The following is a 72,089-nucleotide window of genomic DNA, read 5'->3' as shown; positions in this document are numbered from 1 at the left end:
ACCTAGTGCACACACATTATATCCCTCCTGCTGAATGCACACATTATATCACACCTACTGCACACACACATTATATCACACTTATACTGCAGACACACATTGTATCACTCCTACTGCACACACATTGCATCACACCTACTGCACACACACATTGTATCACACCTACTGCACACACATTATATCACCACCTACTGCACACACACATTGTATCACACTTACACTGCAGACACACATTGTATCACTCCTACTGCACACACATTGCATCACACCTACTGCACACACACATTGTATCACACCTACTGCACACACACATTGTATCACACCTACTGCACACACATTATATCACCACCTACTGCACACACACATTGTATCACACCTACTGCACACACACATTGTATCACACCTACTGCACACACATTGCATCACACCTACTGCACACACACATTGTATCACACCTACTGCACACACACATTGTATCACACCTACTGCACACACATTATATCACCACCTACTGCACACACACATTGTATCACACCTACTGCACACACACATTGTATCACACCTACTGCACACACATTATATCACCACCTACTGCACACACTCATTATGTCACACCTACTGCAAACACACATTATATCACACCTACTGCACACACACATTATGTCAGACCAACAGCACACACACATTATATCACTCCTACTGCACACACACATTACAGGAAACTTTCGATTTACCGGACCTAAATAACCGGAAATCTCGGTTAACCGGCAAAATTCAGGGGTAGGTTCAGGTAAGTTTTACTTCATATTGTACTTGCCTTCCTCGATCTGTTGCTGTGCAAGGGTATGGCTGCAGCTGTTGCTAAGCTACAGAGATGCTTGGAATTTGTGGCCATTGTTCTGAACCTGTTGCTAAGCAACAGGGTTTGTTGCTTTATACGGAGCTCTCAGCTCTCTGTATCTTTTACTATAGCTTTCGGTTATGCGGAATTTTTGATCAATCGGCACCACGTCGGTCCCGTCGGTGCCGGATAAAAAAAAGTTTCCTGTATATCACACCTACTGCACACACGCATTATATCACACCTACTGCACACACACATTATATCACACCTACTGTACACACACATTATATCACACCTACTGTAAACACACATTAAAATCAATTCAATTCAATTCAATTCAATTCAAATGCTTTATTGGCATGAAAGTTTACAGGGAACCATATTGCCAAAGCTTACATAACAAAAAGTACAGTTTTCCAACATTCTGTAGGTGTCAAACAATTTTGACCTTCGTTGGGTACATACAATATTACTTTAAACAATATTAATTTAAACAGTCTTTGTACATCATTGGGTACATTCAGTATTAATTTTAAACAGTCCTCAGGTTGTGACATGTTGTTACATATTTGGCACCAAGGTATGGTCTGTCTCCTTCTCCCAGGACTAATCTTAATTTTGACAGGTCATCCAATTCCTTGAAATCTGGGGTTGTTTGGCTGAGCTTGTCAAATAATATGTTTCTTGATGTGTTGAATTTTTCGCATTTTAGGAGGAAATGCATCTCTGTCTCAACCTCGCTGGCCAGACATTGATCACATATTCTATTCTCTCTAGGCTGCCAGGATTTCTTGTATCTTCCTTTTTCAATTGCCAGTTGGTGGTCGCTTAGTCTGTACCTGGTGAGGGTCTGTCTCTGTTTTGTGTCTCTGATGGTCGAGAGATAGTCTGCCAGTTTATATTCTCTTTTTAGGGCCCGGTAACATTCTAATCTGCTTTGGCTTTTGGTTATTTTGTTCCAATGTTCCAGGTAGGTTTCTTTGCATTGTTTAATGATTTGGTTCACTCAGATTGGTGTTTGGACGGCAGTGTTGGTCTGGGACTGGTCAGGGTCCGGCTGAGCAGAAGTACTTAGTTTCAGTAGCAGCTGCCTCAGGGGACTCTTTTCTGGGTTTAGCTCTTGGGTCTGGAAGGCTTTAAAATGAAGGGTGTCTGGGGAGCTAGATTTGAGGTGATTTAGGAAGTTTAGTGCTCGTTTTTGGATGTTTATTATCAGTGGGTATCTGCCTAGTTCGGCTCTGCATGCATTTGTTGGTGTTTTCCTTTGGGTGCGAAGGATGCTTCGGCAAAATTCTGCATGTAGGGCTTCTATTGTGTGTTTTTCCCATTTAGTGTAGCTATGGTGATTGAGCGGGCCCCATACTTCACTACCGTACAGCGCAATGGGCAGGATTATGCTGTCAAATATTTTGAGCCAGATTTTGATTGGGATTTGGATGTTGTAGAATTTTCTTTTTATTGCATATAGGGCTCTTCGGGCTTTTTGTTTTAGTGCATTCACTACTATGCTGAAGCTCCCTGATGCTGTAATGGTTAGACCAAGGTAAGTGTAGCTCATAGTGTGTCCTATGATGGTATCACTGAGAGTAAACTGGTATTTGTTTTCCTGACACCTGGCCCTTTTTTGAAAAATCATGATGTTGGTTTTCTTTAGATTTACTGTTAGGGCCCAATTTTGGCAGTATTTGTCGAGTAGGTCTAGTTGTTGCTGTAATCCCTGTTCTGTGGGAGACAGCAGAACCAGGTCGTCCGCATAGAACAGGGATTTCACTTCTCCATCCAGGAGACAGAGACCCGGTGACTCGCTTTGCTCCAGCATGTCTGCTAATTCATTTATGTATATGTTGAACAGGGTCGGGCTCAAATTGCAGCCCTGCCGGACGCCTCTTCTCTGGGTGAAGAAACCGGTGCGTTTGTCTCCAATTTTGACACCGCATGTATTTTTCAGATACATCGATTTAATAAGGTCATAGACTTTGCCCCCTATTCCACACTGAAGAAGTTTATAATAGAGCCCTTCGTGCCAGATAGAGTCAAAGGCTTTCTTGAAGTCAATGAAACAAGCGAATATTTTCCCATTTTTTGTTTGGTGTATATGTTTTTCAATGAGAGTGTGAAGGGTATAGATATGGTCGGTGGTGCGGTGTTTTGGAAGAAAGCCTATTTGATTTTTTCTAAGGATATTATGTTTGTTAAGAAAATCCAGTAATCTACTATTTAGAATACTGCAGAATAACTTCCCTAGACAACTGTTGACACAGATGCCGCGGTAGTTATTTGGGTCTGATTTGTTTCCAATTTGAAACATGGGAGAGATGAGTCCTTGGCACCAGATATCGGGAAAACAGCCTGAACGTAATATGAAGTTGAATAACTTGAGTACCGCACCCTGCATCTCCATATTGCTGAACTTGAGCATTTCATTTTTGATGTTGTCTGGACCACAGGCTTTCTTTAGGTGGAGGGATTTTGTTTTTGTGCCCAGTTCTTTCCATGTGATTGGGGAGTCCAGAGGGTTTTGGTTGTCTTTAATTGTTGCTTCAAGTGCGTGGAGTTTTTCTGTGACATGATGTTGACTTGGGTTTGTTTCGTTTATTGGGATGTCTTTGTAGAGGTTTTCAAAATGTGTTCTCCAGATGTCGCCATCTTGGATTGGTAATGCTTGCAATTGTGTTGTACTCAGGTTATTCCACATATCCCAGAATTGATTTGGATTAATGGAGTTTTCAATTTCTTCGAGTATTTTGTGGGTATAATTTTGTGTTTTGTTCCTAATGGTGTGTTTATAACTTTTGAAGGTCTCATTGTATCTAATACGTAGGTCTGGATTGTTTGGTTGGCGATGCTTTTGGTTTGATATTTTTCTCAGGTCTTTTCTGGCATTTTTGCATTCGTGGTCAAACCATTTCTCATTTTTATTTTATCTTTTGTAACGTTTCCTCTTCTGTTTCACAAGGTCGGCTTTTACAGCTGCCTCATGGAAGATCATATTTATATCATCTATGGCCATGGTTACACCATCTCTGGTGATCTCCAACTGCACACACACATTATATCACACCTACTGTAAACACACATTATATCACACCTACTGTAAACACACATTATATCACACCTACTGCACACACACATGATATCATACCTACTGCACACACACATTATATCACACCTACTGTAAACACACATTATATCACACCTACTGCACACACACATTATATCATACCTACTGCACACACACATTATATCACACCTACTGCACACACACATTATATCACACCTAATGCACACACACATTATATCACACCTACTGCACACACACATTATATCACACCTACTGTAAACACACATTATATCACACCTACTGCACACACACATTATATCACACCTACTGCACACATACATTATATCACACCTACTGTACACACACATTATATCACACCTAATGCACACACACATTATATCACAGCTACCGTAAACACACATTATATCTCACCTACTGCACACACACATTATATCACACCTACTGTAAACACACATTATATCACACCTACTGTAAACACACATTATATCACACCTACTGCACACACACATTATATCACTCCTACTGCACACACACATTGTATCACAGCTACAGCACACACATATTATATCACACCTACTGCACACACATATTATATCACACCTACTGCACACACACATTATATCACCCCTACTGCACACACACATTATATCACACCTACTGCACACACATATTATATCACACCTACTGCACACACACATTATATCACACCTACTGCACACACACATTATATCACACTTGCTGCACACACACATTATATCACACCTACTGCACACACACATTATGTCACACCTACTGCACACGCACATTATGTCACATTTGCTGCACACACACATTATATCACACCTACTGCACACACACATTATGTCACACCTACTGCACACACACAATATGTCACACCTACTGCACACACACATTATATCACACCTACTGCACACACACATTATATCACACCTACTGCACACACACATTATATCACTCCTACTGCACACACACATTATATCACAACTACTGCACACACACATTATATCACAACTACTGCACACACACATTATATCACTCCTACTGCACACACACATTATATCACAACTACTGCACACACACATTATATCACACCTACTACACACACACATTGTATCACACCTACGGCACACACATTATTTCACACCTACTGCTGACACACATTATATCACACCTACTGCACACACACATTGGCCCAGTAATTCGGGTCCCAAAGCGTGAGTACGGACGGGGTACTCACGCGTGGGCCCGATGGAAGTGTCGGTTTTCAGCATGCACAGCGCATGCGCGGAAAACCGGCATTTCCTTTCCTCTGAACCAAGGGGTTCAGAGGTCGAACGCGTGCGCGCAGGAGTCTGTGCGTGCGCGCTGAAATTCCTTTTTTTTTAAAAAGGTTTGCCCGTGCGTGAAGGCCTCAACTTTTTACGAATGAAAAAAGCAGACGTAAGGACTTAGTTTTAAAAGATAAGTGGTCTAATAATTAAAGTTAGAATTTTTTTCCCACAGGTTTATTATTTTTAAAGACTTTACAGTAAGGTAAGTGTATTTTTAGACCCGATTTGTTAAAAAATTATTTTTTTCAAAAATTTGAATAATTGTTTAAATTAGTTTTTTTTTACAGTTATTAATAGTTCATTTAATTAGTGGGATGTTTTTTTAACTTTTATTTGAAGTTTAAGTACTGTTTTGGGCACCCGGAGTTTTCATGAGTTTGACAGTTCTTACTATCAAACACTTGAATGAACTTTTGCAACCTCCGATTGTTTGCCCAGTGCTCACGTGATCCCAGCCGGCTCATTGAACTAACTACGCCGCTGGATCACGCAAGCACAGCGCGCCAGAAGCTGAACCGGGCCACTGACAGGAAATCCACGCGGGTCCAGGCTTCAACTGTCGGCGCGCTAGGTAAGTGTAGTTCGGGGGCTTGCACCCGCGGGAAGCCACCGACACCAATTTCTGGGCCAATATATCACACCTACTGTAAACACATATTATTTCACATCTACTGTAAACACACATTATATCACACCTACTGCACACCCACATTATATCATCACCTACTGCACACACACATTGGCCCAGAAATTCGGGTCGAAACTTCCCGCGGGTGCAAGCCTCTGACCTGCACTTACTTTGCGCACCTGCCATTGTGCTGTGGGACCGCGTGGGATTCCGATCCTGGGCATGCTCCAACTGCCAGCGTGCAGTGTTTGCCTATCCCAGGGGTGCAGTTAGTTTGAAGCGTCCCCTGGGATCACGTGGGCCATGGAGAGCCAATGGTAGCAGGGAATGCTCCATTCATAAATTTGACAGGAAGGGCTGTCAAACCTATAAATACTATAAGCCCCAAAACATAACTAAAACTTCAAATAAATGTTTAAAAAATCACAATTTTAAAATAACTATAAAATACATGAAATAACTATTTTAAACAATAATTTAAAATGTTGAAAAAATTAATTACATTTTCTAACGGGGCTAAAAGTAAACTTACCCTTCTTTAAAGAATTTTAAAATAATAAACCTGTGGAAAAATGTTTTAATTTTAATTAATTCAGCATTTACCTTGTTAAAAGCAGGCCTTGCACCTGCTTTTTAAACGTGTAACTGCTGGAGACTTACCCTCCCGGAGAAACCTGCAAAAAAAAACTAAGTTCGATGCGCACGTGCTGCATCTCCGGCGCAGGCGTTCTACCTGTCAACCCCTTCTTTCAAGTGAACGGAAGTTCCGGTTTCCCACGCATGCGCAGTGAATGCACGAAACCGGCACTTTAATTAGGCCTACGCGTGAGTACCCAAAGCATACTGACATGTGGGGACCCGAATTTCAGGTCCATTATATCACACCTACTGTAAACACACATTATATCACACCTACAGCACACACACAGTATACCACACCTATTGCACACACATTATATCACACCTACAGTAAACACACAATATGTCACACCAACTGCACACACATTATATCACACCTACTGTAAACACATATTTTATCACATTTACAGTAAACACACATCATATCACATTTACTGTAAACACACATCATATCACACCTAGTGCACACACATTATATCCCTCCTGCTGAATGCACACATTATATCACACCTACTGCACACACACATTATATCACACTTATACTGCAGACACACATTGTATCACTCCTACTGCACACACATTGCATCACACCTACTGCACACACACATTGTATCACACCTACTGCACACACATTATATCACCACCTACTGCACACACACATTGTATCACACTTACACTGCAGACACACATTGTATCACTCCTACTGCACACACATTGCATCACACCTACTGCACACACACATTGTATCACACCTACTGCACACACACATTGTATCACACCTACTGCACACACATTATATCACCACCTACTGCACACACACATTGTATCACACCTACTGCACACACACATTGTATCACACCTACTGCACACACATTGCATCACACCTACTGCACACACACATTGTATCACACCTACTGCACACACACATTGTATCACACCTACTGCACACACATTATATCACCACCTACTGCACACACACATTGTATCACACCTACTGCACACACACATTGTATCACACCTACTGCACACACATTATATCACCACCTACTGCACACACTCATTATGTCACACCTACTGCAAACACACATTATATCACACCTACTGCACACACACATTATGTCAGACCAACAGCACACACACATTATATCACTCCTACTGCACACACACATTACAGGAAACTTTCGATTTACCGGACCTAAATAACCGGAAATCTCGGTTAACCGGCAAAATTCAGGGGTAGGTTCAGGTAAGTTTTACTTCATATTGTACTTGCCTTCCTCGATCTGTTGCTGTGCAAGGGTATGGCTGCAGCTGTTGCTAAGCTACAGAGATGCTTGGAATTTGTGGCCATTGTTCTGAACCTGTTGCTAAGCAACAGGGTTTGTTGCTTTATACGGAGCTCTCAGCTCTCTGTATCTTTTACTATAGCTTTCGGTTATGCGGAATTTTTGATCAATCGGCACCACGTCGGTCCCGTCGGTGCCGGATAAAAAAAAGTTTCCTGTATATCACACCTACTGCACACACGCATTATATCACACCTACTGCACACACACATTATATCACACCTACTGTACACACACATTATATCACACCTACTGTAAACACACATTAAAATCAATTCAATTCAATTCAATTCAATTCAAATGCTTTATTGGCATGAAAGTTTACAGGGAACCATATTGCCAAAGCTTACATAACAAAAAGTACAGTTTTCCAACATTCTGTAGGTGTCAAACAATTTTGACCTTCGTTGGGTACATACAATATTACTTTAAACAATATTAATTTAAACAGTCTTTGTACATCATTGGGTACATTCAGTATTAATTTTAAACAGTCCTCAGGTTGTGACATGTTGTTACATATTTGGCACCAAGGTATGGTCTGTCTCCTTCTCCCAGGACTAATCTTAATTTTGACAGGTCATCCAATTCCTTGAAATCTGGGGTTGTTTGGCTGAGCTTGTCAAATAATATGTTTCTTGATGTGTTGAATTTTTCGCATTTTAGGAGGAAATGCATCTCTGTCTCAACCTCGCTGGCCAGACATTGATCACATATTCTATTCTCTCTAGGCTGCCAGGATTTCTTGTATCTTCCTTTTTCAATTGCCAGTTGGTGGTCGCTTAGTCTGTACCTGGTGAGGGTCTGTCTCTGTTTTGTGTCTCTGATGGTCGAGAGATAGTCTGCCAGTTTATATTCTCTTTTTAGGGCCCGGTAACATTCTAATCTGCTTTGGCTTTTGGTTATTTTGTTCCAATGTTCCAGGTAGGTTTCTTTGCATTGTTTAATGATTTGGTTCACTCAGATTGGTGTTTGGACGGCAGTGTTGGTCTGGGACTGGTCAGGGTCCGGCTGAGCAGAAGTACTTAGTTTCAGTAGCAGCTGCCTCAGGGGACTCTTTTCTGGGTTTAGCTCTTGGGTCTGGAAGGCTTTAAAATGAAGGGTGTCTGGGGAGCTAGATTTGAGGTGATTTAGGAAGTTTAGTGCTCGTTTTTGGATGTTTATTATCAGTGGGTATCTGCCTAGTTCGGCTCTGCATGCATTTGTTGGTGTTTTCCTTTGGGTGCGAAGGATGCTTCGGCAAAATTCTGCATGTAGGGCTTCTATTGTGTGTTTTTCCCATTTAGTGTAGCTATGGTGATTGAGCGGGCCCCATACTTCACTACCGTACAGCGCAATGGGCAGGATTATGCTGTCAAATATTTTGAGCCAGATTTTGATTGGGATTTGGATGTTGTAGAATTTTCTTTTTATTGCATATAGGGCTCTTCGGGCTTTTTGTTTTAGTGCATTCACTACTATGCTGAAGCTCCCTGATGCTGTAATGGTTAGACCAAGGTAAGTGTAGCTCATAGTGTGTCCTATGATGGTATCACTGAGAGTAAACTGGTATTTGTTTTCCTGACACCTGGCCCTTTTTTGAAAAATCATGATGTTGGTTTTCTTTAGATTTACTGTTAGGGCCCAATTTTGGCAGTATTTGTCGAGTAGGTCTAGTTGTTGCTGTAATCCCTGTTCTGTGGGAGACAGCAGAACCAGGTCGTCCGCATAGAACAGGGATTTCACTTCTCCATCCAGGAGACAGAGACCCGGTGACTCGCTTTGCTCCAGCATGTCTGCTAATTCATTTATGTATATGTTGAACAGGGTCGGGCTCAAATTGCAGCCCTGCCGGACGCCTCTTCTCTGGGTGAAGAAACCGGTGCGTTTGTCTCCAATTTTGACACCGCATGTATTTTTCAGATACATCGATTTAATAAGGTCATAGACTTTGCCCCCTATTCCACACTGAAGAAGTTTATAATAGAGCCCTTCGTGCCAGATAGAGTCAAAGGCTTTCTTGAAGTCAATGAAACAAGCGAATATTTTCCCATTTTTTGTTTGGTGTATATGTTTTTCAATGAGAGTGTGAAGGGTATAGATATGGTCGGTGGTGCGGTGTTTTGGAAGAAAGCCTATTTGATTTTTTCTAAGGATATTATGTTTGTTAAGAAAATCCAGTAATCTACTATTTAGAATACTGCAGAATAACTTCCCTAGACAACTGTTGACACAGATGCCGCGGTAGTTATTTGGGTCTGATTTGTTTCCAATTTGAAACATGGGAGAGATGAGTCCTTGGCACCAGATATCGGGAAAACAGCCTGAACGTAATATGAAGTTGAATAACTTGAGTACCGCACCCTGCATCTCCATATTGCTGAACTTGAGCATTTCATTTTTGATGTTGTCTGGACCACAGGCTTTCTTTAGGTGGAGGGATTTTGTTTTTGTGCCCAGTTCTTTCCATGTGATTGGGGAGTCCAGAGGGTTTTGGTTGTCTTTAATTGTTGCTTCAAGTGCGTGGAGTTTTTCTGTGACATGATGTTGACTTGGGTTTGTTTCGTTTATTGGGATGTCTTTGTAGAGGTTTTCAAAATGTGTTCTCCAGATGTCGCCATCTTGGATTGGTAATGCTTGCAATTGTGTTGTACTCAGGTTATTCCACATATCCCAGAATTGATTTGGATTAATGGAGTTTTCAATTTCTTCGAGTATTTTGTGGGTATAATTTTGTGTTTTGTTCCTAATGGTGTGTTTATAACTTTTGAAGGTCTCATTGTATCTAATACGTAGGTCTGGATTGTTTGGTTGGCGATGCTTTTGGTTTGATATTTTTCTCAGGTCTTTTCTGGCATTTTTGCATTCGTGGTCAAACCATTTCTCATTTTTATTTTATCTTTTGTAACGTTTCCTCTTCTGTTTCACAAGGTCGGCTTTTACAGCTGCCTCATGGAAGATCATATTTATATCATCTATGGCCATGGTTACACCATCTCTGGTGATCTCCAACTGCACACACACATTATATCACACCTACTGTAAACACACATTATATCACACCTACTGTAAACACACATTATATCACACCTACTGCACACACACATGATATCATACCTACTGCACACACACATTATATCACACCTACTGTAAACACACATTATATCACACCTACTGCACACACACATTATATCATACCTACTGCACACACACATTATATCACACCTACTGCACACACACATTATATCACACCTAATGCACACACACATTATATCACACCTACTGCACACACACATTATATCACACCTACTGTAAACACACATTATATCACACCTACTGCACACACACATTATATCACACCTACTGCACACATACATTATATCACACCTACTGTACACACACATTATATCACACCTAATGCACACACACATTATATCACAGCTACCGTAAACACACATTATATCTCACCTACTGCACACACACATTATATCACACCTACTGTAAACACACATTATATCACACCTACTGTAAACACACATTATATCACACCTACTGCACACACACATTATATCACTCCTACTGCACACACACATTGTATCACAGCTACAGCACACACATATTATATCACACCTACTGCACACACATATTATATCACACCTACTGCACACACACATTATATCACCCCTACTGCACACACACATTATATCACACCTACTGCACACACATATTATATCACACCTACTGCACACACACATTATATCACACCTACTGCACACACACATTATATCACACTTGCTGCACACACACATTATATCACACCTACTGCACACACACATTATGTCACACCTACTGCACACGCACATTATGTCACATTTGCTGCACACACACATTATATCACACCTACTGCACACACACATTATGTCACACCTACTGCACACACACAATATGTCACACCTACTGCACACACACATTATATCACACCTACTGCACACACACATTATATCACACCTACTGCACACACACATTATATCACTCCTACTGCACACACACATTATATCACAACTACTGCACACACACATTATATCACAACTACTGCACACACACATTATATCACTCCTACTGCACACACACATTATATCACAACTACTGCACACACACATTATATCACACCTACTGCACACACACATTATATCACACCTACTGCACACACACATTGTATCACACCTACAGCATACACACATTATAATCCACTTACTGCACACACACATTATATCACACCTACTGCACACACACATTATATCACACCTACTGCGCACACACATTATATCACACTTGCTGCACACACACGTTATATCACACCTACTGCACACACACATTGTATCACAGCTACAGCACACACACATTATATGACACCTACTGCACACACACATTATATCACACCTACAGCACACACACATTTTATCACAGCTACAGCACACACACATTATATCACACCTACAGCACACAAACATTATATCACACCTACTGCACACGCACATTATATCACACCTACTGCCCACACACATTATATCACAACTACTGCACACACACATTATATCACACATACTGCACACACACATTGTATCACAGCTACAGCACACACACATTATATCACACCTACTGCACACACACATTATGTCACACCTACTGCACACACACGTTACATCACACCTACTGCACACACACATATCACACCTACTGCACGCACAAATTATATCACACCTACTGCACACACACATTATATCACACCTACTGCACACACACATTATATCACACCTACTGCACACACACATTATATCACTCCTACTGCACACACACATTGTATCACAGCTACAGCACACACATATTATATCACACCTACTGCACACACATATTATATCACACCTACTGCACACACACATTATATCACCCCTACTGCACACACACATTATATCACACCTACTGCACACACATATTATATCACACCTACTGCACACACACATTATATCACACCTACTGCACACACACATTATATCACACCTAATGCGCACACACATTATATCACACCGACTGCACGCACACATTATATCACACCTACTGCACACACACATTGTATCACAGCTACAGCACACACACATTATATCACACCTACTGCACACACACATTATATCACACCTACTGCACACACATTATATCACACCTACTGCACACACACATTGTATCACAGCTACAGCACACACACATTATATCACACCTACTGCACACACACATTATATCACACCTACTGCACACACACATTATATCACACCTACTGCACACACACATTGTATCACACCTACTGCACACACACATTATATCACAGCTACAGCACACACACATTATATCACACCTACTGCACACACACATTATATCACAACTACTGCACACACACATTGTATCACACCTGCTGCACACACACATTGTATCACACCTACTGCATACACACATTATATCACTCCTACTGCACACACACATTATATCACACCTACTGCACACACACATGACATCACACCTACTGCACACACACATTGTATCACTCCTACTGCGCACACACATTATATCACACCTACTACACACATTATATCACACCTACTGCACACACACATTATATCACACCTACTGCACACACACATTGTATCACTCCTACTGCACACACACATTATATCACACCTACTGCACACACACATTATATCACTCCTACTGCACACACACATTATATCACACCTACTGCACACTCACATTATATCACACCTACTGCACACACACATTATATCACACCTACTGCACACACGCATTATATCACTCCTACTGCACACACACATTATATCACACCTACTGCACACTCACATTATATCACACCTACTGCACACACACATTATATCACACCTACTGCACACACACATTATATCACACCTACTGCACACACACATTATACCACTCCTACTGCACACGCACATAATATCACACCTGCTGCACACACACATTATACCACTCCTACTGCACATGCACATAATATCACACCTGCTGCACACACACATCATATCACACCTACTGCACACACACATTATATCACACTTGCTGCACACACACGTTATATCACACCTACTGCACACACACATTATGTCACACCTACAGCACACACACATTATATCACACTTGCTGCACACACACGATATATCACACCTACTGCACACACACATTATTTCACACCTACTGCAAACACACATTATATCACACTTGCTGCACACACACATTATATCACACCTACTGCACACACACATTATGTCACACCTACTGCACACACATTATATCACACCTACTGCACACACACATTATATCACTCCTACTGCACACAGACATTATATCACACCTACTGCACACACACATTATATCACACTTGCTGCACACACACGTTATATGACACCTACTGCACACACACATTGTATCACAGCTACTGCACACACACATTATATCACACCTATTGCACACACACATTGTATCACACTTACTGCACACACACATTATGTCAGACCTACTGCACACACATTATATCACACCTACTGCACACACACATTATATCACTCCTACTGCACACAGACATTATATCACACCTACTGCACACACACATTATATCACACTTGCTGCACACACACGTTATATGACACCTACTGCACACACACATTATATCAGACCTACTGCACACACACATTATATCACACCTACTGCACACACACATTGTATCACCGCTACAGCACACACACATTATATCACACCTACTGCACACACACATTATATCACACCTACTGCACACACACATTGATGTAAGAAAAAGGAGACTTACCATCAAGTAACTTTAAAGTAAGCTTTAAGTAACTTATAAACACACTATATACAAGAGAGGTCTTTACCATGCCTCTGGTAGAAGCCTCTTACAATACTGAACAGACCAGTATTTATACCAGTCCAACAGGAAGTGACATATGACAGGAAGTGAGGTATGTACACAGTTCATAGTTCACAGTTCATAGTTCACAGGAAGTGATGACATAACTTCCCGGAAGTTAGCATTTTTATCACATTCTTCCCTCCTGCAGGATTAGAAGGCTGTGGTCTACCTTTTGGTCCGCAGCCGCCGAACAAGGAAGAGTCGCACCCGTTTGGATTCCCGTCGTAGAGGGTCGCTGGTCCGCTTACATGCGGTTGGCCATTGGTCAGAGTCTGTGTGGCCTGGATTGCCCTGTGAAGGGTCGGGGAGATCATGGCTTCGAGTACGAGCCCCAATAGGTTCAAAGTCGGACTGCCTCTGTTCAGAGGGAGGTGCAGAGCTGGTCTGTGGCGGATCAGTACTTTCATGCGCGGTACTGGGAGGGTCGCAACCTTGAGCACGGGGTTCTACCGGCACCAAGCTAGTTGGTGTCCGATCAGGATCCTGGAGAGGGGTACCCGATAGGTCCCAAGAGTTTCCTGGTGAAATGCCATCACCCGATGTCCCACTAGGTCCTGGTGGGCAGGGAGCCAGATCCCGTAATGATATGGTAGATTCTCGGCCGTCGGAATATCGTATGTTTGCATAGGTGGGGTTGGCATCGGTTAGTTCAACCTCGTCTACGAGAGGGTCATTTTTAGACGTCCGAACGTATCTTCGGAGTAATACAGGTCCAGGAGTAGTTAGCCATGACGGGAGTGATGTCCCATGAGATGAGCGACGCTGGAATCCAAAGAACCGCTCATGAGGTGTAGTATTTGTGGCTGTAGAAAGCAGGGACCGTATAGAGTGCAATGCATCCGGAAGCACTGTTTCCCATTGCTGGTCTGGTAGGCCCCGAGATCTTAAAGCGAGACGTACGGAATTCCAGATGATACCGTTATACCTCTCTACCTGCCCATTTCCGATGGGATGGTATGGTGTTGTTTTGCTTGTTGCAATTCCCCGTTCTGAGAGGTAGTCCTTGAGTTCCCTTGACATAAAGGATGGACCCCGATCTGAGTGAATATAAGCCGGCATGCCACAGAGAGAAAATACCTGCTCAAGGCAGCAGATTACTGTGGACGCCAGCATATTGGAGCAGGGGAAGGCAAACGGAAAACGTGAATATTCGTCGATCATGATGAGCAAATATGTGTTCCGAGTTGAAGAGGGCACTGGGCCCTTAAAATCGATGCTAAGTCGTTGCATCGGTTGGGTTGCATGTATGAGTATACCAGCTGAGGGGCGGAAGAACTGAGGTTTTAATTCCGCACAAAGCCGGCATTCTGAGCATATTTTCTTTACATCTCCAGTGGAAAAAGGGAGATTCCGTGATCGTACGAAATGTAGCATGCGCGTAACGCCAGGATGACACAAACCATTGTGGACATCCATGAGAGTGGAGGATGACATAGTGGAGCAGAATGCCCGTGTGAGGGTGTCCGGGGCCACATTCTCCTTGCCAGGCCGATAGAGAATGGTATAACCAAAAGAGGCCAGTTCCATCCTCCAAAGTTGTATTTTATTATTCTTAATTTTGGTTCGTTTTCGATTATCGAGCATGAAGGCGACTGATCGTTGGTCCGTGATCAATGTAAAGTGCTGGCGAGCTAGAAAATGGTTCCACTTCCGTACTGCCTCTATGATGGCTGTGGCTTCTTTCTCAACCGGAGGATAATGTAGCTCGGCACCTTGTAAGGTCCTGGACATAAATGCTACAGGACGACCTTCCTGATTCAGAGTAGCCGAGATCGCCACCTCCGAGGCATCACATTCAACCACGAAAGGGAGATTCTCATCGATGGAGTGAAGAGCCGCTTTCTCCAACTGTTTTTTGAGAAGGTTAAAGGCTGCAACAGCCGCTGTTCCCAGTGGAAATGATCTAGCATGCAGCAAGGGTTGGATTTTGTCCGAAAAATGAGGAATCCATTTAGCGTAGTATGCAAACAGACCGAGAGCCCGACGTAAAGAAGCCGGATTCTTAGGTGACGGGAGCTCTTGGAGCGGGCGAAGTCTTTCTGGGTCTGGCTTAATGATACCATTGCCTACGCAGTAGCCAAGGATGTTGATGGTCGGTTGCGACTCAACAGATTTGGATTCATTCAGGGTCAAATTACGGCGATGGAGGGCATCCCGAAATTTTTGGAGGTTGGAGTCGTGTTCCTGTTGATCGTGACCTGCAATGGTAATGTTATCAAGATAGGGAAAAGTGTCCCTTAGGTTTTCCTGCTTAACCAGGCCATCCATTGCCCGTTGAAAGGCAGCCACTCCATTAGTAACCCCGAATGGGAGGCGACGAAATTGGTACAGCCGTCCATTAGCCTCAAAGGCTGTGTACTGCTTATCTGAGACCTTCAAGGGTAACTGATGATAGGCACTTTTTAAATCGTAAGTTGAGAACACTTTGTATTCGGCCAGTTTATTAACCATATCATCAATGCGTGGCAATGGGTAGGCGTCCAAGTCGGTATATTGATTGATGGTTTGCGAATAATCGATGCATAGTCGCTGTTTGTGAGGTTTTAGAGGGTTCTTGACAATGACGACTTGAGCCCGCCAGGGCGACGAACATGGTTCAATGATATCCTCTGCTAGAAGTCGAGAGATTTCAGCCGCAATAAAAGATTGGTCTTCCTGATTAAAGCGCCGCGATTTCGTTATTATCGGTTGGCATTGAGGCGGAATACTGGCAAATAATGAGGGTTCATCAAGTGAAGCTGCTGATAATGCACAAAAAGGTAATTTAGATGGTATATTAGAAATAGTAAGTCCGGGTTTGGATCCACTAAACTCAATGGTGAGTTTCTTATGCTGTTTTTGGAAGTCCAGCCCTAAGAGGAGATCACTACATAAGTCTTTGAGCACCGAAAGTCGGGTGGAGGGATACATACGACCATGAAGTGTCATATCAACAACACAAAAGCCGGAGATTCTGGTATTAAGTGATGACTGGGCCATCGCAATTGCCTGGTCCGATGGGAAGACATGTAGTTTCAATTTCGCAACAATCTGTTCCTTAATGAAACTATCAGTACTTCCTGAGTCAATTAAGGCATCTAAGGTATGCCCTTTAATTGAAATTTTTGTGGCTGCCTGAGACAGGTTCTGTGGGCAAGCAGCTGTAATTGGTGTCGTTGCACAGAGAGTGGCTAAAACTCTCGGTGTGCTTCTTCGGGAGAGAGCTCGAGAGGAAGCTTGATAGGTCCTAGCTGGAGCATCTTGATAGGCCCTAATTGGGGCAGTTCGGTAGGTCTTAGCTGGATTGGCCCTCGTAGAGGCCCTTGATAGGCAAACTTTAGCAAAGTGTCCTTTTTTCCCGCAATAACTGCAGATTGCATTGCGAGCAGGGCAGGTTTTCCTAGGGTGAAAAGCATCTCCACAAAAGAAGCATTCCTTCCTAGATTGCCAAGAGGCTGCTAAAGTGGGGTCGTCCTCCTCTTCTTCATCAGAATTATCAGAATTAGATTCCCCCATGATAGGGTTCACCTGAGACCGCTTGAATTGTCTGGTTGCAGCTACAGCAGCAGATCGAGATCTGGGCAGCTGATAGAGGTCTGCATTTCTCTTTGCCAAATCCAGTGAACAAGCTAGGTCAAAAGCTTTTTGTAGCTCAAGTGTTTTACTTTCTAGTAGACGCTGGCGTATAAATGGAGAGGCAATCCCGCAGATGAAAGCATCACGAATCATTTCTTGGCGGTACAGCTCAGCTGAGGCTGCCTGAAAGTTACAATCTACGCTGAGCCTGCGAAGTTCTTGCAGGAATTCGTCAATTGATTCCCCTGGCCCTTGTCGGGCTGTGGCCAGTAGATGTCTAGCATAGACCTCATTTGGGGTCTTCGCATACAGTTTCTTAAGTGCCCGAATCACCTCTTCGTAATTATCCCAGTCATCAACATATTCGAACACTTTTGGGGTCACATAATTGACAAGTATCTTCAATTTAGCAGGAGCATCCACTTTACATTCATCCAGAAAATTCTCAAAAGTACGATACCAATGCTTCCATACCCTGCCAGCTGCTGGTGTATTCGGGTCCAAGTCCAGACGAATAGGTCTAAGGATTTTCTCCATGATGGGTGGTTCCCTGGATCCTTAACTTCCGAGTTTGTCTGAAGGTCTAGTATTTGTCAGTGTAAATACTAAGTTACTTAAATTGATGTGAGAAAAAGGAGACTTACCATCAAGTAACTTTAAAGTAAGCTTTAAGTAACTTATAAACACACTATATACAAGAGAGGTCTTTACCATGCCTCTGGTAGAAGCCTCTTACAATACTGAACAGACCAGTATTTATACCAGTCCAACAGGAAGTGACATATGACAGGAAGTGAGGTATGTACACAGTTCATAGTTCACAGTTCATAGTTCACAGGAAGTGATGACATAACTTCCCGGAAGTTAGCATTTTTATCACACACATTATATCACACCTACTGCACACACACATTATATCACACCTACTGCACACACACATTATATCACACCTAATGCACACACACATTATATCACACCTACTGCACACACACATTATATCACACCTACTGCACACACACATTATATCACACTTGCTGCACACACATGTTATATCACACTTGCTGCACACACACATTATGTCACACCTACTGAACACACACATTATATCACACTTGCTGCACACACACGTTATATCACACCTTGTGCACACACACATTATGTCACACCTACTGCACACACACATTATATCACACTTGCTGCACACACACGTTATATCACACCTACTGCACACACACATTATGTCACACCAACTGCAAACACACATTATATCACACTTGCTGCACACACACGTTATATCACACCTACTGCACATACACATTATGTCACACCTACTGCACACACACATTATATCACACTTGCTGTACACACATTATATCACTCCTACGGCACACACACACTGTATCACACCTACTGCACACACACATTATATCACACCTACTGCACACACACATTGTATCACACCTACTGCACACACACATTATATCACACCTACTTCACACACACATTATATCACACCTACTGAACACACAAATTGTATCACACATACTGCACACACATTATATCACACCTACTGCACACACACATTTTATCACTCCTAATGCACACACACACTGTATCACACCTACTGCACACACACATTATATCACTCCTACTGCACACACACACTGTATCACACCTACTGCACACACACATTATATCACACTTGCTGCACACACACATTATATCACACCTACTGCACACACACATTATGTCACACCTACTGCACACGCACATTATGTCACATTTGCTGCACACACACATTATATCACACCTACTGCACACACACATTATGTCATACCTACTGCACACACACAATATGTCACACCTACTGCACACACACATTATATCACACCTACTGCACACACACATTATATCACACCTACTGCACACACACATTATATCACTCCTACTGCACACACACATTATATCACAACTACTGCACACACACATTATATCACAACTACTGCACACACACATTATATCACTCCTACTGCACACACACATTATATCACAACTACTGCACACACACATTATATCACTCCTACTGCACACACACATTATATCACACCTACTGCACACACACATTGTATCACACCTACAGCATACACACATTATAATCCACTTACTGCACACACACATTATATCACACCTACTGCACACACACATTATATCACACCTACTGCGCACACACATTATATCACACTTGCTGCACACACACGTTATATGACACCTACTGCACACACACATTATATCACACCTACAGCACACACACATTTTATCACAGCTACAGCACACACACATTATATCACACCTACAGCACACAAACATTATATCACACCTACTGCACACGCACATTATATCACACCTACTGCCCACACACATTATATCACACATACTGCACACACACATTGTATCACAGCTACAGCACACACACATTATATCACACCTACTGCACACACACATTATGTCACACCTACTGCACACACACGTTATATCACACCTACTGCACACACACATATCACACCTACTGCACGCACAAATTATATCACACCTACTGCACACACACATTATATCACACCTACTACACACACACATTATATCACACCTACTGCATACACATATTATATCACACCTACTGCACACACACATTATATCACACCTACTGCACACACACATTGTACCACACCTACTGCACAGACACTTTTCACACCTACTGCAAACACACATCATATCACACCTACTGCACACACACATTGTATCACACCTACTGCACACACACATTATATCACACCTACTGCACACACACATTGCATCACACCTACTGCACACACACATTATATCACACCTACTGCACACACACATTATATCACACCTACTGCACACACACATTATATCACACATACTGCACACACACATTATATCACACCTACTGCACACACATTGTATCTCACCTACTGCACACACACATTATATCACACCTACTGCACACACACATTATATCACAGCTAGTGTACATACACATTGTATCACACCAACTGCACACACACATTATATCACACCTAATGCAAACACACATTATATCACACCTACTGCACGCACACGTTATATCACACCTACTTCACACACACATTGTATCACAGCTACAGCACACACATATTATATCACACCTACTGCACACACACATTATATCACACCTACTGCACACACACATTATATCACACCTGCTGCACACACACATTGTATCACAGCTACAGCATACACACATTATGTCACACCTACTGCACACACACATTATATCACACCTACTGCACACACACATTATATCACACCTACTGCACACACACATTAAATCACACCTACTGCACACACACATTGTATCACACCTACTGCACACACACATTGTATCACAGCTACAGCACACACACATTATATCACACCTGCTGCACACACACATTATATCACACCTAATGCACACACACATTGTATCACACCTACTGCACACACATTGTATCACACCTACTGCATACACACATTATATCACTCCTACTGCACACACACATTATATCACACCTACTGCACACACACATTATATCACACCTACTGCACACACACATTGTATCACTCCTACTGCGCACACACATTATATCACACCTACTGCACACACACATTATATCACACCTACTGCACACACACATTGTATCACTCCTACTGCATACACACATTATATCACACCTATTGCACACACACATTATATCACTCCTACTGCACACACACATTATATCACACCTACTGCACACTCACATTATATCACACCAACTGCACACACACATTATATCACACCTACTGCACACACACATTATATCACACCTACTGCACACACACATTATACCACTCCTACTGCACATGCACATAATATCACACCTGCTGCACACACACATTATATCACACCGACTGCACACACACATTATGTCACACCTACAGCACACACACATTATATCACACTTGCTGCACACATACGATATATCACACCTACTGCACACACACATTATATCACACCTACTGCACACACACATTATACCACTCCTACTGCACATGCACATAATATCACACTTGCTGCACACACACGTTATATCACACCTACTGCACACACACATTATGTCACACCTACAGCACACACACATTATATCACACTTGCTGCACACATACGATATATCACACCTACTGCACACACACATTATTTCACACCTACTGCACACACACATTATATCACACTTGCTGCACACACACGTTATATCACACCTACTGCACACACACATTATGTCACACCTACTGCACACACATTATATCACACCTATTGCACACACACATTATATCACTCCTACTGCACACAGACATTACATCACACCTACTGCACACACACATTATATCACACTTGCTGCACACAAACGTTATATGACAGCTACTGCACACACACATTGTATCACAGCTACTGCACACACACATTATATCACACCTATTGCACACACACATTGTATCACACTTACTGCACACACACATTATATCACACCTACTGCACACACACAATGTATCACACCTACTGCACACACACATTATATCACACCTACAGCACACAAACATTATATCACAGCTACTGCACACGCACATTATATCACACCTACTGCCCACACACATTATATCACAACTACTGCACACACACATTATATCACACATACTGCACACACACATTGTATCACAGCTACAGCACACACACATTATATCACACCTACTGCACACACACATTATGTCACACCTACTGCACACGCCCATTATATCACACCTACTGCACACACACATATCACACCTACTGCACGCACAAATTATATCACACCTACTGCACACACACATTATATCACACCTACTGCACACACACATTATATCACACCTACTGCATACACATATATCACACCTACTGCACACACACATTATATCACACCTACTGCACACACACATTATACCACACCTACTGCACAGACACTTTTCACATCTACTGCAAACACACATCATATCACACCTACTGCACACACACATTGTATCACACCTACTGCACACACACATTATATCACACCTACTGCACACACACATTGCATCACACCTACTGAACACACACATTATATCACACCTACTGCACACACACATTATATCACACCTACTGCACACACACATTATATCACACATACTGCAAACACACATTATATCACACCTACTGCACACAAATTATATCTCACCTACTGCACACACACATTATATCACACCTACTGCAGACACACATTATATCACAGATAGTGCACATACACATTGTATCACACCTACTGCACACACACATTTTATCACACCTAATGCACACACACATTATATCAAATCTACTGCACGCACACATTATATCACACCTACTTCACACACACATTGTATCACAGCTACAGCACACACACATTATATCACACCTACTGCACACACACATTATATCACACCTACTGCACACACACATTATATCACACCTACTGCACACACACATTGTATCACAGCTACAGCACACACACATTATGTCACACCTACTGCACACACACATTATATCACACCTACTGCACACACACATTGTATCACACCTGCTGCGCACACATTGTATCACACCTCCTGCATACACACATTATATCACTCCTACTGCACACACACATATCACACCTACTGCACACACACATTATATCACACCTACTGCACACACACATTGTATCACACCTACTGCACACACACATTGTATCACTCCTACTGCACACACACATTATATCACACCTACTGCACACACACATTATATCACACCTACTGCACACACACATTATGTCATACCTACTGCACACACACAATATGTCACACCTACTGCACACACACATTATATCACACCTACTGCACACACACATTATATCACACCTACTGCACACACACATTATATCACTCCTACTGCACACACACATTATATCACAACTACTGCACACACACATTATATCACAACTACTGCACACACACATTATATCACTCCTACTGCACACACACATTATATCACAACTACTGCACACACACATTATATCACTCCTACTGCACACACACATTATATCACACCTACTGCACACACACATTATATCACACCTACTGCACACACACATTGTATCACACCTACAGCATACACACATTATAATCCACTTACTGCACACACACATTATATCACACCTACTGCACACACACATTATATCACACCTACTGCACACACACATTATATCACACCTACTGCACACACACATTGTATCACAGCTACAGCACACACACATTATGTCACACCTACTGCACACACACATTATATCACACCTACTGCACACACACATTGTATCACACCTGCTGCGCACACATTGTATCACACCTCCTGCATACACACATTATATCACTCCTACTGCACACACACATATCACACCTACTGCACACACACATTATATCACACCTACTGCACACACACATTGTATCACACCTACTGCACACACACATTGTATCACTCCTACTGCACACACACATTATATCACACCTACTGCACACACACATTATATCACACCTACTGCACACACACATTATGTCATACCTACTGCACACACACAATATGTCACACCTACTGCACACACACATTATATCACACCTACTGCACACACACATTATATCACACCTACTGCACACACACATTATATCACTCCTACTGCACACACACATTATATCACAACTACTGCACACACACATTATATCACAACTACTGCACACACACATTATATCACTCCTACTGCACACACACATTATATCACAACTACTGCACACACACATTATATCACTCCTACTGCACACACACATTATATCACACCTACTGCACACACACATTATATCACACCTACTGCACACACACATTGTATCACACCTACAGCATACACACATTATAATCCACTTACTGCACACACACATTATATCACACCTACTGCACACACACATTATATCACACCTACTGCGCACACACATTATATCACACTTGCTGCACACACACGTTATATGACACCTACTGCACACACACATTATATCACACCTACAGCACACACACATTTTATCACAGCTACAGCACACACACATTATATCACACCTACAGCACACAAACATTATATCACACCTACTGCACACGCACATTATATCACACCTACTGCCCACACACATTATATCACACATACTGCACACACACATTGTATCACAGCTACAGCACACACACATTATATCACACCTACTGCACACACACATTATGTCACACCTACTGCACACACACGTTATATCACACCTACTGCACACACACATATCACACCTACTGCACGCACAAATTATATCACACCTACTGCACACACACATTATATCACACCTACTACACACACACATTATATCACACCTACTGCATACACATATTATATCACACCTACTGCACACACACATTAAATCACACCTACTGCACACACACATTGTACCACACCTACTGCACAGACACTTTTCACACCTACTGCAAACACACATCATATCACACCTACTGCACACACACATTGTATCACACCTACTGCACACACACATTATATCACACCTACTGCACACACACATTATATCACACCTACTGCACACACACATTATATCACACCTACTGCACACACACATTATATCACACATACTGCACACACACATTATATCACACCTACTGCACACACATTGTATCTCACCTACTGCACACACACATTATATCACACCTACTGCACACACACATTATATCACAGCTAGTGTACATACACATTGTATCACACCAACTGCACACACACATTATATCACACCTAATGCAAACACACATTATATCACACCTACTGCACGCACACGTTATATCACACCTACTTCACACACACATTGTATCACAGCTACAGCACACACACATTATATCACACCTACTGCACACACACATTATATCACACCTACTGCACACACACATTATATCACACCTACTGCACACACACATTGTATCACAGCTAAAGCACACACACATTATGTCACACCTACTGCACACACACATTATATCACACCTACTGCACACACACATTATATCACACCTACTGCACACACACATTAAATCACACCTACTGCACACACACATTGTATCACACCTACTGCACACACACATTGTATCACAGCTACAGCACACACACATTATATCACACCTGCTGCACACACACATTATATCACACCTAATGCACACACACATTGTATCACACCTACTGCACACACATTGTATCACACCTACTGCATACACACATTATATCACTCCTACTGCACACACACATTATATCACACCTACTGCACACACACATTATATCACACCTACTGCACACACACATTGTATCACTCCTACTGCGCACACACATTATATCACACCTACTGCACACACACATTATATCACACCTACTGCACACACACATTGTATCACTCCTACTGCATACACACATATCACACCTATTGCACACACACATTATATCACTCCTACTGCACACACACATTATATCACACCTACTGCACACTCACATTATATCACACCAACTGCACACACACATTATATCACACCTACTGCACACACACATTATATCACACCTACTGCACACACACATTATACCACTCCTACTGCACATGCACATAATATCACACCTGCTGCACACACACATTATATCACACCGACTGCACACACACATTATGTCACACCTACAGCACACACACATTATATCACACTTGCTGCACACATACGATATATCACACCTACTGCACACACACATTATATCACACCTACTGCACACACACATTATACCACTCCTACTGCACATGCACATAATATCACACTTGCTGCACACACACGTTATATCACACCTACTGCACACACACATTATGTCACACCTACAGCACACACACATTATATCACACTTGCTGCACACATACGATATATCACACCTACTGCACACACACATTATTTCACACCTACTGCACACACACATTATATCACACTTGCTGCACACACACGTTATATCACACCTACTGCACACACACATTATGTCACACCTACTGCACACACATTATATCACACCTATTCCACACACACATTATATCACTCCTACTGCACACAGACATTACATCACACCTACTGCACACACACATTATATCACACTTGCTGCACACAAACGTTATATGACAGCTACTGCACACACACATTGTATCACAGCTACTGCACACACACATTATATCACACCTATTGCACACACACATTGTATCACAGCTACTGCACACACACATTATATCACACCTACTGCATACACATATTATATCACACCTACTGCACACACACATTAAATCACACCTACTGCACACACACATTGTACCACACCTACTGCACAGACACTTTTCACACCTACTGCAAACACACATCATATCACACCTACTGCACACACACATTGTATCACACCTACTGCACACACACATTATATCACACCTACTGCACACACACATTGCATCACACCTACTGCACACACACATTATATCACACCTACTGCACACACACATTATATCACACATACTGCACACACACATTATATCACACCTACTGCACACACATTGTATCTCACCTACTGCACACACACATTATATCACACCTACTGCACACACACATTATATCACAGCTAGTGTACATACACATTGTATCACACCAACTGCACACACACATTATATCACACCTAATGCAAACACACATTATATCACACCTACTGCACGCACACGTTATATCACACCTACTTCACACACACATTGTATCACAGCTACAGCACACACACATTATATCACACCTACTGCACACACACATTATATCACACCTACTGCACACACACATTATATCACACCTACTGCACACACACATTGTATCACAGCTAAAGCACACACACATTATGTCACACCTACTGCACACACACATTATATCACACCTACTGCACACACACATTATATCACACCTACTGCACACACACATTAAATCACACCTACTGCACACACACATTGTATCACACCTACTGCACACACACATTGTATCACAGCTACAGCACACACACATTATATCACACCTGCTGCACACACACATTATATCACACCTAATGCACACACACATTGTATCACACCTACTGCACACACATTGTATCACACCTACTGCATACACACATTATATCACTCCTACTGCACACACACATTATATCACACCTACTGCACACACACATTATATCACACCTACTGCACACACACATTGTATCACTCCTACTGCGCACACACATTATATCACACCTACTGCACACACACAATATATCACACCTACTGCACACACACATTGTATCACTCCTACTGCATACACACATATCACACCTATTGCACACACACATTATATCACTCCTACTGCACACACACATTATATCACACCTACTGCACACTCACATTATATCACACCAACTGCACACACACATTATATCACACCTACTGCACACACACATTATATCACACCTACTGCACACACACATTATACCACTCCTACTGCACATGCACATAATATCACACCTGCTGCACACACACATTATATCACACCGACTGCACACACACATTATGTCACACCTACAGCACACACACATTATATCACACTTGCTGCACACATACGATATATCACACCTACTGCACACACACATTATATCACACCTACTGCACACACACATTATACCACTCCTACTGCACATGCACATAATATCACACTTGCTGCACACACACGTTATATCACACCTACTGCACACACACATTATGTCACACCTACAGCACACACACATTATATCACACTTGCTGCACACATACGATATATCACACCTACTGCACACACACATTATTTCACACCTACTGCACACACACATTATATCACACTTGCTGCACACACACGTTATATCACACCTACTGCACACACACATTATGTCACACCTACTGCACACACATATCACACCTATTCCACACACACATTATATCACTCCTACTGCACACAGACATTACATCACACCTACTGCACACACACATTATATCACACTTGCTGCACACAAACGTTATATGACAGCTACTGCACACACACATTGTATCACAGCTACTGCACACACACATTATATCACACCTATTGCACACACACATTGTATCACAGCTAGTGTACATACACATTGTATCACACCAACTGCACACACACATTATATCACACCTAATGCAAACACACATTATATCACACCTACTGCACGCACACGTTATATCACACCTACTTCACACACACATTGTATCACAGCTACAGCACACACACATTATATCACACCTACTGCACACACACATTATATCACACCTACTGCACACACACATTATATCACACCTACTGCACACACACATTGTATCACAGCTAAAGCACACACACATTATGTCACACCTACTGCACACACACATTATATCACACCTACTGCACACACACATTATATCACACCTACTGCACACACACATTAAATCACACCTACTGCACACACACATTGTATCACACCTACTGCACACACACATTGTATCACAGCTACAGCACACACACATTATATCACACCTGCTGCACACACACATTATATCACACCTAATGCACACACACATTGTATCACACCTACTGCACACACATTGTATCACACCTACTGCATACACACATTATATCACTCCTACTGCACACACACATTATATCACACCTACTGCACACACACATTGTATCACTCCTACTGCGCACACACATTATATCACACCTACTGCACACACACATTATATCACACCTACTGCACACACACATTGTATCACTCCTACTGCATACACACATATCACACCTATTGCACACACACATTATATCACTCCTACTGCACACACACATTATATCACACCTACTGCACACTCACATTATATCACACCAACTGCACACACACATTATATCACACCTACTGCACACACACATTATATCACACCTACTGCACACACACATTATACCACTCCTACTGCACATGCACATAATATCACACCTGCTGCACACACACATTATATCACACCGACTGCACACACACATTATGTCACACCTACAGCACACACACATTATATCACACTTGCTGCACACATACGATATATCACACCTACTGCACACACACATATCACACCTACTGCACACACACATTATACCACTCCTACTGCACATGCACATAATATCACACTTGCTGCACACACACGTTATATCACACCTACTGCACACACACATTATGTCACACCTACAGCACACACACATTATATCACACTTGCTGCACACATACGATATATCACACCTACTGCACACACACATTATTTCACACCTACTGCACACACACATTATATCACACTTGCTGCACACACACGTTATATCACACCTACTGCACACACACATTATGTCACACCTACTGCACACACATTATATCACACCTATTCCACACACACATTATATCACTCCTACTGCACACAGACATTACATCACACCTACTGCACACACACATTATATCACACTTGCTGCACACAAACGTTATATGACAGCTACTGCACACACACATTGTATCACAGCTACTGCACACACACATTATATCACACCTATTGCACACACACATTGTATCACAGCTACTGCACACACACATTATATCACACCTACTGCATACACATATTATATCACACCTACTGCACACACACATTAAATCACACCTACTGCACACACACATTGTACCACACCTACTGCACAGACACTTTTCACACCTACTGCAAACACACATCATATCACACCTACTGCACACACACATTGTATCACACCTACTGCACACACACATTATATCACACCTACTGCACACACACATTGCATCACACCTACTGCACACACACATTATATCACACCTACTGCACACACACATTATATCACACATACTGCACACACACATTATATCACACCTACTGCACACACATTGTATCTCACCTACTGCACACACACATTATATCACACCTACTGCACACACACATTATATCACAGCTAGTGTACATACACATTGTATCACACCAACTGCACACACACATTATATCACACCTAATGCAAACACACATTATATCACACCTACTGCACGCACACGTTATATCACACCTACTTCACACACACATTGTATCACAGCTACAGCACACACACATTATATCACACCTACTGCACACACACATTATATCACACCTACTGCACACACACATTATATCACACCTACTGCACACACACATTGTATCACAGCTAAAGCACACACACATTATGTCACACCTACTGCACACACACATTATATCACACCTACTGCACACACACATTATATCACACCTACTGCACACACACATTAAATCACACCTACTGCACACACACATTGTATCACACCTACTGCACACACACATTGTATCACAGCTACAGCACACACACATTATATCACACCTGCTGCACACACACATTATATCACACCTAATGCACACACACATTGTATCACACCTACTGCACACACATTGTATCACACCTACTGCATACACACATTATATCACTCCTACTGCACACACACATTATATCACACCTACTGCACACACACATTATATCACACCTACTGCACACACACATTGTATCACTCCTACTGCGCACACACATTATATCACACCTACTGCACACACACAATATATCACACCTACTGCACACACACATTGTATCACTCCTACTGCATACACACATATCACACCTATTGCACACACACATTATATCACTCCTACTGCACACACACATTATATCACACCTACTGCACACTCACATTATATCACACCAACTGCACACACACATTATATCACACCTACTGCACACACACATTATATCACACCTACTGCACACACACATTATACCACTCCTACTGCACATGCACATAATATCACACCTGCTGCACACACACATTATATCACACCGACTGCACACACACATTATGTCACACCTACAGCACACACACATTATATCACACTTGCTGCACACATACGATATATCACACCTACTGCACACACACATTATATCACACCTACTGCACACACACATTATACCACTCCTACTGCACATGCACATAATATCACACTTGCTGCACACACACGTTATATCACACCTACTGCACACACACATTATGTCACACCTACAGCACACACACATTATATCACACTTGCTGCACACATACGATATATCACACCTACTGCACACACACATTATTTCACACCTACTGCACACACACATTATATCACACTTGCTGCACACACACGTTATATCACACCTACTGCACACACACATTATGTCACACCTACTGCACACACATATCACACCTATTCCACACACACATTATATCACTCCTACTGCACACAGACATTACATCACACCTACTGCACACACACATTATATCACACTTGCTGCACACAAACGTTATATGACAGCTACTGCACACACACATTGTATCACAGCTACTGCACACACACATTATATCACACCTATTGCACACACACATTGTATCACACTTACTGCACACACACATTATATCACACCTACTGCACACACACAATGTATCACACCTACTGCACACACACATTATATCACACCTACAGCACACAAACATTATATCACAGCTACTGCACACGCACATTATATCACACCTACTGCCCACACACATTATATCACAACTACTGCACACACACATTATATCACACATACTGCACACACACATTGTATCACAGCTACAGCACACACACATTATATCACACCTACTGCACACACACATTATGTCACACCTACTGCACACGCCCATTATATCACAACTACTGCACACACACATATCACACCTACTGCACGCACAAATTATATCACACCTACTGCACACACACATTATATCACACCTACTGCACACACACATTATATCACACCTACTGCATACACATATATCACACCTACTGCACACACACATTATATCACACCTACTGCACACACACATTATACCACACCTACTGCACAGACACTTTTCACATCTACTGCAAACACACATCATATCACACCTACTGCACACACACATTGTATCACACCTACTGCACACACACATTATATCACACCTACTGCACACACACATTGCATCACACCTACTGCACACACACATTATATCACACCTACTGCACACACACATTATATCACACCTACTGCACACACACATTATATCACACATACTGCAAACACACATTATATCACACCTACTGCACACAAATTATATCTCACCTACTGCACACACACATTATATCACACCGACTGCAGACACACATTATATCACAGATAGTGCACATACACATTGTATCACACCTACTGCACACACACATTTTATCACACCTAATGCACACACACATTATATCAAATCTACTGCACGCACACATTATATCACACCTACTTCACACACACATTGTATCACAGCTACAGCACACACACATTATATCACACCTACTGCACACACACATTATATCACACCTACTGCACACACACATTATATCACACCTACTGCACACACACATTGTATCACAGCTACAGCACACACACATTATGTCACACCTACTGCACACACACATTATATCACACCTACTGCACACACACATTGTATCACACCTGCTGCGCACACATTGTATCACACCTCCTGCATACACACATTATATCACTCCTACTGCACACACACATATCACACCTACTGCACACACACATTATATCACACCTACTGCACACACACATTGTATCACTCCTACTGCGCACACACATTATATCACATCTACTGCACACATGCATTATATCACACCTACTGCACACACACATTGTATCACTCCTACTGCACACACACATTATATCACACCTACTGCACACACACATTATATCACTCCTACTGCACACACACATTATATCACACCTACTTCACACTCACATTATATCACACCTACTGCACACACACATTATATCACACCGACTGCACACACACATTATATCACACCTACTGCACACACACATTATACCACTCCTACTGCACACGCACATAATTTCACACCTGCTGCACACACACATTATACCACTCCTACTGCACATGCACATAATATCACACATGCTGCACACACACATTATATCACACCTACTGCACACACACATTATATCACACTTGCTGCACACACACTTTATATCACACCTACTGCACACACACATTATGTCACACCGATAGCACACACACATTATATCACACTTGCTGCACACACACGATATATCACACCTACTGCACACACACATTATTTCACACCTACTGCACACACACATTATATCACACTTGCTGCACACACACGTTATATCACACCTACTGCACACACACATTATGTCACACCTACTGCACACACATTATATCACACTTGCTGCACACACCCGTTATATGACACCAACTGCACACACACATTTTATCACAGCTACTGCACACACACATTATATCACACTTATTGCACACACACATTGTATCACACTTACTGCACACACACATTATATCACACCTACTGCACACACACATTGTATCACACCTACTGCACACACACATTATATCACACCTACTGCACACACACACTATATCACACCTACTGCACACACACATTATATCACACCTACTGCACACACACATTGTATCACACCTACTGCACACACACATTATATCACACCTACAGCACACACACACTATATCACACCTACTGCACACACACATTATATCACACCTACTCCACACACACATTATATCACACCTACTGCACACACACATTATATCACACCTAATGCACACACACATTATATCACACCTAATGCACACACACATTATATCACACCTACTGCACACACACATTATATCACACCTACTGCACACACACATTATATCACACTTGCTGCACACACATGTTATATCACACTTACTGCACACACACATTATGTCACACCTACTGAAAACACACATTATATCACACTTGCTGCACACACACGTTATATCACACCTATTGCACACACACATTATGTCACACCTACTGCACACACACATTATATCACACTTGCTGCACACACACGTTATATCACACCTACTGCACACACACATTATGTCACACCAACTGCAAACACACATTGTATCACACTTGCTGCACACACACTTTATATCACACCTACTGCACACACACATTATGTCACACCTACTGCACACACACACTGTATCACACCTACTGCACACACACATTATATCACACCTACTGCACACACACATTGTATCACACCTACTGCACACACACATTATATCACAATTACTTCACACACACATTATATCACACCTACTGCACACACAAATTGTATCACACATACTGCACACACATTATATCACACCTACTGCACACACACATTTTATCTCTCCTACTGCACACACACACTGTATCACACCTGCTGCACACACACATTATATCACACCTACTGCACACACACATTGTATCACACCTACTGCACACACACATTATATCACACCTACTGCACACACACACTATATCACACCTACTGCACACACACATTATATCACACCTACTGCACACACACATTGTATGACACCTACTGCACACACACATTATTTCACACCTACAGCACACACACACTATATCACACCTACTGCACACACACATTATATCACACCTACTCCACACACACATTATATCACACCTACTGCACACACACATTATATCACACCTACTGCACACACACATTATATCACACCTACTGCACACACACATTATATCACACCTACTGCATACACATATATCACACCTACTGCACACACACATTATATCACACCTACTGCACACACACATTATACCACACCTACTGCACAGACACTTTTCACATCTACTGCAAACACACATCATATCACACCTACTGCACACACACATTGTATCACACCTACTGCACACACACATTATATCACACCTACTGCACACACACATTGCATCACACCTACTGCACACACACATTATATCACACCTACTGCACACACACATTATATCACACCTACTGCACACACACATTATATCACACATACTGCAAACACACATTATATCACACCTACTGCACACAAATTATATCTCACCTACTGCACACACACATTATATCACACCGACTGCAGACACACATTATATCACAGATAGTGCACATACACATTGTATCACACCTACTGCACACACACATTTTATCACACCTAATGCACACACACATTATATCAAATCTACTGCACGCACACATTATATCACACCTACTTCACACACACATTGTATCACAGCTACAGCACACACACATTATATCACACCTACTGCACACACACATTATATCACACCTACTGCACACACACATTATATCACACCTACTGCACACACACATTGTATCACAGCTACAGCACACACACATTATGTCACACCTACTGCACACACACATTATATCACACCTACTGCACACACACATTGTATCACACCTGCTGCGCACACATTGTATCACACCTCCTGCATACACACATTATATCACTCCTACTGCACACACACATATCACACCTACTGCACACACACATTATATCACACCTACTGCACACACACATTGTATCACTCCTACTGCGCACACACATTATATCACATCTACTGCACACATGCATTATATCACACCTACTGCACACACACATTGTATCACTCCTACTGCACACACACATTATATCACACCTACTGCACACACACATTATATCACTCCTACTGCACACACACATTATATCACACCTACTTCACACTCACATTATATCACACCTACTGCACACACACATTATATCACACCGACTGCACACACACATTATATCACACCTACTGCACACACACATTATACCACTCCTACTGCACACGCACATAATTTCACACCTGCTGCACACACACATTATACCACTCCTACTGCACATGCACATAATATCACACATGCTGCACACACACATTATATCACACCTACTGCACACACACATTATATCACACTTGCTGCACACACACTTTATATCACACCTACTGCACACACACATTATGTCACACCGATAGCACACACACATTATATCACACTTGCTGCACACACACGATATATCACACCTACTGCACACACACATTATTTCACACCTACTGCACACACACATTATATCACACTTGCTGCACACACACGTTATATCACACCTACTGCACACACACATTATGTCACACCTACTGCACACACATTATATCACACTTGCTGCACACACCCGTTATATGACACCAACTGCACACACACATTTTATCACAGCTACTGCACACACACATTATATCACACTTATTGCACACACACATTGTATCACACTTACTGCACACACACATTATATCACACCTACTGCACACACACATTGTATCACACCTACTGCACACACACATTATATCACACCTACTGCACACACACACTATATCACACCTACTGCACACACACATTATATCACACCTACTGCACACACACATTGTATCACACCTACTGCACACACACATTATATCACACCTACAGCACACACACACTATATCACACCTACTGCACACACACATTATATCACACCTACTCCACACACACATTATATCACACCTACTGCACACACACATTATATCACACCTAATGCACACACACATTATATCACACCTAATGCACACACACATTATATCACACCTACTGCACACACACATTATATCACACCTACTGCACACACACATTATATCACACTTGCTGCACACACATGTTATATCACACTTACTGCACACACACATTATGTCACACCTACTGAAAACACACATTATATCACACTTGCTGCACACACACGTTATATCACACCTATTGCACACACACATTATGTCACACCTACTGCACACACACATTATATCACACTTGCTGCACACACACGTTATATCACACCTACTGCACACACACATTATGTCACACCAACTGCAAACACACATTGTATCACACTTGCTGCACACACACTTTATATCACACCTACTGCACACACACATTATGTCACACCTACTGCACACACACACTGTATCACACCTACTGCACACACACATTATATCACACCTACTGCACACACACATTGTATCACACCTACTGCACACACACATTATATCACAATTACTTCACACACACATTATATCACACCTACTGCACACACAAATTGTATCACACATACTGCACACACATTATATCACACCTACTGCACACACACATTTTATCTCTCCTACTGCACACACACACTGTATCACACCTGCTGCACACACACATTATATCACTCCTACTGCACACACACGCTGTATCGCACCTACTGCACACACACATTACATCACACTTGCTGCACACACACGTTATATCACATCTACTGCACACACCCATTATGTCACACCTACTGCACACACACATTATGTCACACTTGCTGCACACACACATTATATCACACCTACTGCACACACACATTATGTCATACCGACTGCACACACACAATATGTCACACCTACTGCACACACACATTATATCACACCTACTGCACACACACATTATATCACACCTACTGCACACACACATTATATCACACCTACTGCACACACACATTATATCACAACTACTGCACACACACATTATATCACTCCTACTGCACACACACATTATATCACACCTACTGCACACACACATTATATCACACCTACTGCACACACACATTGTATCACACCTACAGCATACACACATTATATCACACTTACTGCACACACACATTATATCACACCTACTGCACACACACATTATATCACACCTACTGCGCACACACATTATATCACACTTGCTGCACACACACGTTATATCACACCTACTGCACACACACATTATATCACACCTACGGCACACACACATTTTATCACTCCGACTGCACACACACACTGTATCACACCTACTGAACACACATTATATCACACCTACTGCACACACACATTGTATCACACCTACTGCACACACACATTATATCACACCTACTGCACACACACATTATATCACACCTACTGCACACACACATTATATCACACCTACTGCACACACACATTATTTCACACCTACAGCACACACACATTATATCACACCTACTGCACACACACATTATATGACACCTACTGCAAACACACATTATATCACACCTACAGCACACACACATTTTATCACAGCTACAGCACACACACATTATATCACACCTACAGCACACAAACATTATATCACAACTACTGCACACGCACATTATATCACACCTACTGCCCACACACATTATATCACACCTACTGCACACACACATTATATCACACCTACTGCACACACACATTGTATCACAGCTGCAGCACACACACATTATATCACACCTACTGCACACACACATTATATCACACCTACTGCACACACACATTATATCACACCTACTGCACACACACATACCACACCTACTGCACGCACAAATTATATCACACCTACTGCACACACACATTATATCACACCTACTGCACACACACATTATATCACACCTACAGCACACACACATTATATCACACCTACTGCACACACAGATTCTATCACAGCTACAGCACACACACATTATATCACACTTACCGCACACGCACATTATATCACACCTACTGCACACACACATTATATCACACCTACTGCACACACACATTGCAGCACAGCTAAAGCATACACACATTGTATCACACCTACTGCACACACACATTATATCACACCTACTGCACACACACATTATATCACACCTACTGCACACACACATTATATCACACCTACTGCACACACACATTGTACCACACCTACAGCACACACACATTATATCACACCTACTGCACACACACATTGTATCACAGCTACAGCTCACACAGATTGTATCACACCTACTGCATACACACATTATATCACACCTACAGCACACACACATTGTATCACACCTACTGCACCTACACATCATATCACACCTACTGCAAACACACATCATATCACACCTACTGCACACACACATTGTATCACACCTACTGCACACACACATCATATCACACCTACTGCACACACACATTGTATCACACCTACTGCACACACACATCTTATCACACCTACAGCACACAGACATTGTATCACACCTACTGCACACACACATCATATGAAACCTTCTGCATACACACCTCATATCACACCTACTGCACACACACATTATATCACACCTTCTGCACACACACGTTATATCACCCCCTACTACACACACACATTATATCACACCTACAGCACACACACATTGTATCACAGCTACTGCACACACACATCATATCACACCTACTGCACACACACATTATATCACATCGACTGCACATACACATTATGTCACACCTACTGCAAACACACATTAAATCACACTTGCTGCACACACACGTTATATCACACCTACTGCACACACACAATATGTCACACCTACTGCACACACACATTATATCACACCTACTGCGCACACACATTATATCACTCCTACTGCACACACACATTATATCACACCTACTGCACACACACATTATATCACACATACTGCACACACACATTATATCACGACTACTGCACACACGCATTATATCACTCCTACTGCACACTCACATTATATCACACCTACTGCACACACACATTATATCACACCTACTGCACACACACATTATATCACACCTACTGCACACACACATTATATCACACCTACAACATACACACATTATATCACACTTACTGCACACACACATTATATCACTCCTACTGCACACACACAATATATCACACCAACTGCACACACACATTATATCACAGCTACTGCACACACACATTATATCACTCCTACGGCACACACACATTATATCACACCTACTGCACAGACACATTATATCACACCTGCTGCACACACACATTATATTACACCTACTGCACACACACATTGTATCACTCCTACTGCACACACACTGTATCACACCTACTGCACACACACATTATATCACACATACTGCACACACACATTATATCACACCTACTGCAAACACACATTATATCACACCTACTGCACACACACATTATATCACAGCTACAGCACACACACATTATATCAAACCTACTGCACACAGACATTATATCACACCTACTGCACACACACATTATATCACAGCTACAGCACACACACATTATATCACACCTAATGCACACACACATTATAACACACCTACTGCACACACACATTATATCACACCTACTGCACACACACATTATATCACTCCTACTGCATACACACATTATATCACACATACAGCACACACAAATGCTTTCATATCTGCTGCACGCACACATTTTATCACACCTACTGCACACACACATTATATCACACCTACTGCACACACACATTGTATCACAGCTACAGCACACACACCTTATATCACACCTACTGCACAGACACATTATATCACACCTACTGCACACACACATTATATCACACCTAATGCACACACACATTGTATCACACCTACAGCACACACACATTATATCACACCGACTGCACACACACATTTTATCACAGCTACAGCACACACATATTAAATCACACCTACTGCACACATACATTGTATCACAGCTACAGCACACACAGATTGTATCACACCGACAGCACACACACATTGTATCACACCTACTGCACACACACATCATATCACACCTACTGCACACACACATTGTATCACACCTACTGCAAGCACACATTATATCACACCTACAGCACACACACATTGTATCACACCTACTGCACCTACACATCATATCACACCTACTGCACACACACATTGTATCACACCTACTGCACACACACATCATATCACACCTACTGCACACACACATTGTATCTCACCTACTGCACACACATCTTATCACACCTACTGCACACACACATTGTATCACACCTACTGCACACACACATCATATGACACCTTCTGCATACACACCTCATATCACACCTACTGCACACACACATTGAATCACACCTACTGCAAACACACATCATATCACCCCTACTGCACACACACATTATATCACACCTACTGCACACACATGTTATATCACCCCCTACTGCACACACACATTATATCACACCTACAGCACACACACATTTTATCACACCTATTGCACACACACATCATATCACACCTACTGCACACACACATTGTATCACACTTACTGCACACACACATCATATCACACCTACTGCACACACACATTATATCACACCTACTGCACCTACATATTATGTCACACCTACTGCAAACACACATTATATCACACTTGCTGCACACACACGTTATATCACACCTACTGCACACACACAATATGTCACACCTACTGCACACACACATTATATCACACCTACTGCACACACACATTATATCACACCTACTGCACACACACATTATATCACACCTACTGCACACACACATTGTATCACACCTACAGCATACACACATTCTATCACACTTACTGCAGACACACATTATATCACACCTACTGCACACACACATTATATCACACCGACTGCACACACACATTGTATCACACCTACTGCACACAGACATTATATCACTCCTACTGCACACACACAATATATCACTCCTACTGCACACACACATTGTATCACAGCTACTGCACACACACATTTAATCACACCAACTGCACACACATATTGTTTCAAACCTACTGCACACACACATTATATCACAACTACAGCACACACACATTATATCACACCTACTGCACACACATTATATCACACCTACTGCACACACACATTGTATCACACCTACTGCACACACACATTATATCACACCGACTGCACACACACATTATATCACACCTAATGCACACACACATTGTATCACACCTACTGCACACACATTGTATCACACCTACTGCATACACACATTATATCACTCCTACTGCACACACACATTATATCACACCTACTGCACACACACATTATATCACACCTACTGCACACACACATTGTATCACTCCTACTGCGCACACACATTATATCACACCTACTGCACACACACATTATATCACACCTACTGCACACACACATTGTATCACTCCTACTGCATACACACATTATATCACACCTATTGCACACACACATTATATCACTCCTACTGCACACACACATTATATCACACCTACTGCACACTCACATTATATCACACCAACTGCACACACACATTATATCACACCTACTGCACACACACATTATATCACACCTACTGCACACACACATTATACCACTCCTACTGCACATGCACATAATATCACACCTGCTGTACACACACATTATATCACACCTACTGCACACACACATTATATCACACTTGCTGCACACACACGTTATATCACACCTACTGCACACACACATTATGTCACACCTACAGCACACACACATTATATCACACTTGCTGCACACACACGATATATCACACCTACTGCACACACACATTATTTCACACCTACTGCACACACACATTATATCACACTTGCTGCACACACACGTTATATCACACCTACTGCACACACACATTATGTCACACCTACTGCACACACATTATATCACACCTATTGCACACACACATTATATCACTCCTACTGCACACAGACATTACATCACACCTACTGCACACACACATTATATCACACTTGCTGCACACACACGTTATATGACAGCTACTGCACACACACATTGTATCACAGCTACTGCACACACACATTATATCACAGCTATTGCATACACACATTGTATCACACCTACTGCACACACACATTATATCACTCCTACTGCACACAAACATTATATCACAGCTACTGCACACGCACATTATATCACACCTACTGCCCACACACATTATATCACAACTACTGCACACACACATTATATCACACATACTGCACACACACATTGTATCACAGCTACAGCACACACACATTATATCACACCTACTGAACACACACATTATGTCACACCTACTGCACACGCCCATTATATCACACCTACTGCACACACACATATCACACCTACTGCACGCACAAATTATATCACACCTACTGCACACACACATTATATCACACCTACTGCACACACACATTATATCACACCTACTGCATACACATATTATATCACACCTACTGCACACACACATTATATCACACCTACTGCACACACACATTATACCACACCTACTGCACAGACACTTTTCACATCTACTGCAAACACACATCATATCACACCTACTGCCCACACACATTGTATCACACCTACTGCACACACACATTATATCACACCTACTGCACACACACATTGCATCACACCTACTGCACACACACATTATATCACACCTACTGCACACACACATTATATCACACCTACTGCACACACAAATTATATCACACATACTGCAAACACACATTATATCACACCTACTGCACACAAATTATATCTCACCTACTGCACACACACATTATATCACACCTACTGCAGACACACATTATATCACACCTACAACATACACACATTATATCACACTTACTGCACACACACATTATATCACACCTACTGCACACACACAATATATCACACCAACTGCACACACACATTATATCACAGCTACTGCACACACACATTATATCAATCCTACGGCACACACACATTATATCACACCTACTGCACAGACACATTATATCACACCTACTGCACACACACATTATATCACACCTACTGCACACACACATTGTATCACACCTGCTGCACACACACATTATATTACACCTACTGCACACACACATTGTATCACTCCTACTGCACACACACTGTATCACACCTACTGCACACACACATTATATCACACATACTGCACACACACATTATATCACACCTACTGCAAACACACATTATATCACACCTACTGCACACACACATTATATCACAGCTACAGCACACACACATTATATCAAACCTACTGCACACAGACATTATATCACACCTACTGCACACACACATTATATCACAGCTACAGCACACACACATTATATCACACCTAATGCACACACACATTATATCACACCTACTGCACACACACATTATATCACACCTACTGCACACACACATTATATCACTCCTACTGCATACACACATTGTATCACACATACAGCACACACAAATGATATCATATCTACTGCACACACACATTTTATCACACCTACTGCACACACACATTATATCACACCTACTGCACACACACATTGTATCACAGCTACAGCACACACACCTTATATCACACCTACTGCACAGACACATTATATCACACCTACTGCACACACACATTATATCACACCTAATGCACACACACATTGTATCACACCTACAGCACACACACATTATATCACACCTACTGCACACACACATTTTATCACAGCTACAGCACACACATATTAAATCACACCTACTGCACACATACATTGTATCACAGCTACAGCACACACAGATTGTATCACACCTACAGCACACACACATTGTATCACACCTACTGCACACACACATCATATCACACCTACTGCACACACACATTGTATCACACCTACTGCAAACATACATTATATCACACCTACAGCACACACACATTGTATCACACCTACTGCACCTACACATCATATCACACCTACTGCAAACACACATCATATCACACCTACTGCACACACACATTGTATCACACCTACTGCACACACACATCATATCACACCTACTGCACACACACATTGTATCTCACCTACTGCACACACACATCTTATCACACCTACTGCACACACACATTGTATCACACCTACTGCACACACACATCATATGACACCTTCTGCATACACACCTCATATCACACCTACTGCACACACACATTGAATCACACCTACTGCAAACACACATCATATCACCCCTACTGCACACGCACATTATATCACACCTACTGCACACACATGTTATATCACCCCCTACTGCACACACACATTATATCACACCTACAGCACACACACATTGTATCACACCTACTGCACACACACATCATATCACACCTACTGCACACACACATTGTATCACACTTACTGCACACACACATCAAATCACACCTACTGCACACACACATTATATCACACCTACTGCACCTACACATTATGTCACACCTACTGCAAACACACATTATATCACACTTGCTGCACACACACGTTATATCACACCTACTGCACACACACATTATATCACACCGACTGCACACACACATTGTATCACACCTACTGCACACACACATTATATCACACCTACTGCACACACACATTGTATCACACCTACAGCATACACACATTCTATCACACTTACTGCAGACACACATTATATCACACCTACTGCACACACACATTATATCACACCGACTGCACACACACATTGTATCACACCTACTGCACACACACATTATATCACTCCTACTGCACACACACAATATATCACTCCTACTGCACACACACATTGTATCACAGCTACTGCACACACACATTTAATCACACCAACTGCACACACATATTGTTTCAAACCTACTGCACACACACATTATATCACAACTACAGCACACACACATTATATCACACCTACTGCACACACATTATATCACACCTACTGCACACACACATTGTATCACACCTACTGCACACACACATTATATCACACCGACTGCACACACACATTATATCACACCTAATGCACACACACATTGTATCACACCTACTGCACACACATTGTATCACACCTACTGCATACACACATTATATCACTCCTACTGCACACACACATTATATCACACCTAATGCACACACACATTGTATCACACCTACTGCACACACATTGTATCACACCTACTGCATACACACATTATATCACTCCTACTGCACACACACATTATATCACACCTACTGCACACACACATTATATCACACCTACTGCACACACACATTGTATCACTCCTACTGCGCACACACATTATATCACACCTACTGCACACACACATTATATCACACCTACTGCACACACACATTGTATCACTCCTACTGCATACACACATTATATCAGACCTATTGCACACACACATTATATCACTCCTACTGCACACACACATTATATCACACCTACTGCACACTCACATTATATCACACCAACTGCACACACACATTATATCACACCTACTGCACACACACATTATATCACACCTACTGCACACACACATTATACCACTCCTACTGCACATGCACATAATATCACACCTGCTGCACACACACATTATATCACACCTACTGCACACACACATTATATCACACTTGCTGCACACACACGTTATATCACACCTACTGCACACACACATTATGTCACACCTACAGCACACACACATTATATCACACTTGCTGCACACACACGATATATCACACCTACTGCACACACACATTATTTCACACCTACTGCACACACACATTATATCACACTTGCTGCACACACACGTTATATCACACCTACTGCACACACACATTATGTCACACCTACAGCACACACATTATATCACACCTATTGCACACACACATTATATCACTCCTACTGCACACAGACATTACATCACACCTACTGCACACACACATTATATCACACTTGCTGCAAACACACGTTATATGACAGCTACTGCACACACACATTGTATCACAGCTACTGCACACACACATTATATCACACCTATTGCACACACACATTGTATCACACTTACTGCACACACACATTATATCACACCTACTGCACACACACATTGTATCACACCTACTGCACACACACAGTATATCACACCTACAGCACACAAACATTATATCACAACTACTGCACACACACAATATATCACACATACTGCACACACACATTGTATCACAGCTACAGCACACACACATTATATCACACCTACTGCACACACACATTATGTCACACCTACTGCACACGCCCATTATATCACACCTACTGCACACACACATATCACACCTACTGCACGCACAAATTATATCACACCTACTGCACACACACATTATATCACACCTACTGCATACACATATTATATCACACCTACTGCACACACACATTATATCACACCTACTGCACACACACATTATACCACACCTACTGCACAGACACTTTTCACATCTACTGCAAACACACATCATATCACACCTACTGCACACACACATTGTATCACACCTACTGCACACACACATTATATCACACCTACTGCACACACACATTGCATCACACCTACTGCACACACACATTATATCACACCTACTGCACACACACATTATATCACACCTACTGCACACACAAATTATATCACACATACTGCAAACACACATTATATCACACCTACTGCACACAAATTATATCTCACCTACTGCACACACACATTATATCACACCTACTGCAGACACACATTATATCACACCTACAACATACACACATTATATCACACTTACTGCACACACACATTATATCACACCTACTGCACACACACAATATATCACACCAACTGCACACACACATTATATCACAGCTACTGCACACACACATTATATTACACCTACTGCACACACACATTGTATCACTCCTACTGCACACACACTGTATCACACCTACTGCACACACACATTATATCACACATACTGCACACACACATTATATCACACCTACTGCAAACACACATTATATCACACCTACTGCACACACACATTATATCACAGCTACAGCACACACACATTATATCAAACCTACTGCACACAGACATTATATCACACCTACTGCACACACACATTATATCACAGCTACAGCACACACACATTATATCACACCTAATGCACACACACATTATATCACCCCTACTGCATACACACATTATATCACACCTACTGCACACACACATTATATCACTCCTACTGCATACACACATTGTATCACACATACAGCACACACAAATGATATCATATCTACTGCACACACACATTTTATCACACCTACTGCACACACACATTATATCACACCTACTGCACACACACATTGTATCACAGCTACAGCACACACACCTTATATCACACCTACTGCACAGACACATTATATCACACCTACTGCACACACACATTATATCACACCTAATGCACACACACATTGTATCACACCTACAGCACACACACATTATATCACACCTACTGCACACACACATTTTATCACAGCTACAGCACACACATATTAAATCACACCTACCGCACACATACATTGTATCACAGCTACAGCACACACAGATTGTATCACACCTACAGCACACACACATTGTATCACACCTACTGCACACACACATCATATCACACCTACTGCACACACACATTGTATCACAACTACTGCAAACACACATTATATCACACCTACAGCACACACACATTGTATCACACCTACTGCACCTACACATCATATCACACCTACTGCAAACACACATCATATCACACCTACTGCACACACACATTGTATCACACCTACTGCACACACACATCATATCACACCTACTGCACACACACATTGTATCTCACCTACTGCACACACACATCTTATCACACCTACTGCACACACACATTATATCACACCTACTGCACACACACATCATATGACACCTTCTGCATACACACCTCATATCACACCTACTGCACACACACATTGAATCACACCTACTGCAAACACACATCATATCACCCCTACTGCACACACACATTATATCACACCTACTGCACACACATGTTATATCACCCCCTACTGCACACACACATTATATCACACCTACAGCACACACACATTGTATCACACCTACTGCACACACACATCATATCACACCTACTGCACACACACATTGTATCACACTTACTGCACACACACATCATATCACACCTACTGCACACACACATTATATCACACCTACTGCACCTACACATTATGTCACACCTACTGCAAACACACATTATATCACACTTGCTGCACACACACGTTATATCACACCTACTGCACACACACAATATGTCACACCTACTGCACACACACATTATATCACACCTACTGCACACACACATTATATCACACCTACTGCACACACACATTATATCACACCTACAGCACACACACATTATATCACACCTACTGCACACACACATTGTATCACACCTACAGCATACACACATTCTATCACACTTACTGCAGACACACATTATATCACACCTACTGCACACACACATTATATCACACCGACTGCACACACACATTGTATCACACCTACTGCACACACACATTATATCACTCCTACTGCACACACACAATATATCACTCCTACTGCACACACACATTGTATCACAGCTACTGCACACACACATTTAATCACACCAACTGCACACACATATTGTTTCAAACCTACTGCACACACACATTATATCACAACTACAGCACACACACATTATATCACACCTACTGCACACACATTATATCACACCTACTGCACACACACATTGTAGCACACCTACTGCACACACACATTATATCACACCGACTGCACACACACATTATATCACACCTAATGCACACACACATTGTATCACACCTACTGCACACACATTGTATCACACCTACTGCATACACACATTATATCACTCCTACTGCACACACACATTATATCACACCTACTGCACACACACATTATATCACACCTACTGCACACACACATTGTATCACTCCTACTGCGCACACACATTATATCACACCTACTGCACACACACATTATATCACACCTACTGCACACACACATTGTATCACTCCTACTGCATACACACATTATATCACACCTATTGCACACACACATTATATCACTCCTACTGCACACACACATTATATCACACCTACTGCACACTCACATTATATCACACCAACTGCACACACACATTATATCACACCTACTGCACACACACATTATATCACACCTACTGCACACACACATTATACCACTCCTACTGCACATGCACATAATATCACACCTGCTGCACACACACATTATATCACACCTACTGCACACACACATTATATCACACTTGCTGCACACACACGTTATATCACACCTACTGCACACACACATTATGTCACACCTACAGCACACACACATTATATCACACTTGCTGCACACACACGATATATCACACCTACTGCACACACACATTATTTCACACCTACTGCACACACACATTATATCACACTTGCTGCACACACACGTTATATCACACCTACTGTACACACACATTATGTCACACCTACTGCACACACATTATATCACACCTATTGCACACACACATTATATCACTCCTACTGCACACAGACATTACATCACACCTACTGCACACACACATTATATCACACTTGCTGCACACACACGTTATATGACAGCTACTGCACACACACATTGTATCACAGCTACTGCACACACACATTATATCACACCTATTGCACACACACATTGTATCACACTTACTGCACACACACATTATATCACACCTACTGCACACACACATTGTATCACACCTACTGCACACACACATTATATCACACCTACAGCACACAAACATTATATCACAGCTACTGCACACGCACATTATAGCACACCTACTGCCCACACACATTATATCACAACTACTGCACACACACATTATATCACACATACTGCACACACACATTGTATCACAGCTACAGCACACACACATTATATCACACCTACTGCACACACACATTATGTCACACCTACTGCACACGCCCATTATATCACACCTACTGCACACACACATATCACACCTACTGCACGCACAAATTATATCACACCTACTGCACACACACATTATATCACACCTACTGCACACACACATTATATCACACCTACTGCATACACATATTATCTCACACCTACTGCACACACACATTATATCACACCTACTGCACACACACATTATACCACACCTACTGCACAGACACTTTTCACATCTACTGCAAACACACATCATATCACACCTACTGCACACACACATTGTATCACACCTACTGCACACACACATTATATCACACCTACTGCACACACACATTGCATCACACCTACTGCACACACACATTATATCACACCTACTGCACACACACATTATATCACACCTACTGCACACACACATTATATCACACATACTGCAAACACACATTATATCACACCTACTGCACACAAATTATATCTCACCTACTGCACACACACATTATATCACACCTACTGCAGACACACATTATATCACAGATAGTGCACATACACATTGTATCACACCTACTGCACACACACATTATATCACACCTAATGCACACACACATTATATCAAATCTACTGCACGCACACATTATATCACACCTACTTCAAACACACATTGTATCACAGCTACAGCACACACACATTATATCACACCTACTGCACACACACATTATATCACACCTACTGCACACACACATTATATCACACCTACTGCACACACACATTGTATCACAGCTACAGCACACACACATTATGTCACACCGACTGCACACACACATTATATCACACCTACTGCACACACACATTGTATCACACCTGCTGCGCACACATTGTATCACACCTACTGCATACACACATTATATCACTCCTACTGCACACACACATATCACACCTACTGCACACACACATTATATCACACCTACTGCACACACACATTGTATCACTCCTACTGCGCACACACATTATATCACACCTACTGCACACATGCATTATATCACACCTACTGCACACACACATTGTATCACTCCTACTGCACACACACATTATATCACACCTACTGCACACACACATTATATCACTCCTACTGCACACACACATTATATCACACCTACTGCACACTCACATTATATCACACCTACTGCACACACACATTATATCACACCGACTGCACACACACATTATATCACACCTACTGCACACACACATTATACCACTCCTACTGCACACGCACATAATTTCACACCTGCTGCACACACACATTATACCACTCCTACTGCACATGCACATAATATCACACCTGCTGCACACACACATTATATCACACCTACTGCACACACACATTATATCACACTTGCTGCACACACACTTTATATCACACCTACTGCACACACACAGTATGTCACACCGATAGCACACACACATTATATCACACTTGCTGCACACACACGATATATCACACCTACTGCACACACACATTATTTCACACCTACTGCACACACACATTATATCACACTTGCTGCACACACACGTTATATCACACCTACTGCACACACACATTATGTCACACCTACTGCACACACATTATATCACACTTGCTGCACACACACGTTATATGACACCTACTGCACACACACATTGTATCACAGCTACTGCACACACACATTATATCACACTTATTGCACACAAACATTGTATCACACTTACTGCACACACACATTATATCACACCTACTGCACACACACATTGTATCACACCTACTGCACACACACATTATATCACACCTACTGCACACACACACTATATCACACCTACTGCACACACACATTATATCACACCTACTGCACACACACATTGTATCACCGCTACAGCACACACACATTATATCACACCTACTGCACACACACATTATATCACACCTACTGCACACACACATTATATCACACCTACTGCACACACACATTATATCACACCTAATGCAGACACACATTATATCACACCTACTGCACACACACATTATATCACACTTGCTGCACACACATGTTATATCACACTTACTGCACACACACATTATGTCACACCTACTGAAAACACACATTATATCACACTTGCTGCACACACACGTTATATCACACCTATTGCACACACACATTATGTCACACCTACTGCACACACACATTATATCACACTTGCTGCACACACACGTTAAATCACACCTACTGCACACACACATTATGTCACACCAACTGCAAACACACATTATATCACACTTGCTGCACACACACTTTATATCACACCTACTGCACACACACATTATGTCACACCTACTGCACACACACATTATATCACACTTGCTGAACACACATTATATCACTCCTACTGCACACACACACTGTATCACACCTACTGCACACACACATTATATCACACCTACTGCACACACACATTGTATCACACCTACTGCACACACACATTATATCACACCTACTTCACACACACATTATATCACACCTACTGCACACACAAATTGTATCACACATACTGCACACACATTATATCACACCTACTGCACACACACATTTTATCTCTCCTACTGCACACACACACTGTATCACACCTACTGCACACACACATTATATCACTCCTACTGCACACACACACTGTATCACACCTACTGCACACACACATTACATCACACTTGCTGCACACACACATTATATCACACCTACTGCACACACACATTATGTCATACTGACTGCACACACACAATATGTCACACCTACTGCACACACACATTATATCACACCTACTGCACACACACATTATATCACACCTACTGCACACACACATTATATCACACCTACTGCACACACACATTATATCACAACGACTGCACACACACATTATATCACTCCTACTGCACACACACATTATATCACACCTACTGCACACACACATTATATCACACCTACTGCACACACACATTATATCACACTTACTGCACACACACATTATATCACACCTACTGCACACACACATTATATCACACCTACTGCGCACACACATTATATCACACTTGCTGCACACACACGTTATATCACACCTACTGCACACACACATTATATCACACCTACGGCACACACACATTTTATCACTCCGACTGCACACACACACTGTATCACACCTACTGCACACACATTATATCACACCTACTGCACACACACATTGTATCACACCTACTGCACACACACATTATATCACACCTACTGCACACACACATTATATCACACCTACTGCACACACACATTATATCACTCCTACTGCACACACACACTGTATCACACCTACTGCACACACACATTACATCACACTTGCTGCACACACACATTATATCACACCTACTGCACACACACATTATGTCATACTGACTGCACACACACAATATGTCACACCTACTGCACACACACATTATATCACACCTACTGCACACACACATTATATCACACCTACTGCACACACACATTATATCACACCTACTGCACACACACATTATATCACAACGACTGCACACACACATTATATCACTCCTACTGCACACACACATTATATCACACCTACTGCACACACACATTATATCACACCTACTGCACACACACATTATATCACACTTACTGCACACACACATTATATCACACCTACTGCACACACACATTATATCACACCTACTGCGCACACACATTATATCACACTTGCTGCACACACACGTTATATCACACCTACTGCACACACACATTATATCACACCTACGGCACACACACATTTTATCACTCCGACTGCACACACACACTGTATCACACCTACTGCACACACATTATATCACACCTACTGCACACACACATTGTATCACACCTACTGCACACACACATTATATCACACCTACTGCACACACACATTATATCACACCTACTGCACACACACATTATATCACACCTACTGCACACACACATTATATCACACCTACTGCACACACACATTATTTCACACCTACAGCACACACACATTATATCACACCTACTGCACACACACATTATATGACACCTACTGCAAACACACATTATATCACACCTACAGCACACACACATTTTATCACAGCTACAGCACACACACATTATATCACACCTACAGCACACAAACATTATATCACAACTACTGCACACGCACATTATATCACACCTACTGCCCACACACATTATATCACACCTACTGCACACACACATTATATCACACCTACTGCACACACACATTGTATCACAGCTGCAGCACACACACATTATATCACACCTACTGCACACACACATTATATCACACCTACTGCACACACACATTATATCACACCTACTGCACACACACATACCACACCTACTGCACGCACAAATTATATCACACCTACTGCACACACACATTATATCACACCTACTGCACACACACATTATATCACACCTACAGCACACACACATTATATCACACCTACTGCACACACACATTCTATCACAGCTACAGCACACACACATTATATCACACTTACCGCACACGCACATTATATCACACCTACTGCACACACACATTATATCACACCTACTGCACACACACATTGTAGCACAGCTAAAGCATACACACATTGTATCACACCTACTGCACACACACATTATATCACACCTACTGCACACACACATTATATCACACCTACTGCACACACACATTATATCACACCTACTGCACACACACATTGTACCACACCTACAGCACACACACATTATATCACACCTAATGCACACACACATTTTATCACAGCTACAGCACACACATATTAAATCACACCTACTGCACACATACATTGTATCACAGCTACAGCACACACAGATTGTATCACACCTACTGCACACACAAATCATATCACACCTACTGCACACACACATTGTATCACACCTACTGCATACACACATTATATCACACCTACAGCACACACACATTGTATCACACCTACTGCACCTACACATCATATCACACCTACTGCAAACACACATCATATCACACCTACTGCACACACACATTGTATCACACCTGCTGCACACACACATCATATCACACCTACTGCACACACACATTGTATCACACCTACTGCACACACACATCTTATCACACCTACAGCACACAGACATTGTATCACACCTACTGCACACACACATCATATGACACCTTCTGCATACACACCTCATATCACACCTACTGCACACACACATTATATCACACCTTCTGCACACACACGTTATATCACCCCCTACTACACACACACATTATATCACACCTACAGCACACACACATTGTATCACAGCTACTGCACACACACATCATATCACACCTACTGCACACACACATTATATCACACCGACTGCACATACACATTATGTCACACCTACTGCAAACACACATTAAATCACACTTGCTGCACACACACGTTATATCACACCTACTGCACACACACAATATGTCACACCTACTGCACACACACATTATATCACACCTACTGCACACACACATTATATCACTCCTACTGCACACACACATTATATCACACCTACTGCACACACACATTATATCACACATACTGCACACACACATTATATCATGACTACTGCACACACGCATTATATCACTCCTACTGCACACTCACATTATATCACACCTACTGCACACACACATTATATCACACCTGCTGCACACACACATTATATCACACCTACTGCACACACACATTATATCACACCTACAACATACACACATTATATCACACTTACTGCACACACACATTATATCACACCTACTGCACACACACAATATATCACACCAACTGCACACACACATTATATCACAGCTACTGCACACACACATTATATCACTCCTACGGCACACACACATTATATCACACCTACTGCACAGACACATTATATCACACCTACTGCACACACACATTATATCACACCTACTGCACACGCACATTGTATCACACCTGCTGCACACACACATTATATGACACCTACTGCACACACACATTGTATCACTCCTACTGCACACACACTGTATCACACCTACTGCACACACACATTATATCACACATACTGCACACACACATTATATCACACCTACTGCAAACACACATTATATCACACCTACTGCACACACACATTATATCACAGCTACAGCACACACACATTATATCAAACCTACTGCACACAGACATTATATCACACCTACTGCACACACACATTATATCACAGCTACAGCACACACACATTATATCACACCTAATGCACACACACATTATATCACACCTACTGCACACACACATTATATCACACCTACTGCACACACACATTATATCACTCCTACTGCATACACACATTGTATCACACATACAGCACACACAAATGATATCATATCTACTGCACACACACATTTTATCACACCTACTGCACACACACATTATATCACACCTACTGCACACACACATTGTATCACAGCTACAGCACACACACCTTATATCACACCTACTGCACAGACACATTATATCACACCTACTGCACACACACATCATATCACACCTAATGCACACACACATTGTATCACACCTACAGCACACACACATTATATCACACCTACTGCACACACACATTTTATCACAGCTACAGCACACACATATTAAATCACACCAACTGCACACATACATTGTATCACAGCTACAGCACACACAGATTGTATCACACCTACAGCACACACACATTGTATCACACCTACTGCACACACACATCATATCACACCTACTGCACACACACATTGTATCACACCTACTGCAAACACACATTATATCACACCTACAGCACACACACATTGTATCACACCTACTGCACCTACACATCATATCACACCTACTGCAAACACACATCATATCACACCTACTGCACACACACATTGTATCACACCTACTGCACACACACATCATATCACACCTACTGCACACACACATTGTATCTCACCTACTGCACACACACATCTTATCACACCTACTGCACACACACATTGTATCACACCTACTGCACACACACATCATATGACACCTTCTGCATACACACCTCATATCACACCTACTGCACACACACATTGAATCACACCTACTGCAAACACACATCATATCACCCCTACTGCACACACACATTATATCACACCTACTGCACACACATGTTATATCACCCCCTACTGCACACACACATTATATCACACCTACAGCACACACACATTGTATCACACCTACTGCACACACACATCATATCACACCTACTGCACACACACATTGTATCACACTTACTGCACACACACATCATATCACACCTACTGCACACACACATTATATCACACCTACTGCACCTACACATTATGTCACACCTACTGCAAACACACATTATATCACACTTGCTGCACACACACGTTATATCACACCTACTGCACACACACAATATGTCACACCTACTGCACACACACATTGTATCTCACCTACTGCACACACACATCTTATCACACCTACTGCACACACACATTGTATCACACCTACTGCACACACACATCATATGACACCTTCTGCATACACACCTCATATCACACCTACTGCACACACACATTGAATCACACCTACTGCAAACACACATCATATCACCCCTACTGCACACACACATTATATCACACCTACTGCACACACACGTTATATCACCCCCTACTGCACACACACATTATATCACACCTACAGCACACACACATTGTATCACACCTACTGCACACACAAATCATATCACACCTACTGCACACACACATTGTATCACACCTACTGCATACACACATTATATCACACCTACAGCACACACACATTGTATCACACCTACTGCACCTACACATCATATCACACCTACTGCAAACACACATCATATCACACCTACTGCACACACACATTGTATCACACCTGCTGCACACACACATCATATCACACCTACTGCACACACACATTGTATCACACCTACTGCACACACACATCTTATCACACCTACAGCACACAGACATTGTATCACACCTACTGCACACACACATCATATGACACCTTCTGCATACACACCTCATATCACACCTAGTGCACACACACATTATATCACACCTTCTGCACACACACGTTATATCACCCCCTACTACACACACACATTATATCACACCTACAGCACACACACATTGTATCACAGCTACTGCACACACACATCATATCACACCTACTGCACACACACATTATATCACACCGACTGCACATACACATTATGTCACACCTGCTGCAAACACACTTTAAATCACACTTGCTGCACACACACGTTATATCACACCTACTGCACACACACAATATGTCACACCTACTGCACACACACATTATATCACACCTACTGCACACACACATTATATCACACCTACTGCACACACACATTATATCACACATACTGCACACACACATTATATCACGACTACTGCACACACGCATTATATCACTCCTACTGCACACTCACATTATATCACACCTACTGCACACACACATTATATCACACCTGCTGCACACACACATTATATCACACCTACTGCACACACACATTATATCACACCTACAACATACACACATTATATCACACTTACTGCACACACACATTATATCACACCAACTGCACACACACATTATATCACAGCTACTGCACACACACATTATATCACTCCTACGGCACACACACATTATATCACACCTACTGCACAGACACATTATATCACACCTACTGCACACACACATTATATCACACCTACTGCACACACACATTGTATCACACCTGCTGCACACACACATTATATGACACCTACTGCACACACACATTGTATCACTCCTACTGCACACACACTGTATCACACCTACTGCACACACACATTATATCACACATACTGCACACACACATTATATCACACCTACTGCAAACACACATTATATCACACCTACTGCACACACACATTATATCACAGCTACAGCACACACACATTATATCAAACCTACTGCACACAGACATTATATCACACCTACTGCACACACACATTATATCACAGCTACAGCACACACACATTATATCACACCTAATGCACACACACATTATATCACACCTACTGCACACACACATTATATCACACCTACTGCACACACACATTATATCACTCCTACTGCATACACACATTGTATCACACATACAGCACACACAAATGATATCATATCTACTGCACACACACATTTTATCACACCTACTGCACACACACATTATATCACACCTACTGCACACACACATTGTATCACAGCTACAGCACACACACCTTATATCACACCTACTGCACAGACACATTATATCACACCTACTGCACACACACATTATATCACACCTAATGCACACACACATTGTATCACACCTACAGCACACACACATTATATCACACCTACTGCACACACACATTTTATCACAGCTACAGCACACACATATTAAATCACACCTACTGCACACATACATTGTATCACAGCTACAGCACACACAGATTGTATCACACCTACAGCACACACACATTGTATCACACCTACTGCACACACACATCATATCACACCTACTGCACACACACATTGTATCACAACTACTGCAAACACACATTATATCACACCTACAGCACACACACATTGTATCACACCTACTGCACCTACACATCATATCACACCTACTGCAAACACACATCATATCACACCTACTGCACACACACATTGTATCACACCTACTGCACACACACATCATATCACACCTACTGCACACACACATTGTATCTCACCTACTGCACACACACATCTTATCACACCTACTGCACACACACATTGTATCACACCTACTGCACACACACATCATATGACACCTTCTGCATACACACCTCATATCACACCTACTGCACACACACATTGAATCACACCTACTGCAAACACACATCATATCACCCCTACTGCACACACACATTATATCACACCTACTGCACACACATGTTATATCACCCCCTACTGCACACACACATTATATCACACCTACAGCACACACACATTGTATCACACCTACTGCACACACACATCATATCACACCTACTGCACACACACATTGTATCACACTTACTGCACACACACATCATATCACACCTACTGCACACACACATTATATCACACCTACTGCACCTACACATTATGTCACACCTACTGCAAACACACATTATATCACACTTGCTGCACACACACGTTATATCACACCTACTGCACACACACAATATGTCACACCTACTGCACACACACATTGTATCTCACCTACTGCACACACACATCTTATCACACCTACTGCACACACACATTGTATCACACCTACTGCACACACACATCATATGACACCTTCTGCATACACACCTCATATCACACCTACTGCACACACACATTGAATCACACCTACTGCAAACACACATCATATCACCCCTACTGCACACACACATTATATCACACCTACTGCACACACACGTTATATCACCCCCTACTGCACACACACATTACATCACACCTACAGCACACACACATTGTATCACACCTACTGCACACACACATCATATCACACCTACTGCACACACACATTATATCACACCTACTGCACCTACACATTATGTCACACCTACTGCAAACACACATTATATCACACTTGCTGCACACACACGTTATATCACACCTACTGCACACACACAATGTCACACCTACTGCACACACACATTATATCACACCTACTGCACACACACATTATATCACACCTACTGCACACACACATTATATCACACCTACTGCACACACACATTATATCACACCTACTGCACACACACATTGTATCACACCTACAGCATACACACATTCTATCACACTTACTGCAGACACACATTATATCACACCTACTGCACACACACATTATATCACACTGACTGCACACACACATTGTATCACACCTACTGCACACACACATTATATCACTCCTACTGCACACACACAATATATCACTCCTACTGCACACACACATTGTATCACAGCTACTGCACACACACATTTAATCACACCAACTGCACACACATATTGTTTCAAACCTGCTGCACACACACATTATATCACAACTACAGCACACACACATTATATCACACCTACTGCACACACATTATATCACACCTACTGCACACACACATTGTATCACACCTACTGCACACACACATTATATCACACCTACTGCACACACACATTATATCACACCTACTGCACACACACATTATGTCACACCTACTGCAAACACACATTATATCACACTTGCTGCACACACACGTTATATCACACCTACTGCACACACACATTAAGTCACACCTACTGCAAACACACATTATATCACACTTGCTGCACACACACATTATATCACACCTACTGCACACACACAATATGTCACACCTACTGCACACACACATTATGTCACACCTACTGCACACACACATTATATCACTCCTACTGCACACACACATTATATCACACCTACTGCACACACAAATTATATCACACCTACTGCACACACCCATTATATCACACATACTGCACACACACATTATATCACAACTACTGCACACACACATTATATCACTCCTACTGCACACACACATTGTATCACACCTACTGCACACACACATTGTTTCACACCTACAGCATACACACATTATATCACACTTACTGCACACACACACTATATCACACCTACTGCACACACACATTATATCACACCTACTGCACACACACATTATATCACTCCTACTGCACACACACATTATATCACTCCTACTGCACACACACATTGTATCACAGCTACTGCACACACACATTATATCACACCTACTGCAGACACACATTGTATCACACCTACTGCACACACACATTATATCACACCTACTTCACACGCACATTATATCACACCTACTGCACACACACATCTTATCACACATACTGAACACACACGTTATATCACACCTACTGCACACACACATTTTATCACACCTACTGCACACACACATTGTATCAAACCTACTGCACACACACATTATATCACACCTACTGCACACAGACATTATATCACACCTACTGCACACACACATTATATCACACCTACTGCCCACACACATTATATCACACCTACTGCACACACACATTATATCACACCTACTGCACACACACATTGTATCACAGCTACAGCACACACACTTTATATCACACCTACTGCACACACACATTGTATCACACCTGCTGCACACAAACGTTACATCACACCCACTGCAAACACACATTATATCAAACCTACTGCACACACACATTATATCACACCTACTGCACACACACATTATATCACACCTACTGCACACACACATTATATCACAGCTACTGCACACACACATTATATCACATCTACTGCACACACACATTATATCACACCAACGGCACACACACATTATATCACACCTACTGCACACACAGATTATATCACACTTAATGAACACACACATTATATCACACCTACTGCACACACACATTATACCACACCTACTGCATACACACATTGTATCACGCCTACTGCACACACACATTATATCACACCTACTGCAAATACACATCATATCACACCTACTGCAGACACACATTACATCACACCTACTGCACACACACATTATATCACACCTACTGCACACACACATTGTATCACACCGACTACACACACACATTGCATCACACCTACTGCACACACACATTATATCACACCTACTGCAGACACACATTGTATCACACCTACTGCACACACACATTATATCACACCTACTGGCCACACACATTATATCACACCTACTGCACACACACATTATATCTCACCTATTGCACACACACATTGTATCACACCTGCTGAACACACACATTATATCACACCTACTGCACACACACATTATATCACACCTACTGCACACACACGTTATATCACACCTACTGCACACACACATTATATCACACCTGCTGCACACACACATTAGATCACACCTGCTGCACAAACACATTATATCACACTTACTGTATACACACATTATATCACACCTACTGCACACACACATTATATCACACCTACTGCACACACACATTGTAACACACCTACTGCACACACACATTATATTACACCTACTGCACACACACATTGTATCACAACTACTGCACACACACATTATATCACACCTACTGCACACACACATTACATCACACCTACTGCACAGACACATTATAGCACATCTACTGCACACTCACATTATATCACAGCTTCAGCACACACACATTATATCACACCTACTGCAGACAGACATTATATCACACCTATTGCACACACACATTATATCACACCTACTGCACACACACATTGTATCACACCTACTGCACACACACATTATATTACACCTACTGCACACACACATTGTATCACACCTACTGCACACACACATTATATCACACCTAATGCACACACACATTACATCACACCTACTGCACACTCACATTATATCACAGCTTCAGCACACACACATTATATCACACCTACTGCAGACAGACATTATATCACACCTATTGCACACACACATTATATCACACCTACTGCACACACACATTGTATCACACCTACTGCACACACACATTATATTACACCTACTGCACACACACATTGTATCACACCTACTGCACACACACATTATATCACACCTAATGCACACACACATTACATCACACCTACTGCACACACACATTTTATCACACCTACTGCACACACACATTGTATCAAACCTACTGCACACACACATTATATCACACCTACTGCACACAGACATTATATCACACCTACTGCACACACACATTATATCACACCTACTGCCCACACACATTATATCACACCTACTGCACACACACATTATATCACACCTACTGCACACACACATTATATCACACCTACTGCACACACACATTATATCACACCTACTGCACACACACATTATATCACATCTACTGCACACACACATTATATCACACCAACGGCACACACACATTATATCACACCTACTGCACACACAGATTATATCACACTTAATGAACACACACATTATATCACACCTACTGCACACACACATTATACCACACCTACTGCATACACACATTGTATCACGCCTACTGCACACACACATTATATCACACCTACTGCAAATACACATCATATCACACCTGCTGCACACACACATTATATCACACCTACTGCACACACACATTATATCACAACTGCTGCACACACACATTGTATCACACCTACTACACACACACATTGCATCACACCTACTGCACACACACATTATATCACACCTACTGCAGACACACATTGTATCACACCTACTGCACACACACATTATATCACACCTACTGCCCACACACATTATATCACACCTACTGCACACACACATTATATCTCACCTATTGCACACAGACATTATATCACACCTACTGCACACACACATTATATCACAGCTATTGCACACACACATTGTATCACACCTACTGAACACACACATTATATCACACCTACTGCACACACACATTATATCACACCTACTGCACACACACGTTATATCACACCTACTGCACACACACATTATATCACACCTGCTGCACACACACATTAGATCACACCTGCTGCACAAACACATTATATCACACTTACTGTATACACACATTATATCACACCTACTGCACACACACATTAAATCACACTTACTGCACACACACATTGTAACACACCGACTGCACACACACATTATATTACACCTACTGCACACACACATTGTATCACAACTACTGCACACACACATTATATCACACCTACTGCACACACACATTACATCACACCTACTGCACACACACATTATAGCACACCTACTGCACACTCACATTATATCACAGCTTCAGCACACACGCATTATATCACACCTACTGCAGACAGACATTATATCACACCTATTGCACACACACATTATATCACACCTACTGCACACACACATTGTATCACACCTACTGCACACACACATTATATTACACCTACTGCACACACACATTGTATCACACCTACTGCACACACACATTATATCACACCTAATGCACACACACATTACATCACACCTACTGCACACTCACATTATATCACAGCTTCAGCACACACACATTATATCACACCTACTGCAGACAGACATTATATCACACCTATTGCACACACACATTATATCACACCTACTGCACACACACATTGTATCACACCTACTGCACACACACATTATATTACACCTACTGCACACACACATTGTATCACACCTACTGCACACACACATTATATCACACCTAATGCACACACACATTACATCACACCTACTGCACACTCACATTATATCACAGCTTCAGCACACACACATTATATCACACCTACTGCAGACAGATATTATATCACACCTATTGCACACTCACATTATATCACACCTACTGCGCACACACATTGTATCACAGCTACAGCACACACACATTATATCACACCTACTGCACACGCACATTCTATCACACCTACTGCACACACACATTATATCACACCTACTGCACACACATATTGTATCACAGCTACAGCACACACACATTATGTCACACCTACAGCACACGCACATTCTATCACACCTACTGCACACACACATTATATCACACCTACTGCACACACACATTATATCACACCTACTGCACACACACATTATATCACACCTACTGCACACACACATTACATCACACCTACTGCACACTCACATTATATCACAGCTTCAGCACACACACATTATATCACACCTACTGCAGACAGACATTATATCACACCTATTGCACACACACATTATATCACACCTACTGCACACACACATTGTATCACACCTACTGCACACACACATTATATTACACCTACTGCACACACACATTGTATCACACCTACTGCACACACACATTATATCACACCTAATGCACACACACATTACATCACACCTACTGCACACTCACATTATATCACAGCTTCAGCACACACACATTATATCACACCTACTGCAGACAGACATTATATCACACCTATTGCACACTCACATTATATCACACCTACTGCGCACACACATTGTATCACAGCTACAGCACACATACATTATATCACACCAACTGCACACGCACATTATATCACACCTACTGCACACACACATTATATCACACCTACTGCACACACACATTATATCACACCTACTGCACACACACATTGTATCACACCTACTACACACACACATTGCATCACACCTACTGCACACACACATTGTATCACAGCTACAGCACACACACATTATATCACACCTACTGCACACACACATTATATCACACCTACTGCACACACACATTATATCACACCTACTGCACACACACATTGTATCACACCTACAGCACACACACATTATATCACACCTACTGCACACACACATTATATCACAGCTACAGCACACACACATTATATCACACCTAATGCACACACACATTATATCACACCTACTGCACACACACATTATATCACACCTACTGCACACACACATTATATCACACCTACTGCACACACACATTGTATCACACCTACAGCACACACATATTATATCATACCTACTGCACACACACATTATATCACACCTACTGCACACACACATTATATCACACCTACTGCGCACACACATTGTATCGCAGCTACAGCACACACACATTATATCACACCTACTGCACACGCACATTATATCACACCTACTGCACACACACATTATATCACACCTACTGCACACACACATTGTATCACAGCTACAGCACACACACATATCACACCTACTGCACACACACATTGTATCACACCTACAGCACACACACATATCACACCTACTGCACACACACATTGTATCACAGCTACAGCACACACAGATTGTATCACACCAACAGCACACACATTGTATCACACCTACTGCACACACACATCATATCACACCTACTGCACACACACATTGTATCACACCTACTGCACACACACATTATATCACACCTACAGCACACACACATTGTATCACACCTACTGCACACACACATCATATCACACCTTCTGCATACACACCTCATATCACACCTACTGCACACACACATTGTATCACACCTACTGCACACACATATCATATCACCCCTACTGCACACACACATTATATCACACCTACTGCAGACACACGTTATATCACCACCTACTATACACACACATTTTATCACACCTACTGCACACACACATTATATCACACCTACTGCACACACACATTATATCACACCTACAGCAAGCACACATTATATCACTCCTACTGCACACACACATTATATCACACCTACTGCACACACACATTGTATCACACCTACAGCAAACACACATTATATCACACCTACAGCACACACACATTATATGACACCTACTGCACACACACATTATATCACACCTACTGCACACACACATTATATTACACCTACTGCACACACACATTGTATCACACCTACAGCACACACACATTATATCACACCTACTGCACACACACATTATATCACACCAACTGCACACACACATTGTATCACACCTACAGCACACACACATTATATCACTCCTACTGCACACACACATTATATCACACCTACTGCACACACACATTCTATCACACCTACTGCACACACACATTGTATCACAGCTACAGCACACACACATTGTATCACACCTGCTGCACACACACATTGTATCACACCTACTGCACACACACATCATATCACACCTACTGCACACACACATTGTTTCACACCTACTGCACACACACATCATATCACACCGACTGCACACACACATTATATCACACCTACTGCACACACACATTGTATCACACCTACAGCACACACACATTATTTCACACCTACTGCACACACACATTATATCACACCTACTGCACACACACATTGTATCACACCTACAGCACACACACATTATATCACTCCTGCTGCACACACACATTATATCACACCTACTGCACACACACATTGTATCACAGCTACAGCACACACATATTAAATCACACCTACTACACACACACATTGTATCACAGCTACAGCACACACACATTGTATCACACCTACAGCACACACACATTGTATCACACCTACTGCACACACACATCATATCACACCTACTGCACACACACTTTGTTTCACACCTACTGCACACACACATCATATCACACCTACTGCACACACACATTATATCACACCTACAGCACACACACATTGTATCACACCTACTGCACACGCATTGTATCACACCTACTGCACACACACATCATATCACACCTACTGCACACACACGTCATATCACACCTACTGCACACACACATCATATCACACCTACAGCACACACACATTGTATCACACCTGCTGCACACACACATCATATCACACCTACTGCACACACACATTGTATCACACCTACTGCACACACACATCATATCACACCTACAGCACACACACATTATATCACACCTACTGCACACACACATTATATCACACCTACTGCACACACACCTTGTATCACACCTACAGCAAACACATTATATCACACCTACTGCACACACACATTATATCACCACCTACCGCACACACACATCATATCACACCTACTGCACACACAATTGTATCACACCTACTGCACACACACATTGTATCACACCTACTGCACACACACATTATATCACAGCTAATGTAAAGACAAATTATGTCACACCTATTGTAAACGCACACTATATCATACCTACTGCAGAACACATTGGCCCAAAAATTGG

This window comes from Somniosus microcephalus, chromosome 1 (assembly GCF_052327205.1).
Source record: "Somniosus microcephalus isolate GS21.2 chromosome 1, FLI_Smic_1.0, whole genome shotgun sequence".
Lineage (NCBI taxonomy): Eukaryota > Metazoa > Chordata > Chondrichthyes > Squaliformes > Somniosidae > Somniosus > Somniosus microcephalus.
The sequence above is the reverse complement of the archived record's forward strand: the minus strand, read 5'-3'. Positions refer to the sequence as shown.